This window comes from Stenella coeruleoalba, assembly GCF_951394435.1.
Source record: "Stenella coeruleoalba genome assembly, chromosome: 17".
Taxonomy (NCBI): domain Eukaryota; kingdom Metazoa; phylum Chordata; class Mammalia; order Artiodactyla; family Delphinidae; genus Stenella; species Stenella coeruleoalba.
The window spans coordinates 10,473,722-10,545,810 of NC_137163.1; positions in this window are offsets into that span (position 1 = coordinate 10,473,722).

Sequence of the window (72,089 nt, forward strand, 5' to 3'; positions counted from 1 at the left end):
TATATCTCTTAGAAACCTTCTTTGCTTGTAAAAAGGTTGATTAGAAGGAAACTTGTCTCCCTTGGAAGAGTTATTTTATTGATCTCTGAAATGATGGTTGTATTAGTATTACTCCCTGCACCTGGGTATTTGGGAACATGGCAGAGGAATTATTAATGTCTTCTGAAGAGTCAATAATGTTTGATCGGCTCAAATTTCTGGGTCTCAATTTATTTTCTCATCTGTAAAATAAGAAAGATTAGATAACATTTAACTTATCAGCATTAAGATTTCATGATCTTATTCAGATCATTTAGATATTTCCAAAGACCCTGATATTTGGCATTACAATCTCAGCTATCTGGATATCAAATTGGCTTTTCTAACTTTTATATACATTCCTAATGAAGTTGCCAAGTGTGGCTTCTGCCTGGGTGCTCTTCCTTAGGAAGCTGTCATCCTTCAAGAGCTAGATTTGACATCACCTGCCTTGAAAGGTGATGTCTCTCCCAATCCTCTCTCATCATCCCTCCCAATATCTCCCTGAATTTTCCAGGGTGAGTAGGTTCCTTATCACCTCAGGTTCCATTGCACCCTGAATGTGTCTCTGTTATTGGACTTATATTTTTGGTTTGTAATTGTCTATTTATACTTTCTTTCATTCAGTCTGTGATTACCTGGAGAAGGGTATATTTCTTGCTCTTGAGGTTGCTGAACTTACCCCATTTGTTTCCTAACAAAGAAGCCTGGCTTTGGTATCAGGGTGATGGTGGCCTCGTAGAATGAGTTTGGGAGTGTTCCTCCCTCTGCTATATTTTGGAAGAGTTTGAGAAGGATAGGTGTTAGCTGTTCTGTAAATGTTTGATAGAATTCACCTGTGAAGCCATCGGGTCCTGGGCTTTTGTTTGTTGGAAAATTTTTAATCACAGTTTCAATTTCAGTGCTTGTGATTGGTCTGTTCATATTTTCTATTTCTTCCTGGTTCAGTCTCAGAAGGTTGTACTTTTCTAAGAATTTGTCCATTTCTTCCAGGTTGTCCATTTTATTGGCATAGAGTTGCTTGTAGTAATCTCTCATGATCCTTTGTATTTCTGCAGTGTCAGTTGTTACTTCTCCTTTTTCATTTCTAATTCTGTTGATTTGAGTCTTCTTTTTTTTCTTGATTTATGACCACCGAGAGGGGTGGGGTAGGGAGGGTGGGAGGGAGGCGCAAGAGGGAGGGGATATGGGGATATACGTATGCATGTAGCTGATTCACTTTGTTATACAGCAGAAACTAATGCAACATTATAAAGCAATTATACTCCAATAAAGATGTTTAAAATTTTTTTCAAAATAGAATACAGAAAAAAAAAGAAGAAGAAGCCTGCATAGAATAAAGCAGAGTCGAGAGAGGGAAAGAAGTGTGTATTGACATCATCATTTTGAATACCTGAATCCAGCAGTCTCTGAAGCTAGGTATTTCTGGACTTTTTGTTCGGTTGATTGGGTGAAAACATGCCTCTCCCTTTTCTTCATTCTAGATTCAGTTGGATTCTTATCACTTACAACTGAAAGATTCATAGTTTTGGACCTCAGGGGTCTTGTTTACTGGTAGAGAAAAAAATGTAATTGAACAATTACATTTCTAGGAAGGAGTTCTAGGAAGGCGTTCATTCAGTGCACAGGGTGCTGCTACAAGAGCTCAGCAGAGGTGCTCCTAAGCTCCCCAGCCTTGGTACCCAAGATCAGCGGCATCAACACACGCCACCTGGGAGTTTGCTAGAACTGCAGCCCCCACCTCAGCCCTACTGATGGGAACCTGCATATTAACAAGTTCCCCAGGTGATTTATGTTTACATGGAAGTTTGAGAAGAGCTGCTATAAAGGACAAGGGGCGGTATATACTAGGGATATTAGCCCATAAAGGGTGACACCTGAGATGAATTTTGAGTGATGATTATTAGTACCCACTCCAGGAAGAACTGTGGGAAACAGGAGGAGGGGACGTGAGCTTCCAGGCAGACGGAGCAGTCGTAAGAGAAACCAGAGTGGTGACAACTGGGAACGTAAGGTAAGCAGGGAATGGTGGGAAAGGAGGCTGAAGAAGCGGATCAGCTGTGGTTTGTAGTGAGTCACAGGAGACCCTTTACAATAGCAGCGCATTATTTTGAGGGGTCTTCAGGGCAAGCTGGTGACTTTAGTGACTGGAAATCCATGGTGAAGGGAGGAGTTTACTATATGGCTCTCTTAACAGCCATTACTCTGAGGAATGATTCACTTCCTGGATTTACCATCACTATAGTTAGAAAGCCTTACAAATTACCATTGATCTTCCAAACACATGCTGCCCATATTACATCCTCAATAGTCAAAGTTCTTCTTTTCCACATTGCTGGGCTTTGCCTTTTAATAGCTAGTCTTGAATTGATTCAACACAGGGGATTAATGGCAAACCTTACACCTTCCCCGGAAGACTACTTCTGATTGTGTTCTGATATTCCACCACAGTCAGTTACTACGATCCCTGAGTCATTCCTACCAGCTCCCAAAGATATGGTTTGGCAGAAATGTCTCTTCTTATGTTCCTTTGTGCACATCTCTTGAAGTCTGTGGCAAGATGGGAGAAGATGGAAATTAGAATAAAACTGTGGATAAAAAAGTGAAGCAAGATGAGATTACATTAAATTTATGACATGACAGGGCAGGCTCATTTTGCTTCGTGAATAATGGTTAATCACTGTTTGAATCAGAAACTATTTACTAGCTGGTTCTCATAAATCAGGGTTGGGGAGTAGAAATATTTATCATGGGCTAATATCATGTGACTTTAATATAGCCAAATATTTTAATAAGATGGAAGATTCTTAGACACAAATGTTTTAAATGACAGCAGATCTCAAGGCACTAAGAGAGGAACCTAAAGATTTTTGAAGCCAAGCACTGCCCTTTAAAAACGGAACTTTAACAATGTCTGTGCTCTCTCCCCAACCTGGTTGCTCCTGCCTCCTCTGCCCTCGGCAGTTGCGATGTGGCCAGATTTATGGTACCTGGGTCATTTTCTTGACTACTTTTTCCATTTTGTACAAGCTATTAAATGTAATTTATGAGAGCGAGGAATACAGTCTAAATGTGAACACTTTTACAACTATTGGGGTGGGTCAAATGAAGGAGGCTGCTTGATGTAGAGGAATAAGCACTGGCTGGTGAACCTAGAGTAATCAGATTTAATTTCAGTCCCTAAATTTGCTGTGTGACCTTGACCAAGTCACTGCTCGTCTCTGGTCTTCATCCATAAAATAAAGGGCTTGGGCTATCTTGCTCACACTCTTCCCCTGCCCAGATTAGTTCATCTCAAGGACATGACTTGGTGCCCATCACCTGTGTATGTAAAAAATATGTACAACTTTTTTGAGGGGAAAAGATTGGCAGTAAAAGAGAAGAGTGATCCTGGGTTCTTACTGGAAGGGCAAGGTGGAGTTGGGATCAATTTCTTAAAAGGTGGGCTATATCAAATATTTTCAAATGCTAATGGGAGGGACTTCCCTTGTGGCGCTGTGGTTAAGAATCCGCCTGCCAATGCAGGGGACACGGGTTGATCCCTGGTCCAGGAAGATCCCACATGCCGTGGAGCAACTAAGCCCGTGTACCACAACTACTGAGCCTGCATTCTAGGGCCTGCGAGCCACAACTACTGAGCCCGCGAGCCACAACTACTGAAGCCCGCGTGCCTAGAGCCTGTTCTCCACAACAAGAGAAGCCACTGCAATGAGAAGCCTGCGCACCGCAACAAAGAGTAGCCCCCGCTCACTGCAACTAGAGAAAGCCCGTGTGCAGCAACAGACCCAACACAGTCAAAAATAAATAAGATAAAATAAAAAAATTTATTTAAAAAATGCTAATGGGAAAGAATCTGGCAGAAGGAGATTTTATGTAGGGAGAAAATAGATTGTTGTTAGCTTAAGAGCTTCTGAGCAGGAGGGAGGGAGGAGATGGGATCCAAAGTGTAAGAGGAGGGAGTGATGTTGTATGAAAGAGTTGTCTAGCATGGTGGGAGGAGGCTTGGAGAGGATGACTTAGATGGCTTTGGTAAATTTGTAGCAGAGAAACTGAGCATGTTCTGATGGCTTTTGTTTTCTCTGAGAAACCAGATGCCAGGTTATCTGCCAATAGTGCACTGGGACCGAGGGTGGAGTATGACGTTCTGAAGAAATGAGAAGTTTTGAAATTAATTGTGGAAAGTTGGAGAAAGTGTTAGCAAGAGAAACATATAAATGTTTTCAAGGTCCAGTTGGGGTGATGATCATTAACGTAGAGTTGTGGCTTGTTCCAGTATACTTACTGTGCTTGATAATTTTAGTTTGTTCCTTAAAAATCACCCCTACCCCTCCAGAGGCTGACCTCTGTGGCTACACTTACCATCTCTTTTGCCCTTTGGGAAGTTTCATTGATGGAAAATCCCAGCAGAAAGTCAGCAAGGGGGAGAAGAAGGTTGTGGTGTTTATTCCATGGACTCCTTCATTGTAGAGGTTGCCAGAGTTTCAACCGCATCTCTCAACTGAAGGTCATGGATCCTGCCCGGTAGCCTTGTCTCTGGGATTGGGTAGGGACTCCTCCTTTATCCCCTCTCAGGCCTTGGAGAGATCAGTTCACCTTGGCTGTCCCTGGTAATCCTGGTATTACAAGATCCTTTGTGGGTTTCCCAATACACTGCTCACAGCTTTGTGAACACAACCTGTATTAGCTTTTTTCTGGAACACCAATTTGAGTTTGCTATATGTTTCTTGCTGGGATCTTGATTGAAATATCCTATTAAATCTTTCTCTCCAGCAATGCTCAACTGCCCATATATAGAGAAGAGCGTTCAAGGATAGGGTTTTTGTAGTTAAGTATAAAAAAGGGACAGATGAGGAGGGAGGGACAGAAGAAAATGGAATATTTTTGTCCAAGAGTCATTGAAACGATAGGTCATGTGAACTGCTTAGGGCAGGAGGTGAACTGCTCCTGGTTTAGGGCACTGAGATCAATTTACAGTAAGTTTCAATGTTGAAAAATAGGAGGAATATGAAGAGGTGACTAAGAAGATGGAGGAGAAGTTGTGATCAGAGAGCGGAGAGGCTGAACCAGAAACTTCAGAGGCAGAACAATGTCAGGTGATGATAACCTGAGAGTCAGATGATGGTAACCTGGGAGTTAGTAGAAGTGGGTAAAGCAGGATTTGAGAAGGAAGTTCATGTTGTTGAGAAGCCAAGTTACAGGATAACTCCTCTGTGTAGTCATTGAAGTCACAAATGACAATGTAGATATTGAGTTTGAGGGAAACACTCTGAGTCAGAAGCCAGATTCTGTTTTACTTTTTTTTTTTTTTGCGGTACGCGGGCCTCTCACTGTTGTGGCCTCTCCCGTTGTGGAGCACAGGCTCCGGACGCGCAGGCTCAGCGGCCATGGCTCACGGGTTCAGCCGCTCCGCGGCATGTGGGATCTTCCCGGACTGGGGCACGAACCCGCGTCCCCTGCATCAGCAGGCAGACTCTCAACCACTGCGCCACCAGGGAAGCCCCATCAGAAGGTTTTTGCTCAGCTTATATGAGAGAGTGACACATGTTAAAAATACTTTGTAAACTGTGCCCTGCAGCCTAGTAGACTGGGTCAGCTGGCTCAGCTGGCTCACCACAGGTTTGACTCTTCTTCTATCGTTATCAACTGTCCATGCCTTAGATTTGCCAAATGAAGACAATTCTGTACTTACTTTGCATGGTGGTTGGTTGAGCAAATGAGATAGAGGATGTAAAGGGATTATAACACTGCCTGGCCTGAGATGCTCACTCAGCATGTGTTGCCCATTATTCTGATCCTTCTCTTTCTCCTCCACTTCCTCCGTCCCAGTAAATATGATCACTGTCCGTATTGGAATGAGTTGTGTATTGATGCACATATCTATTCATGGAATGTTTAAGCTTCATGGGACTTTAGAAATACTGTAATAATTTCTCTCATTTTACAGAGAGAGGAACTAAAAATTAACTTGCCTAAGGCCACAGAGCTGGCCTATGGCTAAGCCTAGCCTAGACACTGAGGTTATGAATAATTACATGTATTTTCAACCATATACATAGATGAAAATTCAATGGGAAAGTTAGATTTTGGAATATACGCAGCAAACAAGGCTTCTGTTCATGACTGATTGCCAGTGCAAATGACATGGACCGTAATGGTTACATGCCCCTGTTGAAACTGGAACATAGGCCACCAGGCTTAGAAAAGGCCACGTGTCAACAACTTCCTATTTTTCTCCATTCTAAGATAAAGTCTTTCAAATTATATATCACCCTGGAAAGGCCATCTGTCTAAACTTGCTTAGGTTTGGGAAAGAGGTTTTCAGGCCACATGTATTACTCCTTTATTTTTCCTCTCCTCTTGAGATCTGAAACTCAATGATCTTTGTCACAATTCGTGATCTCAAGATAGTTAAAAAAAATACTTACAATGTAAGCAAGGAGCAAAACCTCTGAATGAAGGACTTCTGTATCCGTAGCTCTGAGAAGCACACACAAGAGAAAGCTGGGTAATCTTCAGTAGGTATGGGGACAGAGAGGATTCTATTTGTGCCCTTCTAGGGGTGATTCCTTTAGGAACTGCAGCTGTCATGCTCTGAGAACTGCCCATTCCCCGGCCCACCATAAAAAGGTGGTCCATGATAGCCCCTTATGAACGGCAAGCCCACTCTTGCAGCCCTAGATAATTGGATCAGTGATAGACGCTTGCTCTGGGATGGACTTCCATGTTTTCCCCCTTGGGAATTACAGTCCCTTAAGAGTCAAAATGTCAGTCAGTCCCTGCTGGTCACTTGACGTAAAGTGCTGAGGGACAGCTATCTTCTTCTTTGACCAAGATGCAGAAAAAGATGATCAGCAAAAGGAGGAGAAGCATGTTATGTGTTAAATCACTGCAATCCTGAGGTCATTACTGCAATTCGTATTTTCTCACTAATGCAGGTAGAAGGAAAATGTACCATTAAGTAAACTGAGGATATTTATATCTTACAACCCAATAATTCCATTTCTAGATATATACTCAAGGGAAAACCTTATATATTTGTAAAAAGAATAGGAATGTGATAAAAAAGAAAAAATTCAATGTTCATCAATGGAAGAATGAATACATAAATTGTGATACAAATGGATCACAATGCAGCAGTTAAAATAAATGAAATAGAGGAATATCTGTCACCATGGATAAGTATCAGAAATATTTATATTGAGTAAAACAAGTTATAGAAAGATACACTTAAAATTTAACTTTATTTTAAAATATAAGGAACAAATATATCATAATGATAAATTTGATAAAAATTGAGTGATGAGTCCATGGTGTCATTTGAAATATTTTATACCTTAAAAAATAAACAAGATTTTTTTTAGATTCCACATATAAGTGATATAAGGTAGTATTTGTCTTTCTCTAACTGACTTATTTCACTTAGCATAACGCCCTCCAAGTCCATCCATGTTGCTGCAAATGGCATACGTTCATTCTTTTTATGGCTGAGTAGTATTCCATTGTGTGTGTGTGTGTGTGTGTGTGTGTGTGTGTGTGTGTGTATATATGTCACATCTTCTTTATCCATTTATCTGTTGATGGACATTTAAGTTGCTTCCATATCTTGGCAATTGTAAATAATGTTGCTCTGAACATTGAGGTGCATGTAAATACAACGAACTGGTGAATACAGAAGAAGAAGCAGACTCACAGATATAGAGAACAAACTAGTGGTTACCAGTTGGGGGGGAGGGGCAAAATAAGAGTGGGAGAGTAGGAGGTACAAACTATTGGGTGTAAGATATGTTACAGAGATGCATTGCACAACGTGGGGAATATAGCCAATATTTTGTAATAACTGTAAATGGAGTGTAACCCTTAAAAATCGTATAAAAAATGGTTAAAAAAATTGATAATACCACCTTTTCTATCCTGAAATAGAATTCATAGGAGATATATCTATAATATTTACTTAATTATTTAAGTATATTAAATATATATTAAAATACTTAAATAAGTGTAAAATATAGTTATATAAATCAGTGTAATGCCCTATCGATAGCATAAAGAAGTAAAAACAACTTTAGTTAAAAAAAAATAAGCAAGATAAAGCCATCTTGCCCATACATTCAGTACTTCAGGACACCATGCTGAGTTTGGGTCAATTCTTATCCAGTCTGTTTCTTTTAATTTAATTTTAATTTTTTTCACTCTCTTTAGTCATAGTTCTAAACAGTTTTCAATAGCAGAGAGATTGGCTCTACAGTCAGAGAGGCTCAGGCTCAACTAATAGTTTTTCACTGAAAATTTCCTTACCCTCTCACAGTTTTTTTTTTTAAATTTTAATTAATTAATTTATTTTATATTTGGCTGTGTTGGGTCTTCGTTTCTGTGCGAGGGCTTTCTCTAGTTGTGGCAAGCGGGGGCCACTCTTCATCGCGGTGCGTGGGCCTCTCACTGTTGCGGCCTCTCTTGCTGCGGAGCACAGGCTCCAGACGCGTAGGCTCAGTAGTTGTGGCTCACGGGCCTAGTTGCTCCACGGCATGTGGGATCCTCCCAGACCAGGGCCCGAACCCGTGTCCCTGCATTAGCAGGCAGACCCCCAACCACTGCATCACCAGGGAAGCCCCTTAATATGCATATTTTGTGCAAGTAGTCTTTTCCACAGTTAATGTCTGTACAAAATAATTATTAAAATTAGAATTAATGGGTCAAATGACAATCTTCTGATACATATTTTTCAAATTGCTCTATAATAGTGGTGAGCATCTTACAGGCTGTGTGACCCTAAGCAAATTATAAGTAAATATCTTCAGCCCTCAGGCATTTTTTTCCTTCATCTTAAAGTGAGGTTTAAGACAGTAGCTATATCAGAGGGTTAATGATACAGTATATGCAAAGTACGTATGACAGCTCCTTAGATATTGTTAGTACTCAATAAATATTATTTATTTTACTACTACCTTACTCTGAATAGCAGTATGCATCTGTTACCACACCTCTTAGCTAATTTAATAGAAAAAATTAATCTCACTCCTGTTTTAACTTGTATTACTTATACTTACCTGATTACAGCATAATTTAAATATTTTCTCATTATATTGGTTAATTGGAATTATTTTATATAAATTTTTGTGAACTTTTTATGTCTAGTCCACTAATGAGGCCTTATTGTTTCTTATTGATTTCTATCTGCTTTTTCTATAGTGAACCTATTAACACTTTGTTAGTAATATTCATATAAATACTTTTCCTTAGCATATAGTTTAGAACTTTTTTTCCTAAAATAACTTAAAAAAATACAGGAAATAGAATTATTAAAAAACACATTTTGGGGCTTCCCTGGTGGCGCAGTGGTTGAGAGTCCGCCTGCCGATGCAGGGGACGCGGGTTCGTGCCCCGGTCCGGGAAGATCCCACATGCCGCAGAGCGGCTGGGCCCGTGAGCCATGGCCGCTGGGCCTGCGCGTCCGGAGCCTGTGCTCCGCAACAGGAGAGGCTACAGCGGTGAGAGGCCCGCGTACCACAAAACAAACAAACAAAACACATTTTATTTCTCAAGTGCAATTACATTCTACTTTCCAAAGGCTGGGCCAAAGTTTCCAGGACCTTGCTAGACTTCTTCCTTCCCATTCCCTTGCTTCTCAGTAAGTTTCTCCCTTCTGTGATCTTGTCTCTCTCATTCATCCGTACTTCCTTAATGGGCCATGCTGTCATTTTTCTGAAGGAGAATGGAAGACCTTTTATTATTACACCATGGTTTGAACTTAAGAAGCTCTTCTCGGTTTCTTCTACTCAGATTTGTTTCACTTCCTCCCCCCGTCCATAAGGATGTGTCTCATTTACAAATGTATTATAGCACAAAGGTGGCTGACACCCTGGACAGTTGGTATAGGCTCAGTAAGGCTGCTCCAAAGTCCTGTAGAGGTGAGTACCTGAAGTTCAGTGCACACATCTGAGATTTAATTCATGAGGCTTAGTGTAAGATGAGGCCAAGTATTGGGATCCTGGTAAGAATACGCCTAGAGATGGAAGTGTGGGAGTGTAGAGGTGGGGCTCTGGAACTGTTAGTTTCCTGTTGCTGCTGTAACAAGTAGCCACAAAATTAGTATCTTGAAACAGCACAAATTTATTGTCTTACGGTTCTACTGTAAGATACACTACAGCAGGGCAAAAGTCTAAAATAGGTTTCACATGGCTAAAATCAAAGTGTTGACAGGACTGTGTTCTGTTTGGAGGCTCTAGGGAAGAATCTATTTCCTTGCCCTTTCCAGCTGCCAGATGCTGCATGCATTCCTTGCTTTGTGGTCCTTTCCTCCATCCTCAAATCCAGCAGCAAATCATCTTCCAGTGATTTGCTTCCATCTTCTCATCCCTTCTCTGACACGTCCTCTTCTGCCTCCCTCTTCTACCTTTTAAGGACCTTTGTGATTACACTGGGTTCACCTGGGTAATTCAGGCTAATCTCCCCATCACAAGTTCTTTAACTTAATTAATCTTCAAAGTTTCCTTTTTCCATATAAGGTAACATATCCACAGGTTCTGGGGATTAAAATGTGGACATCCATGGAGGATCATATCCTGCCTACCACAATCTGCTTTCTGGTGCCCAAAGATGCATGCTATCCTGTATGCAAAATATATTCAACCCATCCCAACATCCTCACAGTATCAACCGTTCCAGTATCAATTCAAAATCCATATTCCTACCCAAATCTCATTAGTTCAAAAGTCCCAAGTCTTATCATCTGAGAAATCTAAATCTCCTGTGAGTGAGAGTCTGGATTTGATCCATTCTGGGGAAAATTTTCTCTTCATCTGTGTACTTGTGAAACTAGAAAACAAGTTATCTGCTCTCAAAAGGACAGGATAGGATAACAGTCATAGACATTCCTGTTCAAAAGGGGACAAAAGAAAGGAGTCACCAGTCCTAAGCAGTCTCAAGATCCCCCCTCCATGGCTTCAAGGCTTAGGAATAATATTCTGTGGCTTATGGCTGTGCCCTCTGGGCTCACAGCTCCACCCTTGGAGGCATTCTTCCTTTTCCGTGAAAGTATCATGTGTTTGTTGCTGAGTAAAGCCTGTTTCCTTCCTGTAGGACTTTGGGAGTCTGATAGCCTTCTTTTATTTTCCAATTTTTCACACCTTTCTGTCGCCTGTGCTTAGAGTGTTTCCTAATAGAGTAGGTGGAATATACATTCCCATCCCATTGACTGGTCTAAGCCATGTAGCTTGCTTTGACCAATGGAGTATGGGTAAATAGGATGTAAGTAGGGGCTTTAAATATATTTGTGTGGTTTGGCTTGAGCTCTTGTATGTCTATTGCCTACTGTGAGAAGAACAAGCTCCAGGTAACGTATAGTTCAAGGAGAATGAGGAGATGCATGAAAGAGATTGAACAAAACTCGGAGCCTGGATTGGCTCAGCCACTTGCAGCTGAACCTAGAAGAGCCTACTTACATATCCATGAGTGAGAAATCAAGCCTGCCAAGAAATGTGAAAAATCTGAGATTTAACCAAATGCAAACTAACAAGGTAACCAGCTACAGTTTCATGAATGCTGACAGAAGAGAAGAGATTCCTGGGTCAGAGACAAAAGACTTTATTATTCACAGTAATAGCAATAATTAGAGTATCAGCATTTTCCCATGTCAGTTCCATACATCCCAATTCCCATAGGGTGACACATAAAGGGCCAGGTGACACCTACATATGTAATGGGTGGTGTTACATGAGAAAATCCCTGAGCTTGAGGAACTTGAATTTTATATTAGGCAGTAAGTGTGTCTTTTTGCTCTGAGAACAGATATTATCTTTCTTATTCTGGACAGTAAGCATGCTTAATCTTTGGTCCTGAGGAACATATTATCTCCGTATCCAAGTCTGTTCACTATAGAAACAGCCTTGGAAAGAAAGTCTGGAAAAAAACCAGTCACTACGTTTGCTTGCAAGATAAGCAGAAACACAAAAGAAAAGATCCTTGGTGAATTGTCTCTCAACAAGTCTGGATGTTGTCTATCACTCTGTTCTAGATCTATTTATTATTCAGCATTATTGTATGAGTGGCTGACAAACATACCATGACACCGTGGTTTTTTACTTGAAGCCCTAACTCTGAGGTGGGGAAAATCCATGTGCTTTGAACAAAATTCTGATGATCACTGAACATGGACTGTATTATACAAGAAATCAGTTCAATACATTTCCAATATACATGGTTGTACCTCAGTACTACTCAACACCACGGTATTTTATCCATAGTTTTCAGCTTATGTAGATATGCTAAAGTAGTGTTAACTCATTGAAAGGAATGATGAGAGGATTTAATTCTCTAAGAAAATTACTCACTCTGTCTAGTTCCAGACACTGTTTGTGCCTTACTTTTAACCCTCCCCATAACACTCTGGTAGATATCATTCTCTTCATGTCATAGATGGGAAAATGGAGTCTCAGAGGGAATTGCCCAAGATCTCTGTATAAGGAGCCAGATTAGGGTAGAGATCATTCCTGATTCTAAAGCTGTGTTCTTTCCACTATAGCACATTTCTATTCTCAACACAGATCAGGAAGATTTTATTTCTCTCTAAGCTACCCAAGCTCAATTTAAGAATCCTGTCTAGCACAGGGCATAATCAAATCCAAAGCTAAAATCTTCTGATTCTTAAATCTGACAGTTTTATTATATTACCGTGGATATAACGTGTGCACGAGGATGAAGTTTAACTTGTATAATTTACTTCATAATAAGCGTTAAAGAGTTAAAAAATAGAGATTATATCTTCTGCAACCAAAAATAGGGCTAATCCTTCCAGTTGGAAATGGGAAAAATCATGGTGTTCCTTTTCATTATTGCTCATCCCAGTGCAAAAGAGGAAAGAAAGAAGGACGTAAGATATAGTATGTTCCTGCAAAACAGAAAGAGAAATTCGGGAAGGCAATTTATTTATCAATTTCCCCAAGCATATGGGAGAAATAAAGCTTCCTAAGGGTCAGTTGGTGAGGGCTACGATTAGGTGATTTTTGGTAGAAATTAAGGATAATGATCTTGATACAAATCAGTGATAATCCTCCCTAAACTCCTCTGAGATAAATCAGGTCTATTATGCAGAGACTGATCAGCAGAAACCAATGGAAAGAAAATTTATCTTGTAGAACTTGTACTCCTACCTAACTAATATTCACATGAGCTCTCTGTTAGTGATACAATATAAGGATGTCTCATATATAGCCTGTAGTATATTATAAACGGGTATGTTTAGGTTAAAATACAGTAAATGACACATTTCTCATTTTAGAGTGAAGACTTATTCATGCATAATACAATCTTTTGTTGGCTTTGCAAATCACAGCTTAAAAATTTCCTCTGGGTATTGAAAAAACATCATCCTCACCCCTATCACTATCATTTTTATCATACTTTTATGTTATCGAAGTTTGCCAGGAACTGTGAAAAATGCTTTTCTTATATTGTTTCACTCTCTCTGTATTATGAGGGCTATGATTGTCCTTATTTATCAACTGGAATGGATAAACTAAGTACATTTCTAAGGTCACACAGGTAGCAAATGCCAGAATCAGGATTCCAAACTTCATTGGGCCTAACTCTAGGGCCACTGTTTGTCTACAAAGCAGACATATGGCAACTTACTTATCTAGCCTTGATACTACCAGTGACTGAATAGTTTGGTGAAATGGGCTATAGCCTCTGCTTTTATCACCACTCCAGTTCCACACTGTCATCTCCTTGTTCTTTAAACACATCAGACTTGACTTGTGCCATAGGGGCTTTGCACTTATCCTCCCTTATTCGGGAACTGTCTGCCCTCACTGTACGGAGGCATAGTCTGGTCCTTCCTTGCATTCATTCCTTTGTTAATCACTTCCTTCGAGATGTCTGCCCTGGCCTCTCCCTTCATTGTCTATCTCTTTTCTCTGGCTCATTTTCCTTCTAGCACTTATGAGTAGTTGGTTGGTATTATTATATATTTAAGTAAGAATTTCTTATTTTTCTCACTAAAAATCAATTTCCACGAGGACAGGGTTCTGGCCTCCCTTGCTCAGCTTTGCTTCCCTAGTGTTCTAGAATACATCTGCCTCAATAAAAGATGCTAACTGATATTTGTCTAGAAAATGGATAATGGAAGCCTTTTCCATATTTTAAAGTGTTTGCTATGGGGATTAGAATCGCTATGTTGATAGGTATGGACAGTATAAAGTTCTTAACACATTCTGTGCAATTGCGATCCCAAAGAGTTTGTGCTGGATTAAATTTCCACTGACAATATAGGAAACTGCCCTATTCGCTACTCCCTAGACTGAATGGATCTGACCCAACCTTAACAATCAAGATTGTGATATCTTAAGTAACCAAAATCAGACATGCCCCCCATCTGCCCGAGAGTCTGTCCTAAGGTAGCTATTGGTTTTTCTATGTTAGAGGATGTTACATGTTATACCCCCTGCTTCTTCTTTATACTTTTTCTTCTCATTTCCTACCCTCTCCGGGAAGGAAATGCTGGGTATTATAATCAGTGCTGGGGAAGGGTTTGGAGTGAAATTGAGATGATAGAATAAGCTCTGTGCTGGTTTAAAGCCTGATCTTTGGAGTCAGGGAGGCTAGGATTCAAGTCCTGCCCTGCCCTGCCTTGGAACTCTCAGGACCTCGAGTCCTGAATCTGGAAATAAGAGATAGTCACCCAGTGTCCACTTCACAGATAGTTTTGAGGAATAAATAAAGTAATGTGTGATGTTCATAGTACTATGGCAGGTTCATGGTAAGCCTACAGTTTACCTTAAAATAAAGAAACAAACACCCACTGCACAGAAACACCAGAGCAATTTCTTTGGGCCCAGCCAGTTCTCTGACAGCGTCTGGGATGGGAAGGTACCATAAACTTGCTCTGCTGCAAAGTTGGCAGGAAGGGCAGGAGGCCAGTGGTGTGACTGTCCTGGTCCCTCCTTGTAAGGGGAGAAGCACATTGAAAGAGTGACAGGTTGATGGGAAACGAGAAGTCAGTGAGGCCTGACATCTAAAAAAAGGCCTCAAGAATGGACAGAGAGGAAATGGGGTGTCAGCTGTGGTGCTGACTAGGTTGTCTTTTAATAGAGCTATATTCCAGGAAAGGGCTTCTTGAGTAAGGAAGTTCCCTGAACCCATGCCCTGAAACATTTCAGCAGCAGGTTTTGAAAGCAACTCTCTCTGGCTGGTTGTCCTAGCTCATGTAGTAATATCTCTTTTGTCAGTTTTATATGGCTAACTTTGTTTGGAAAAACAGCAATCCTGACTAATATTTATTAGGAACTTACTATATGCCAACCGATTATTAAACATTTGCAATGAATTCCTTCACTGAAGATATACTTTCTACACATCAACAATGTCTCAGGCATTGTCCTGAAGGCTGGGGATGTAGCAGTGAAACAAAGAGACAACGTCTCTATCATCATAGAGCCTCCTTCCCAGAGCACCAACCTGCAACAGGTACAAATTTGAAAATAAAATAAAAAATCATACTTATATAATCATAGGGATCTTTCCAAATTAGGACAGATCAAAAAGATTATCGTATAAAGCCACATAGGATTTCCACTGTATCTATATATTGCGATTTATTTAATCATTGCCTTATTAATGAAAAAGTGGGCTGTTTTTAGTCTCTTATTGTCACTAAAAACATTACAGTTAACATCCTTAAAGAATATTTCTCTGCACACCATTTTGGCTGTTTATTGTTGCATAACAAATCATCCTCCCTTTTCCGTAAGAAAGGTGCTGTGTTTGCTGTGGAGTAGTTTTCTTAGCCTGCTTTGCTCCCATAGAAGGTTCCAGAAGCCTTTTTCATTTTGAACTGTCTCTGTCATGTTTAGTCCTAGCTGGAACAATTCCATTATGTTATTTTATTTTTTTAGACAAAGACAACACCCACACATGTCTTTGAGACAGGTCCTTTCGTCCTTGGGTTCTATGGGACAATGTCCTTATAATTCTTAGAAGCTTGTTTCTCTCCTCAAGAGTGTCTGTCAGGTACCACTTTAAGTCTTTGGTCCCATCAAAAGTTTTGTAATATAAATCTTGACATTTATTGTTAATTGATTATTACTATGTTGTAAATGAGATTCTCTTACATTACACTTTCTAATTGGTTGTTTGTACTGAATATATAGGAAGCTTTTCAGTGATATTACTGTATTCTCCTACTAACTCTAATATTTATTCAATTGATTCTTTTGGGTTTTCTGGATACATAGTCATAACACATATAAATAATGTAAACCTCACCTCTTCCTTTAATTTGAGCCTTTAATTTACTCTTTTCCTAAGTCAATCTTGTCCAATGATATTGGGGCAGAGAGAGCTAGCAGCGGTGGGGTAAGTAGCATCAAACTGACTTCACTGTGGGGAGAAGTGATGTAGAAACTGGAATCCACGTAAAACTGGAGGACGTGGGATTTCTACTCAGATCCCAGAGTCTGGAAATAAATTTTTACATGGTTTGGAGCAACTTGGATTCCTTGAAAAACGTCCTGCACATGGAAGGTGACTTTGACAAGTCATAGCGCTGGGGGTTCTTTCAGTTGTGGCCCCTGCTATGCATTTTGCATAATTCTATCACCAGGCTTTTCACAGCATATTGCAGTTGTCTGTTCAGTTGTCATTCATTAGTTCAGTCATCAACTGCCCAACTGTACTGTGAGCTCCTCGAAGGTAGGAATTTGTTTTCTCTCTCTCCATATCCCCAGTTACTAGCAGAATGTCTAGAAAGGTGTAGGCCCTTGGCACATGCTTGCTAATGAATTACTAAATTGCCAGATGTGTAAATGAATATGCGTAGATAAAGTCATGCATTTTGTTGGCTATTGCATGAATGAGCAAATGGCGGCATGACTCTACTGGGTTTCTCATGCCCCCAAACAGGAGGACTAAATGAGGCTGAGACCTTACTTCTTCCTCTCTGGATTCAGAGTTGAGGAAGTCACTGGGTCAAATGAGCTGGCTTAGTTCCTCTGTCGGACTTCCTTTCTTCTTTCAGGATGGATGGTTTGGTAGAGACGTGATTTAGCAAGAATGTCTCCTTTAAATTTTGCTCAGGAACTACTTGTTCTTCTGGAGGCTGAATCAGGCATAAACCTTTTCTTAAAGAACCCCAAGTAGGCTTTTTGCAGATCTGATTCCTAACAGTACTGTTGATCCAAAACTGTTGGTCCTCTTTAGGGAATAATATCAACTTTATTCAGGCGTGGAGCATCAGCTCTAGAAGTGGTGAGTCTGAAATTACCCCCTCTCCTGCCATTCAAAGATCATCACATAATGTGGGACTTCCCTGGTGATCCAGCGGTTGACTCCATGCTTCCAATGGAGGGGGTGCATGTTCGATCCCTGGTCGGGGAATTAAGATCCCACATGCCGTGTGGCGCAGCCAAAAAATAAAATATTAAAAAAAATAAAAGATCATTACATAATGATTTTGTGATTACTTGACTACCTCTGGATAGTCCACACAGACACACACACACACACACACACACACACACACACACACACACACACACAGTTTAATGCCTAAATTGAGTTCTTATGAATTTCATCAAATAGATTTACCTGATTTCATTTAATTTGTCACTTTTTTCCATCAGAGGGACCAAATCATTGCGCCCTTTTAATGCCTTGTAGATTCAGCCTCCTTGTAGATTCAGTGGATGAATATAGAGTCTATCTTTTATGCCAAATGTGACTTACTGCTAATGGCTGTGTTATGCTGTGGATTGCTGTATTTTGAAAGATCCTGAGGTTGTATCTGGGACTACTGCAAAACAGTTCTGTTATGGTTGTGGGAAGAGGGGAGTGTGGCTTGTATACCCCGTGTTTATTTACCTTTTATGTTCTAGCACTTGAAGACAAGAAATGATTCCCAACTCAAAACCACCTCTCTCCCAATCTTCTGGCCACTTTGGCCCGTAACGACGTCATCCTCCTCAGAACTCTTGCAGCATGTGCGGTCTGACCCATTCAGTCAGAGCTTTCTGAGGGTTTTTAGTGTTCTGGTTAAGCATGCGTGTTAAGCCTCCCCAGGTGGATGGCGTTAGAAGTGAACTTCCAGTGGAAGTCTTAAATGGACTTCAAATGACCCAGAGAGAATCCTCACTTTGTGTAGTCACTGGAGGAAGTTATTTAAGCTCTCTTAAGACCTAAGTTACTCCTAGTTTTTCTCTTTTCACATAATTGTGAAGATTAAATGAGATAATGTAGGTGTTTAGTCCACAGTAGGCTATCAAAGAATGCTGTCATGGTCACCTTGAAGGAATATAATGACCTCCAGCCTTGCAAATGTTGATTGGAACTTGTTTGAATGGCAGTTGGAAACAAAGAGAATTACTGTCCAGGAGAGGGTGCTTTAGCTCATGATCTTTGATGATTCTGGTTTATTGTATGAGGCCATTGGTAAAGTGACAGATAATGTTGTGTAGCCTGGTTCCACTGTGCACCTGTCCCAGTGGAGAGGGGAATGTATCAGGCTGTCTGAGTTCTGTTAAGCACTCAACACCCTAGCTCTTTTACATTTGATTCCATACTTACTAAGCTATCTGCTGACGATGTTTTCTGCTGCTATACAGGAAGAAAATAGTCTTATGATGGGGGCATGAGTGTTTTGGCCATCATGACAATTATTTGTAATGTAATTTACTAAATTTGAAAGTTAGGACAGGCTGATCATGAAAAGGTGAATATTATAGTTCCCATAGTGGTAATTTCTCATTACAAACTAATCAGTTATCATTCTAGCAGTCTCACAAACTAGGCTAATGCAGGGCCCTGAGTGATGGAGCCTGTTTTAAAAAAATAAACCTACAAAGTTGACCAGACTCCGAGCTATGGTGAATTTACTAAGGTGATAAATGCAGCACTGTGAGGTATTATGTAGAGCAGACGGTTGCCTTTTCCTCCTAAGGTATCCAACATAGCCATTGGCAGAGTTTACAGAGATTCTTTTCTTGGAATAGGTTAGTCTATAGGTTAGAACTCCGTGAGGTCATGGATTGTGAACTTGCTGTCTCTGCATTTATCTTCTCCCTCGGGAATATGTTCCTTTAACCTTCTCCCAAAAGCAGGGGAGGATAAGAGAATCAAAATTAATAATGGATTCAGTGTTCTCAGGATAAATACAGTGGTGAATAAGATGGACAAATCGTTGCTTTTATGAAGCTTATATTCTATGAGGATGGATCTGGAAGTACTTTGCATTTTCTAGAACGTTCCACAAATGTAGCTCTTATTAGAACTCATCTTTCATGACTCAGTTCAAGTGTTGGATCTCTGATACCATCTCTGACTTTCCCAGGAAAACTGAAATCACTGAAATCCTTTCTGCACTTTCATAAAACCTCATACTTCTTTTGAACAGAACAAGCAAACTCCGTATTTTGATGATCTATTTACATGTCTGTCTTCTCCGTTACTTTCTAATTTCATTAAAGGCAAGAACTCTGCCTGGTTCTTATTAAATTATTGGCATCCAGCGCAGTTCTTGGAAACATAGTAGATGCTATCACATGTTTGCAGTACAGTTTAAGGGTGAGATTTCAGTCCTATTATGGTCAATGACCAAACTATTTCCAAATCATGCCAACCAATCATCATTTTACCCACAAGATTTTACATAAAGAACACATATCAGTTGAAATATTATTGAATGTAGCTGAATAAGCACTCAGTTGCCCAGTAGAGGTTCCTCTGGCCAAAACTGGAATGAAGTAGGTGACTTAGAATTGAAGCCAAAGTGGAATTTCTTCTGCTGTCACCTGTGTACCATCACTCACACTAAATTCACATGTGAGGACCAGTATATTCATTTGTGTCTGGAGAAAGGCCAAAAGGTCAGGCTCCAAGAAAATCCCTGGGTTCAAATACTCACCTTGCCAGACAGAATAAGTAGAAGAGAGAAAAGAGAATAACTAACCAACCATGAGTGGCCAGCACTGTCTTAGGTCCGAGACAGGAAGCCCAAAAGAATAGCAGCCCCTGAGTGCTGTGATTTTAACAGTCATCCCACATGACTACAATTGCTCACCTAGGGATGGCTCTGGCATTCACTGGTTAGATTTGCCAGATCCCTCTAAGTGAACCCCTTGAGATCCTCTCAACATTGCCTGTTTCAGGATGTTTGGACACTTACTTTCACCAAGACACAGTTGTGGCAACCAGTTCTGTGTGGACTCCTACGAACTCCACACGGCATAACTTAACAGCACCCCACCCGGTTCCCCACCAGTACTCATCTTGTCTCCCGCCTCTGGGTTCCTTTTGGAACTGGAGGTTCTGCGGATCACAAGGGGATAAATTCTTTCTCTAACTGGTCCCTCTTCCAGGGTGCAATTGTCCATATAGCCTCTCCCAGTGCAGTCCCAAAAGATCGATCCATCAGCTGCGCTTGATACCAAAGAGTGGCCAGCTCAGTAATGGTTTATTACTCCTTCCTTTCCTGCCTTCAGCTTTGGGGAGCTAGGAAAGAAGTAAGTCTAGCTTTTGGGAAGAGAAAGCTAAATCACCCTCCCCCTAGAGTTGCTTAATTAATTAATGATGAGCCCAATATTTAATGGAGTTCCTGAACTTTTCTGCACATTAGAATCACCTGGGGATCTGTAAAACTTTCTAAAGCCCAGGCTGCTCCCAGACTATTTCAATCACAGTCTATGGGGGTGAGACCCAGGCAGTGATACTTTCTGAAGCTCTCCGGTATCTCCAATGTGCAGACAAGCTAGGGAACCACTGAGCAGAAATAAACCAAAATAGATAGTCCACTGCGAATTTTAATCAAAATATTATTGTTCAAAAATTATGAAGAGAATATAAATTTGTCATCTTTGTATATGATGTAAGGGGAAATATACTGAGCACTGACTTAGGAAAACATGTTAGAAAGGGGAAAAGAAACATGTGTCTGCAGAGAGGTTTGAGCCACTGCAAAGTAATGTCTGTCATTGGGTGTCTGCTCAGGGTGACCTTTGGCATGGACAAAGGAAGCCTGATTGAGAAATCTAAGTGCCTTAGGCTATCTGTGGCTTTCTTTAACATTTGGAAATGCCCATTTTGACTCACCTCCTGTACTTGGCATTCAGGAAAGAAATCTTCATTAAAAATCAGTTGATAAGATCTCTTGGCCAGGTCATCTGCTTTCAAATCTCCGTGGCAGCTGGCTGTGCTAGAGAAGACATTTTAAGGCTGCATGTTTAAGAAAAAAAAGGAGAAGTAAAATGGAAAGTTTGAAGATGACTTTTTATACTTGTGGACAGGTAGGGCTGGGAGGAAGAAAGGTCATTTTATCCACCCTACTGCCTTTATGGAACTCTGACCCTAACCGTAATTTATCTAATGATTAATGCTTCAGAAGCAAAGAATTCACACTATCCAGAGACTTCTCTAATTATTGAGCTTGGAAATCAGCATGGATGTGAAAAGAATTTGGACCTTAAAGTCAGTAAAAGCAGGGCTCAAATCTAGATTTTTTTCTAGTTATTAGACTTGTAAATTTGTGCAAAGTTATTTAAAATTTTTTGAGCCTGTGTCATCATTTAAAAAAATGGCCAAGGATTATATTCAGTAGGATTATTTGGAAGACTGCTTGAAATAGTGGGGGTAAATCAGCCCAGTACATAGTAAAGGTAAACAAGAGTTCATTCTCTCCTCCTTTTTTGTCACTCTTTTCCCCACTCGCATGACTCATAAGAGTGACTTGATGAATTTGCAAAGTCGTCTTTGGACGATATGATCCTTGCACAGCTAAATATGGCATGATGTCTGTTTTTTACGTTTCTTAAAGTAATTTCTCAGCATTATAATTGGTATGTGCAGTAGGATGTAGTAAAAAGAGCACAGTGCCCGGCACAAATGTTTCTGAATCATTGAATGAAAGTGTATTGTGTGGGGACTTAAGAGATGTGGGATTACGTTCAATGATGACTAAGCTGTGAGACACTGAGCAAGTCGTTGCCTCTCTCCAGGTAGCATTTTCCTCGTCTGAAAGACAAGAGAGTTGGAGAAAATTATCTCTGCTGTTTTCAGCTCTAAAATTCTGAGATGTAGTTAATATGTGAGCACTGTGTTCCCTCTAGCTGCACCTTGTTCATCCCTCAGTAGGACATGCATCATTGTTGTCTGGTAATTAAGTGTTTGCTCCCTGGCTGGAACATGTCCTGACTTCCATGTGGGAAGCAGTAAGAGTACGGGTTCACAACACAGGCTTTGGAGTCAACCTGCCTCGTGTAATGTCAGGTCTTTCACTTCTGGTGGTGTGAAAGTAAGTAAGTTACTCAACCTTTCTGTGCCTATTTTCTCACCTGTCAGATGGAGGTGATGATGATATTTGTCTTTGCCTTAGATGGTTGTTAGGATAATTGACCAGGTCCAGCCCTTAGGAAGCACATGGCAGGCTCCGTAAGTGTTAACTCATTCCTAGGTTTTATCTTTTGGTCTCTAGCACTGAGCCTGATGTCTGGTGAATACTAAACAGCAAATATTTGTTGGACATATGAATGAATCATTTAAAAATATGCCTGCAGTGTGTGTGTGTCTTATGCAAAGGATGTGATGTCTGATGTGAAAGAGTTGATCAGATAATTAGGACTCAGGAGTTCCTGGCAATACGGAAAACTCATGAGTTTGGAAGCTATGTTGGAGCTCAAGAGTTTTTCATCGGACAGCTTGTCATGGTACAGTTTGGAATGAGTCAGTCTGTAAGGAAAAGGCGTGGATTTGGACTCCTGGCTCTTCCACTTATATTCGTTATCTTTATCAGGCTTGTCTTGAGAAGAGTCTATGCACAGGGAGGGAAGGAGCGTGTCTTCATTAGGTTGGAACTGGGGGGCATCTCTTTCCTGAATGGATCGTGCATTCCTTCTCCTCGTTCCTGGCTTTTTTCTTCTAGTTCATTTGGGTACCAGCTGCTCCACAGGTTATTCAGATCAATGGTGTCAATTTCCAGTCTAAATATGGCAGTTCATGACCATGTACAGTTTGGAGGAGTTAAAAAAGTCTCTTAAAATTGTCTTATAGTGATATAATTCACACACCATGTAATCCACATGTTTAATGTGTACAGCTCAATGATTTTTAGTACATGCACAGAGATGGTGCAACCGTCACTGCAATCAGTTTTAGAACATTTTTGACCCCAGAAAGAATCCCTATGCTCATTAGCAGTGGCTCGCCGTCTTACGCAACAGCTCTGTAACCAACTTCTCTAATCCTTCTATAAAGTGCTCCAGGAATGTAAACCCTCAGTAAGTCATCTGATATTCATTGAAACTGCCATGAGTATTGGCGCTACTCTTCCAGGCTCCAGTGACAGGGAGACAACCAAGAGAGAGAAGCAAACAATCCCAGTTGTCAGCAACCTTATGTTCTGGATTGGGGTCCACAGATGGGCCCCAAATTGAAAACAAAGCAGAACAAACCCTATGTTAGTAACAGAAAGGAGCAGGAAGGCGTATTTGTTATATTCCTACTATGTACAAGGCTCTCTGCCAGCTCACTCTGCCTGTAAGTCGTGGACTGGCATCTGTCCGACTTCAAAGCCTGTATTCTTAAAAGGAGAGCATGACAGATAAAAACACAGTTGAATAAGACTACTAGAAGTCTTGCTTTAGCCAGCTGTGCAAATCCCCGGATTTGCTGGATCCCAAGCCAGCTGCCTACTTCCTGTTGTTTCGAACAAAAATATAAAGTAAAGAACCCCAAGACCTTTGGTCATCTGTCGCCAGTGTAAAGGGTTTTCTGCCTTGGATACAGTCAGCTTAGCCAATGGCATCTTTGTTAGTGGAATTATGGGGGTAGGAGTGGGGAGAGGAGAGTCAAAGGATAATTAAAGTGACTTAAATGTCTCTCTTTTCCTGCCATAATCCTGAGGATTTGAGTTCTCCAACAAATCAAATTCAGTTTGAGTTTTAACCTTCTTACATGAAAAGCCAGGTTTAAAAATAGCTGTTCATGCTCCGATGATTGTAAACAAACATTGGAGTATGGAGTCGACTGAAGGGCAACAGACATTACATATCCCTGCAGGAATGTGGAATTTAATATAAACGGAGTAACTTTCGTACATATGTGCTATGTATTTGCTCTGGATTGCCGGCAGAGTTCTTTGGAGGAAAGAATCATCATAAAATGTTAGAGCTGAAAAGGGCTTTAGAAATTGTGTAGACTCACTGCTTTGTTTTAGAAATGGGAGAACTGGTACCCAGAAAAGGGCAGTGGTTGCATATCTAGTTTGTAGCAAAGACAAGGGGAAAATCTAGCTCTCCAGTCTCTCTAGCGATATTAAAAAGTATGGAAAAATGCATTGAAACACCTGTGAACTTATTTCCTGATTAATTGAGATGCCACATAGGATGGTTCAGGGCAATGGATTTGGGATCGAGGGACTTGAACTTAAATCTCAGTTCTGGCATTTTCCATATGGTGAATTGGAACAAACCGATGAACTTTTCTAAGCTTTAATTTACTGTTCTGGCAAAAAAAAAAAAAAAAAGCGTAGAATCTTCTATATCAAGTTCTTGGAATGGTTAAAGGGGACCAATAAGTACATCTTATAGCTCATATCGGATATTTAATAAATGTTCTCTTCCTTTTCACTCTTCCTTTTCTCTTCATTCAGGATGTATTTCTTACCTTTTCATACATCTTGGAGTTCTTCAGTAGGTCCATTGCTACTTTCTGAGAACAGTAATGCCACCTTCTACCATGTAAATCAGGAGTGATCTTAAATCCTAACTGCGGTTGTTCCCATTTGTTGAATATCTACCATATTCCAGGAACTTTATACATGATTTATGACCTTCATAACAACACTGAAAACTAGTTATTATTTTTGTCACCCTATGGATGAAGAAAATGAGGTTCAGAGAGGGTCATTAACAAACTCAAGATCCCACAACTTGAATTCAGGTCCTCCAAACTCACATTCATTTCTGCACTTATGCTGTCTCTCACTAAGGCTATGATTATAGACCTGTTCCATAATATCCCGGAAAAGGTTTTAAGGTTAGAAAAAAGTATCAATCCTGGGATCTGAGTGCAGGATTCAAACCACAGCTGTGCCATCTATGGGCTCTATGGCATTGGGAATGTTACTTAAATTCCCTCTGCTCCCTATTTCTTCCTTGTTATGGATTGATCATAATAATTATATCAACAACAAAGACAAAACTATGTAGTGATGATTGAATGAAAGGTGATGTGTACAGTATCTTTATCTTAGCACAGTGCTGGAGATAAATGTCACTCATTTATGCCATCACCTTGCCCTCTGCACACTTGACCTATGGAGATTAGATTATTGTTCTTACAATGACCACATGGAAGAGAAGGCCTTTATATTCTCCCCTGCAATATCAGTCTTGCTATGCTCACCACCTGCTTCTATTATAAACACAGATAAGATGTTGACACTGGAGACGGAAATTTTGAGGGACCAATTCATCTTCTTTCCTTGAGACTTTATAGGCAATTTTCTTTTTTAAAATCCAGGTCACCTGGTTCGTGTCCCCTCTGACTCCTAGTCAGTTGATTTGACAGAGCAATAGGGGAGATAGAAAGTGGACCCTTGGAAATGACCCTTTATGGGCTCGAGTGGGGCTTGCCGTGGAGGACGTTATTTGCTGTGTCACTCCCAACCTCTTCTGAAGACCACCCCTCGATGATAAATTAATCTCAGACTTTAGGGCCATAAAATAGACAACAATAACAAAAGAGACTATTTGGCCCAACGAATCACGTGGATATCCATGTGGACCGTGACTCATGATTCATCATTTTTTTCTGTTTTCCCTGGTTTCTAGGAACATCAGAACTAAGTATTGTACACAGCTACTGCGTCCTCCTTAACGAAACTGTCTGGATACAAAATTTTCTCTGCTCTTATACAACATCTATGTCTGTCTATCTACCTATCTGTCTATCTATCTATCTATCTATCTATCTATGTCATTTGAAAGTTTTCAATCCGACTGCTTTTACTGTAAGCTGTCTCAAACAACTCCTTGCCAGAAATACAGAAGTAAATGTGGAATACGTAGATAGATAGCCATTTCATGGTTCTGGAACGTGGGATACCTAATATGAGGAGAAAAAGTTAAAAATATGAAGATAGAAAAAAATAAGTATCATGAAAAAGCACTGATATAATTAAAGCAAAAAATTAAGAAAATGTCACAGACTTTTCTGTAAGTGCTCACTAAGAGGAAGGTATTGTAATTATTATGACTACGATTAATAATAGCAACACGCACATATACTCCACCCTGTTAGTTTACTTGATGTGAAACTCTCCTGTAAAATAATAGCCCCTTGCTTTTTTGTTATCTAACATCTCTGAGAGGCAGGAATAGGAAAAGAGAGCTGGGATCCAGGTAAGTCCTCCAAGGTCAGAGATGGGGCCTTTCCTAGTCATTCTTAGGACTCTGCATCTAGGGCTGTGCTTGACATATGGTAGATGCTCAAAAAATATTTGTTGAATGGATGAATAATAATGATGGCTTACCTTGTGTGGTCATTATGTAGCAGACATTGTACTCATGGATTTATATAGATTATTATCGTTAACCTTTACAATAATCCTATGAGTAAAGAATTTATAAGATTAGTACTACCTTTTACAGATGTAGAAATTGAAACACAAAGAGATTGAGTAACTGGATGGTAGTGGTAGTATGCGGCAGAGTCTGTACTGTCAGCACAGGGTAGAATAAAAGAATAAAGAAATAAATGAATGAAGAAATAAAGAATTTATTTCCCCTGTGGCACCAGGTATAAATTGATTGAGAATATGAAGGAGTCTTGATCTGTTGGACCCATACCAGTGACAAAGAGTTACTGAATATATGTGAATAGCAAGGGACCCAGTGATGGGAATTCTTGTAGGGAGAAGTGTTCCTAGGGGTGTCAGAAATAGAAACTGAATTGTCAGAAAAACCTGATGTGTCAAATTTCACTCAACATCTTTTTTATCAGCCTAGATTTTTATGAATCTGCTATACATGTAACAATTTTTACCTATTGGTTTCTTCAGTGCAATACCTAGAGACATGCTTTTCAAGTCCATCCTTTTATTCTGTTGTCACCATCTCTGTGAAACTAGGGAATTTTGGAGAAAGCTGAAATTCATCTAGAAAGTTATGAATCTTGTATAATTCATTTATTCAGGGGGCCCATACAAAGCATTAAAATTTAAGAGACTGGTATAAAAATGAGTGTAATTGCACCTGGTTTGAGATTCCTTTCCATTCTGTGGCTCTGTTTTAATTTCACTGCCACTTAACTTGGCCGTGTTTAACTGGAGTGCTGAATACTGCTCACTGCAGCACGTGGGTTTACCATAGAACACCTCCCTTTGTAAATACCATACAGCCTCAACGGCATCCTCCTATGTTATACAGGGAGCAAAGTGTCATTTAGAGAAGGGAGGGTAATGCAGGTTCTCACAGTCCTCACGGTGGTTTGGGGGCCATAGTTTGCAGTGGACAAATGGAATTCATAGCAACCCTGCAAGTACTCCCATCTCGTCACCTTGCTTTAGTGCCTGTGTCATCAGTAACCCAACAGAGCATATTGTGTAAAACCGTTTCCTACTTTCTCAGATCCCCAAGCCATCTGGCAAATCTCTGTCTATTGCTTTTACAAATGGCAAGCTGGCTCATGAGTAAATTGCTATGGGGGAGAGAAACCGACAACACTGAATACTCCTAGATCATTTGCTATTAAATGAGATAATACGTGTGAGCCTGGTGTAGAGCGGGGAGTGGAATTCACAGTGGCATGGATGGTGAGGCATCTTTGAAGCTTCATAATGTTAAGCACAAGGATGAACTGTTCCTCACTGAACTGTGCAGACCTTCCCTCTAACAATATGTGTTCAAAGTTCTGTGACAATTTTGATTTGTAGCAAGGTGATGGGTTTAAAACCTCAGCTCTACTGACTTTTAATTTATAAGAAGTGCAGGTGCTATTTCTCCCCAGCCATGTCTTCCTGACACTAGAAAAAGTCACATATGAAATCGGAGTGTTTCCCTAATATCAAGACATGAAACCGATTTATTTCTTTACCGTATACTTCCTTAAAGGGAGCCTGGATTCCTTCAGGTACCTAACCTGATTGCAGGGAGGTGAGGTCTTTTGCCGTTTTCCAGGGAAAGGCACTGTATGTGGTGCAAATGGGGTGCTTAAAAAAGGTGAACCTGGGACTTCCCTGGTGGTGCAGTGGTTAAGAATATGACTGCCAGTGCAGGGGACATGGGTTTGAACCCTGGTCTGGGAAGATCCCACATGCCGTGGAGCAACTAAGCCCATGTGCCACAACTACTGAGCCTGCGCTCTAGAGCCCACAAGCCACAACTACTGAGCCCGCGCACCACAACTACTGAAGCCCGTGTGCCTGGAGCCCATGCTCTGCAACAAGAGAAGCCACAGCAGTGAGAAGCCCGCACACTGCAACGAAGAGCAGCCTCCACTCGTCGCAACTAGAGAAAGCCTGCGCATGATAGCAAAGACCCAATGCAGCCAAAAATGGATGAATAAAATAAAAAAATAAAAAAGGTGAACCTGGTGGAGCATTTCCCATCCACCTGACTCAGGCAAGCTGCAGGTCTTCTCCTGGTGACAGATGAAGGTAACCGCAACACCCAATGGGGATGGTCACTAAGCATCCCTGACTTAGTGCATTATTAACTAGTGAAGATGCTGAACGGAAACCTTCATAGAGGAGCTGCCATGGCAAATTATATAGGGCACACGTTCTGGAGTCAGAAAAAACTAGGTCTGAATTTGGGGTTTCTCAGATTATTAGTGTGGTGGTCCTTGAGCAATTCTGTCAGCCCGGCTCAGCCTCCCTTCACTTCGATCTAAATGGCAGATGATACTACCTGTATCATGCGGTCATAGGAAGATGAAATGATACCTCATGTGTAGGAGATGGTGTTTGGTGCCCTGTGAAGCTCTACTTTATGGGGTGGCAGGTTCCCATCCTTCAGCTCTTGTGACATTTGGGTGCTAGCGATTCATAACTACTGTGCATCCCTTTGCACTCTGCTGTTGGGAACTGTCTTGTCTGGAAATTTCTGGGATGCTGTTCTCTCTTCCTAGGTTTGGAGAAGGTTTTCAGTAGCCTGCAGTTAATGACTAACTGATTTGGGAGTTCAAAATGCCTCCTGCTTTAAGGTAGGAGAACTCTAGGATGTCATTTATACTTCAAAGCACCCTATGGAGTCAGAGAGAGACGGTACCTCCACCAAACTCACATCTTTGCCTGACTTTCCCCCTGCCTGTCCTGAGAGCACTCGATCAATTACTTCCTTAATAATATGTATCTCAGGCTCCCTTCTAGGGAAACTGACTGAGATGGCTTGTGGATATCTGCCATAAAGCAGGTGCTTGAAGATGGTTAGTTTCTCTCTCCTTCTATCCCTTTTTCCCAGCAACTGTTTCTGAGTACTAGATTTGTTTTGCCTGGGGAAAATTACTGTAAAAGAATAGAAAGTTAAAAAAATTCTTAAGTAAATAAAAGATACTAAAAAAATAAAAAGTCAGGCAACACATTCTGTCATTTATTATACAAATAATAAAAGATTTATATCCAATACAAAAAACTGCAAGAAAAAGAACAAACAATAAAAAAAAAAAGTGGAGAATTTGGTCCACTGATTTTCAGAAGAGGAAACTAGAATGGACAATACATACGTGAAAAAGATTTAGGGCTTCCCTGTGGCGCAGTGGTTGAGAGTCCGCCTGCCGATGCAGGGGACACGGGTTCGTGCCCGGGTCCGGGAATATCCCACATGCTGCGGAGCGGCTGGGCCCGTGAGCCATGGCCTCTGAGCCTGCGCGTCCGGAGCCTGTGCTCCGCAGCGGGAGAGGCCACAGCAGTGAGAAGCCCGCGAAAAAAAAAAATTAATCTCAGTAGGGAAAGATGAGATTTTGAATCCATTCCATAGACAAGATTAAAATGTCTGATAATATTAGTGTTGGCAAAAATGTGAAGCAAACATAGACTTATATTCCCTGGTGGGAGTGTTCATTAGCATCACTGTTTTGGATTGAAATTTCTCAATATCTAGTAAGTTTGAGGATATGCATATTTTATAATTCATCAGTGATACTTACAGGAATTTACCAGGCATAACTGTCACGCATATATAAGAATGTTCCTGGCCAACATTATTTGTTAAAGCAAAAGCAAACAAACTAACAAAACTTGAAAACAACCTTAATGTTCATTATCAGGAATAATGAATGAATTCATTATCAGGAATGAATAAAGCATTTTTAGCATATTTATAAAATGAATGCCAGAAAGCTCTAAAAATGGATGAACTAGAATGATAGATATTCGTATGAAAAATCTGGGAAACATAATGTTGGGCAAAAAACACAAGTTGCAGTAGGTTATGATCAGGATGATGCCAGTAATTATTATTATTGTTATTATTATTTATTTATTTATTTTGCGGTACGCGGGCCTCTCACTGCTGTGGCCTCTCCCGTTGCGGAGCACAGGCTCCGGACGCACAGGCTCAGCGGCCATGGCTCACGGGCCCAGCCGCTCCACGGCATGTGGGATCTTCCCGGACCGGGGCATGAACCCGTGTCCCCTGCATCGGCAGGCGGACTCTCAACCACTGCGCCACCAGGGAAGCCCCAGTAATTATTTTTTTAACTTGAAAAATTTGTATACTATTTTTATGCATCCTTAAAACTGTTGTAAAATTATACAAACATAGACTTGAGATAGATGTGAACCTTACGAGATATTAACCTGGCAAAAGAAGGATCATCAGACCGATGTTGGGAGAGACACGGGTTTCAACTATATTTGTAATGCTTTAGTTCTTTACATTACAATTCTGAAGCAAAAATAGGAAAATGTTAAAATACTATATCTGGGCTGCATGAATATGTTATTTTTCTTTAAGCTTTTTCTCTATGTTTGAAATATTTTTTTAAAAATATAGAATGCCATTTCCTAGGTCTGTTTGAGAATTGTAGACTAATAATAATGTGATGATATTTCAATGTGCTTTCTCACACTATACACTTGATTTCAGGCTTGGCTGTGCTAAGTCCTCCAGCTATTCATGGTCCCTTCAAGTCTTATAAGACCTAGCTTAAGTCCTGCCTCTTCCAGGCAACTTTCTGGGTGACCACAGACAGCTTTGGACAGACCCCTTTATGAATCTGACCAATGACATGACTGCGATAAGTTTTATATTTGCTTGTATATTGTTGTTTTCAGTGCTTCAAATGTTTAAATATTGTCTAACATACTTTTAATTCAGAGAAGTCTAGACCTTCTCCTAGGTTCCTCATGAAATTATCTCATAAATACCTGCCTATATTTATCATAAATTATGTCTAGAACACATTTAACCGAAGAAATTGATTTTCAGTAATTATAATTAGTTAATTCATCATTTTGGACTGTTTATGTACTAGTACTTGTGAATCCAAAGAAAAAGATGTAAGGGTCTTCTCAGAGATCTCACAGCTGAATTAAATTGTAGCATAGATATCTGTTTCTTTCTATATTCATTCAGCTATGCAACCAACACATAATTATTAAACATAACTCTGGACCAGTTACTGTATTTGAAAATAGGGATAGAATAAAAATCAAGGCAGGAACATTTTTCTTGTACGTATGATTGAGCCTGTCTTGAACTAAAAGTAGAGTCTCAGTTCTGACAAAATAATTCTAGGCTGTGTCTGGTACAAAAGGCCATTTGGAGATTTAGCTTGTAAACTGAATGTAATTTTCAGAAGATGTGAATGATGCAAAGGATTGCCATGCGTCGTGAGACTGCCCTAGAAAATCCGGGAACTGTGGTTGTAGTAATCATATATATTAGCTGGATCTGATTTCCTCTCCTGTTTACTTACTGTCGAGCATTTGTTTTCAGTGAATCGATTATTTAGTAACACCAGTGAACAATCATTTTTGATAACCTTTCATCAAACACATATTTTTCTTTTAAAGTATGACCCTTGAAACGACTGCATGAATGAAGTCTTGCCTTTTTTTTAATGGCCTCCCGCCATCTACAGCTGATCCTTACAAGAGGCATGAGGACAGCCTGATAAGTTTTACTGTCCCTATATTCTCAAGGAGGGAAGTGAGTGTCTGAAAGTATGGATGACTTGGACGAGGCCACACACAGGAGCTGAGATGAGAACCAGAAACTTCTGACCCTTAGACAAAAACATCTTTGCATTCTGTGATACTGATCTCTACATGTCAGAAATCCCCAAGGTGGGACGTTTACAGCAGGATTTCTCAACCTCAGTACTTACATTCTGGGAATGATTCTTTGTTGCAGAGGAGGGGGCTGGGATGTTTAGCAGCAGCCCTGCCCTTTACCCACTAGATGCCATTAGTAGCCCCCTGCCCCCCACAAGTCATGACAATCAAAAATGTCTCCAGATGTGACCAAATGTCTCCTTGAGGGTAAAATCACCTCCTGGTTGAGAACCACTGCTTTAGAGCCTTAGAACATTATTCAGTAGCATGCTAGAGTACTTTTTTTTTAATGCCCATGCAAAGATAGAGCTAAGCGCTGGCCGTCCTGTGCATGGAGAAAGATTGCAGATCTCAGCCTCATTGAAGTGGATTAAGATAATGTAATGGGTTCTGACCAAAGGCGTTTGAGTAGAAGTGATGTCTACCACTCCCAGCCTGGTCACTAACCCCTGAGGGGATCCTCTTTTGCTCTCTTTCCATTTTGCAGCAAACCTGGAGAGCATGTTTTAAAGATCAAGGAGCCAAGAGACGAGAGAATCTTGGGTTCCTGGGTGACTGGGGTTTGCAGAGCACTGGCCCCTGATTAGCACTGAATGAGACAGACTTGAATGAGAAATAAAGCTTCACTGTGTTAAAGCAACCAAAATTTGGAGGGTGTTTATCATAGAAGTTAGAACACCCCGAGTATTAGGATGACATTTATTTATATTTTAACATCTCAATTTTAATTTTCATCAAAGTAATGCTTATACATAATAAAGGACAAATAATAATAAAGCTCTTTAGCAACAATCTCCTGTTCCACAAATGCTTCCTGGTAGTTGAGGACTGAACCCTTTGACTCCTTTCCACCATCTCTCTTCCCACATCCTGCTTGCATGTGTTTTCTCTGATTATCACTATGCAAATATTGTTCCCTGCTAAGCCAGGTAGTGTAACCTTATATGACCTTATTTGTTTCCCTGGTCAATAACTCTCTCTGGTTCTATAGAACTTCTCCACATCGCCTTGGTTTTCCTATGATCTTACTATGATATATATATATATATTTTTTTTTTTTTTTGGATATATGTGTGTATGTATGTGTGCGTGTATATTCATTTTTTCCTGAAGGCCAGAATATCTCTGCTACAGGCCTACTAATAAGCTCAAAAAATCAGTTTTAAAAAAAATTTTTTTAAGACCTCTTTCCCAAAACCTTCTGTTTTTGCAGTAGAATTTGAGATATTTCTTTTTAGGGTAGTTACACAGCTACCTTCCTTATATTTCTTTTCATTTTCCTACACGGGACCTCCTGTTTCATGGATCCCGCATCTTTCTTTCCCTGTAGTCATGTAAACTTCAATTACAGTGTGTCCTCAAGTAGCTTTTTCTAGAAATAGATGTACGAAGAGTAAAATTTTTGAGATTTTGCATACGTGGAATATCTTGCATATCTTTACTTTTCCTCCATTGAGGGATTTATTCAATCCCTCATTGAGTTTGAATGTCTCCATTATAGATTTTTTTAAAACTTGGAATTTTGATTATTTCTCTGCCATCTTCTATTTTATAGTATAGCTATTGAGAAATTCAGTGCCATTCTAACTCTTGATGTTCTTATCTGACCTGCCTTTTTTTCTCTGGATTTTCATATTCTTCATTTTCGGGAATTTTCTTGCATTTTAAAGAATTTCCTATGTACCATTTTTTTTTCTTCTTTCTTTTCAGAACTCATTTTCATGGAGTGCTGACCTTTGTCACCTCTATTTAAAAAAATTTTTTTTTCCCATTCTTTCTCCTTTTGTTCTGTAAATTCATTTGAATTTTATTTTACAACTCTTCTACTCAATTATTTATTTTGATGATGATGTTAACTTCTAAGACTACTTCATTTTTCTGTGAGTGTTCCTTTTCCGAGGCGGGTTGTTCTTGTTTCAGGGAGCCAGTATATTCTGCACTGTTCTCTCCAGATGTTCCACTAAAATCTCACAAGTCAGTATTTAGACTTTCACTTAACACTGTTTAAATCATCAGATCAACCTGGCTGTGTCTGATGGTCTTGAATCCAGAGTGATCCTTCTTGGGTTCAGTTCTAAACCTCTGGCATAGAGAGGGGTCCTGTAGACCAGGACCAGCCTCTATTCTGTCTTTCCACCAGCATTGCTGTCTTTAGACCTGCACCCAACTCCTCAGGCCTTCCATCATTCCTGGTGCTTCTAAATGCCGACACTCAGGGATTCTGCAGGCCAGTTTGGCTCACTTCTTGGTAGTATTTTCATCTATAGACAGTTAGGTTGGAACTTTCTCAAATCTGCTGAGTCAGATACCAACTTTCTACCTGCTTTTACTTTTCCAGAATGGAACTGAAATCACTGATACGCTGATGTTTCCTCTCTTCATCAATTTGTCTTGTATTCCTTGTCATGCCTTTGCTTTCATTCTGGGTGGATTTTGTGTAGAATAAGTGATAAATGTCTGTGGTCTACTCACCATTTTTCACCTGAAGCCTCCCTCGGGAAAGTAACTTCTTTGGTTTACTTTGTAAGGTAAAGGAGATCATAAAAAACAATTTTTGATGGTTAGGATAGGCTTTAGATTCTTTAAGTCCTCATGAATTGCTGAATTTTCCCTCTTAATCAACCTTTAGGAGACAACCGGCTTGTCCAAATCATCTTGAGTTAACAAGATATTCACACTGTGGACTCGGAAGCGAGGCCAGCTTCGTGGGCATGTGACCAGTGTGGTCACACAGGTCCCTGTTCTCAGATGGGTCCCATGTTTGTTTTAATACTCTGCTGTCCCTGTCTTGAAAATCCTAATATATATATATATATTTCGCGGTACGCGGGCCTCTCACTGTTGTGGCCTCTTCCGTTGCGGAGCACAGGCTCTGGACGCGCAGGCTCAGCAGCCATGGCTCACGGGCCCAGCCGCTCCATGGCACGTGGGATCTTCCCGGACCGGGGCATGAACCCATGTCCCCTGCATTGGCAGGCGGACTCTCAACGACTGTGCCACCAGGGAAGCCCGAAAATCCTAATACTTTAAGGGGACCCACATTTTTATTTTGCACTGGGCCCTGCAAATTATGAAACTGATCCTTCTCTGAAGTGTAAATACCGTGATGGCTAAATATAATTTGTAAGTTCGCATAGTCTTGGGGCTGTCCGCTCAACCTTTCCTTTTATAAATTCTCTACCAGTCTAGCCATGCAGCTGCTTTTAGCTTCTTACCAAGATGGGTCGCTCACTGGCTTCTTAACAATTTCCTTTCCCTCTGAACCTCTCTAACAGAACGTTCTTTCTTACTCTGAAATGAAATACATATCCTTCATCTTATCTGGGCTCATTCCATGTTTTATATGAATAATTTGGTCATTTATATATGTTACAAAACAAATACATATTAATGTTATTATAAAAGAAATACACATCTGGAAAATACTGGAAAATGATGAAGAGCATAAAAGATAATAACCAGTAATCCCTCTAATGGGAAATAACCATTTAATAACCTGTTACCATGGATATTTCTTTTCTATCTTTTTCTTTGCATATATAGTAATAACAACAATGATAAAGATGATAGCTGGTTTATTTAGTGCTCATAATGTTCTGGGAACTGTGCTAAGTGGTTTTTTAAAAAAAATAAATTTATTTACTTATTTGTTTTTATTTTTGGCTGTGTTGGGTCTTCGTTGCTTTGTGTGGGCTTTCTCTAGTTGTGGCGAGTGGGGGCTACACTTCGTTGCGGTGCGTGGGCTTCTCATTGCAACGGCTTCTCTTGTTGCAGATCGTGGGCTCTAGGCGTGCGGGCTTCAGTAGTTGTGGCAGGCAGGCTCAGTAGCTGTGGCTCACGGGCTTTAGAGCACAGGCTCAGTAGTTGTGGTGCACGGGTTTAGTTGCTCCGTGACGTGTGGGATCCTCCCGGGCCAGGGATCAAACCCATGTCCCCTGCATTGGCACGTGAATTCTTAACCACTGCACCACCAGGGAAGCCCCTGTGTTAAGTGTTTTAAATGAATTATTGCACTCAGGAGATAGACGGATATAATTAGAGAGATATGGATATATACCACATGCGTAAGTGTTAAGATTGTAATGTATATCCAGTTTTTTTTCTTTGTGTCACTTAATACTATATCATGAGCACTTGTAAAAATGAGAGGATTTAAAACAAAATGTAGTTACCACATGGACAGATAATGAAGAAGGGTCACTTCATTCCTTTTGCAGAGAGTATCAAGATGTGTGACCTTGGGTAGGTCATTTTTCCTCTTAAATCTTCGGTTTCTGCATCTGTAAAATGTATATAATATAATATCTACCCTGCCTACTTTACAGGATTATAGGGTCAACGATAACATCAGCAATAATAAATTGCTGCCCATGAAACTCTGCTGTGTTTCTGACTCACACACATTTTGTCATGATTATGATTTTACCAATCCCATAAAGTGGGTGAAGTCTTGTTTTCCAGAAGGGGGACTAGAACCTTAAAGATATTATGTGGCTTTTCCAAGGTTACATGCATGGTCAGCTGGGTGATAATCATGGAGCCCATGTCCTTCCACTGCACTGTGCTGTACCAAGCCTGTGGGATTCCGAACATGAGAGAGCTGCCCGCCCTTCACAGGGCTATAGTGTCTTAGCAGCAAACGTTTGCTCCTGTCATTTTCCAGGATTAACTTTCCACAATTTTAGTTCTTCAGAAGACCCCTTCTTGTTCATGTTGTTTGGTTCTGTAATATATGTCACCCACTGCAAGAACTCTGGAGCTCCATTGAAGCAGCATCCAGAGAGAGATGAACTCATTAAAATGGACCTGCAACCATTTAGGATTTCCAACTTTTAAAAGGCTGAGGAAGGGAAAGAATACATTTTAACATTTGCCTGAGCTTCACTTATTTAATCTGTGCCACAACCTCAATTTCCTTGATATGTCTCTCAAAATCCATGACAAAATATGACTTGAGCAACTAATTTTGTGAGGCTATAATGGATGCAGGGAAGTTCACTCCTCAATTTTCCCTTCTGCTTTTGCCTTCAGAAAGTGTAGAGATCCATTTTCTCTTGAAAAACTGTAACTTCATTCAATCCTTTTACTTTGTCAAGTCACTATTATGGCTTTGCTGTCTGAAGTTTTCCTGTGAGAGTGTTGCACTTTCTCACTCCCTAGGCTGGACCTAGCCTTACTTTGGGGCCAATGAAATGTGAGAAGACCAGCCCTGAGCAGAAGCTTTTAAAACCACTGCAAGTTTTTCACAGAACTAGAACAAAAAAGTTCACAATTTGTATGGAAACACAAAAGACCCTGAATAGCCAAAGCAATCTTGAGAAAGAAAAACAGAGCTGGAGGAATCAGGCTCCCTGACTTCAGACTATACTACAAAGCTATAGTAATCAAGGCAGTATGGTACTGGCACAAAAACAGAAAGATAGATCAATAGAACAGGATAGAAAGCCCAGAGATAAACCCACATATGGTCACCTTATTTTTGATAAAGGAGGCAAGAATATACAATGGAGAAAAGACAGCCTCTTCGATAAGTGGTGCTGGGAAAACTGGAAAGCTATATGTAAAAGAATGAAATTAGAATACTCCCTAATACCATACACAAAAATAAACTCAAAATGGATTAAAGGCCTAAATGTAAGGCCAGACACTATAAAATGCTTAAAGTAAAACATAAGCAGAACACTCTATGACATAAATCACAGCAAGATCCTTTTTGACCCACCTCCTAGAGAAATGGAAATAAAAACAAAAATAAACAAATGGGACCTAATGAAACTTAAAAGCTTTTGCACAGCAAAGGAAACCATAAACAAGATGAAAAGACAGCCCTCAGAATGTGAGAAAATATTTGCAAATGAAGCAACTGACAAAGGATTAATCTCCAGAATTTACAAACAGCTCATGCAGCTCAATATCAAAAAAACAAACATCCCAATCCAAAAATGGGCAAAAGACCTAAACAGACATTTCTCCAAAGAAGATATACAGATTGCCAACAAACACATGAAAGGATGTTCAACATCACTAATCATTAGAGAAATGCAAATCAAAACTACAATGAGGTATCACTTCACACCAGTCAGAATGGCCGTCATCAAAAAGTCTACAAACAATAAATGCTGGAGAGGGTGTGGAGAAAAGGGAACCCTCCTGCACTGTTGGTGGGAATGTAAATTGATACAGCCACTATGGAGAAAAATATGGAGGTTCCTTAAAAAACTAAAAACAGAACTACCATCTGACCCCACAATCCCACTACTGGGCATATACCCTGAGAAAACCATAATTCAAAAAGAGTCATGTACCACAATGTTCATTGCAGCTCTGTTTATGATAGCCAGGATGTGAAAACAACCTAAGTGTCCATCGACAGATGAATGGATAAAGAAGATGTGGCACATACATACAATGGAATATTACTCAGCCATAAAAAGAAACGAAATTGAGTTATTTGTAGAGAGGTGGATGGACCTAGAGTCTGTCATACAGAGTGAAGTAAGTCAGAAAGAGGAAAGCAAATACTGTATGCTAACACATACATGTGGAATTTAAAACAACCTAGGTGCAGGACAGGAATAAAGACACAGACGTAGAGAATGGACTTGAGGACATGGGGAGGGGGAAGGGTAAGCTGGGACGAAGTGAGAGAGTGGCATGGACATGTATACACTACCAAAGGTAAATTAGATAGCTAGTGGGAAGCAGCCACATAGCACAGGGAGATCAGCTCAGTGCTCTGTGACCACCTAGAGGGCTGGGAGGGAGATGCAAGAGGGAGGAGATATAGGGATATATGTATAGCTGATTCACTTTGTTATAAAGCAGAAACTAACACAACATTGTAAAGCAATTATACTCTAATAAAGATGTTAAAAAAGAAATTAAAAAATTAAAATAAATAAATAAAATCAAGGGGAAACAGATGCCAAGATGACCCAGATGTTGAAATCAGAAAATAAGGACTTTATAACAGTAATTAGAAATGTGTTTAAGGACTTAAAATTTAAAACTATGATAAGGATTAAAATCTTAGGAGAGATATAGACACTATAACAAAAAACAAATACAAATCCTAGAATTGAAAATTACAGCATATAAATTAAAAAATTTTCTGTGTCCTTAACAGCATATTGAATGGTGTAAAAGAAAAAATAAAAGCAGTGAATTTGAAGACTGGTAAATAGAAATGATCAATCTCAAGAACAGAAAGACAAAGAATTGGGAGGAAAAAAAAAGAAACAGACCTTCTGTGACCTGTGAGATAGTATCAACTAAACTATCATATTTGTAAGAAGAGTCCCAAAAGGAGAGGAGAGAGGGAAGGAGCAATATACATTTTCTAAAGAAATGACAAGTGACAATTTCTCACATTAGGTAAAAAATCTACAAAATCAGTAAGTGTAACAACACCAGCAAGATGAATACACACACACCCACACTCATTCTTAGGCATATCAAAGTAAAATATATGAAAAGCAAAAATAAAGATAAAAATTTTAAAAGCACTGAGAGAAGAATAAAAATGACAAGTTACATGCAAAGGAACAAAAGAGACCGGCTGCCTTCCTTTCAGAAACAGCGGATTCTAGGAGACAAAGGAACAACAATCCAGATTACAGTATTTTGAGAAATATTCATCAAAAATATTGGTGAAATAAAGACATTTTCAAATATTTAAAAGCTGAGATATTTTGCACTCCATTTTTATTAGATTTTATGTATAACTGACATACAGCAAAATGCACATATTTCAACAGGTAAAAAAAAGAAAAAGAACCAATGCAAATCTCTGCCATATTCCATTTTCTCTGCCCCTAGGCCATCATGCCTCTGGTAGGAGATATTCCTTCAGCCTTTGTTCTGGAATGAAGAAGACAGGATCAGAGCCATAGTTCTTGAGTTTCAACATGGGTGAGAAACAAACCTTTATTGTTGCAAGCCACTGAGATGATATTGGGCTTATTTGTTACTGTTGCATGTCTTATACATTGCTGACTGATACAGAGGGTTATGTCTTTTCTTTCACTCAATCAGTTGCTATTATTGAAGTCCTTAGAATACTTGTGACTGTGCACTGTGTGGTGCTCTATGCTATAGCAATGGTTTGTAACCTTGGCTACCCATTAGAATAATCCAAGGAAGTTCTGTCTGTTTGGTTTATGACGAATCCCTGGGCTACATTCTGGATTAATTGAATTAGAATCCCTGGGTGTAGGTCGAAGCATTGGTATTTTAAGAAGCTCTTTAAGAGTTTGTAAAGTGCAACCAGGGGTGACAACCACTGCTTTAGAGGGAAAGAATTTTGAATTCTTCAGGAATAAGGGTGGTCACTGAGATAGATGATCTACTTGCAGAAAAAGGGTAAAGGAAGAAATTTCCAGGGAAAAGAAAAAACAAAAATACTGAATCACTGTGCTGTACACCTGAAACTAATATAATATTGTAAATCAACTATACTTAAATTAGAAAAACAAAAGAAAAAGACTGCCATCACAGCTGAAGAAAGAAGAAGAGAGTCCCTGTCTTTAAGTCAGTTTCACAGCAAAGAGACAGTCTGAATTTAGCTGAGGCAGTTGGCATGTAGTAAGGAAGGTGATGAATTTCAGGTAAATGGGAAGTAGAGTCCCTCAGAAAACCATCCTAATCTGATTATTAAGGATCCCCATGAGATCAAGAAAGACCAAAAGAAAAGATTTTCTATATGCTTAACCATTATAGTACAGCTAGGATATACCCACAGGAAACTGGTAACACAGAGGAGAAAAGCAGGTTTTCAGCTTCATATACCAGCCATTATGTCAGTATTATTTTATGTTAAAGATTAATTATATAATTTTGGATAAAACTATATGGTGTATATTTCCAGTGTTTCCAACAGTGTTGAGGAAGAGGTGAGTGGAGTATTCCAACTTATAATTTTCTATGAATATTTTTATTTTGGGAAATAAGTATAGAAATACACTAACATTAGTATATTAGTATTATCAGGTTTTTGAGATCAAGGAATTGTAACATATATCGTGGCTATAAAATTCAATCTGTCCTTACAAAGAGGATAGTAATAAAGTTGAGAAGAAAAGATGGCCCTAGCAGATAATGCCATTTCACCTTTTTCTCTGGAGTAAATTATATTCATCCATCCATCCATTCATCCATTCATCCATCCATCCATCCACAATCATTCCAACGTTTATTGAGCACTTAATATTCATTCATTTCATTCATTCAGTCAACATTTATCGAGGGTGTACCACACTCCAGGCACTACTGCCAGGTTAAAAAAGTCCCAATATGCTTGTCCCTGGAGACGTTGTGAAATCAAATAAGCTAATGTAGATAGAAAGGATATATGTATGCTTTGACATGCTATTAAAACATGAAGGCTTATTATTATCCAGTCTTTAATATCACTGCTGTGTAATCCAATGTGGTAATATTTTTCAGTCCATTGACGGGCACAAATATTTCCCAGGGCTCCACAAACTTGCAATTAAGAAACTGGAAACATTCATAAATATACAAGTTGACTAATTACTCACTAATTAGTTAGAAGACTGGGTATTGTAATCACCCTAATATATATTGGTTAATGTCATGGAATGGAAAGAAGAGTTTTGCTACATTATATTATGTCAAAATTTGCATAAAGATTTCACTAAAATACTTAATGGGACCTGCCAGTCCTGAGCCATGGCCAGCCAGCCAGTCATTTATGACATCTTATTGGTCTCTGGCAATTTGGGCATCATATTAACAAGTGATCTTTCAATTCTGTCAAAGAAAACTGGAACATTTTCAACACCTATAATAGTTCAAGATTTTTATTGACCGCTCAATGGCAATATATAAACATTATTAGTTTGTCTTGCATTTGAAGAGACTAAAGCACAGAGAGGCCAAGAAACGAGCCCAAGATCATTCAGATGGACCTTAGGTTGACTGGATTGTGCTTGGCTTTCAAACTTCATTTCTAACCTCTGCTTCACCCCAGCCACCTGACAAATGCCAAGAATTAGATAGTAGTTCTACTGTCATTTTCACTTTTACTGTATTATGATAGATTTAGGTGCTCTTACATTTGTTTGTTTTAATGCAAAGTCTCTGTGGCTTCCCAACCAGTATCAGAGAAAGTCTAAAAGAGAAGTTAATGGTTTCCGCATAGATACTTCTCAATTTCTTGAGAGAGACTTAGTTGTTCTTCCCTTTGAACCCACGTATTTATTGGTTCGTTCCTCTCTGATAGTATCTCAAGATATTGGAATGAAACGTTGATATCCTAAGTAAGTGGAAGCCCAATGCTGCTTTGTTTTTAGCTTCTATTGCTCCATGAAGCTTGAATCATCACTGGCTCAGCATAACTCCTCCCAAAGAAAAACCTTGTCCTTGTAATTTGTTATGAAATGTCGATAGAGCTGCTGCCTGAGGACCCTGGCTTCCAAGGTGGCAGCACCAGTGTGTTGTTTATGTCCCTGTTCAAGATTCTGGTTCCTGGGTTTTCAGATTTGGAATTTGGTTTGTTTATGATATACACCCATGCTACCCATATTAGAAGAGAGCACTGCAAACACTGGGATGTCTATTTATTAATTGAAACAATTGTCATGATAGTATAAGACTCTTGAGTCTTCTGGTGAACATGTTTCTTGCTGAAACAGCAAGCCACAACAAATCTGGGGTTCCCTTAACATGCTTAGGCATCTTAATGGCTCTTAGCATCAAGGTACATACATTGTATATAACCCTCTTTAAAATATTAGAAAGATACCTATTAAAGGGGCTGAATATTTAACCTTCTGATCAAAAGTCCCTTCATTTGGACAGTGCTGGAAACTCTCAGTTGTTGCTATCGGCCTTTTGTGACCCTGTATTGACCCTGTTCTGGTGATGGTAAGGAAGTTCAAACTAGGACAGTCTTGAATTACTTGAATTACTTCTACATCTCACTCCTTATCAGGTCTGCTTTCCTGTAGACCCTTGCTTTTTCACTTCCGCTTTAGTTCATTAATACTTTACCTGCTATTGGACTTTGATCTTGGATTTCTCAGATCTACTCTTGGTTCTCTCTAGGACTGTGTCTTGGACATACAATTTCAGTCTATCTTTCTGGCCTTGAGGACCCAACTTCCCCCCAGTGGCCCAGTTAACTGGTGTTACTCCTGATTTGTACCAGTTAAGCACCCAGAGAGGAGGCAGACATTCATTGACTTTCCTCTCCCAAGATTCCTCTCATACCAGACCCATTTTATTTAAGCAGTCTTCTTCATATACATTCAGAACTTTGACTTTCAGTAGATTTTCTTACAATTAAGAGGACAGTAGATTAGATTACCAAGATCTTCTTCCTTCTGTCTTTTCCCTGAGAGATGAGTCAGTTGCATATAGTCTTCTGAAAATGTCTTATTCATTATATGCTGATTTTACTTAACTGTATCTCAGAGTTTAGGAATGTCTTATTTTTGCCCTTATGCCATTGAATAACTAGAACATTACCTTTGGGGACATTCCTTTGCACTTTAAAGTGTTTTCATGCCCTTTTTCTCATCTCCTTCCAACAGTCCTATGAGGTGGAGGTTACCATGGAGGAAATACCTCGTTTTGGCAAATTTTTGGATTTCCCCTTACATCTGTGCTTTTGATCACGGCTGGAAAAATCAGAGCGACTGACAGAGGCCAGCTAATGTCTCTAGACAAGGATATTGGGGAAAGCAAAAGAAACATAAAAACAAAGTTGACAACAACAAAAGCCTAATTTACAGAAGGATGAAAAATGGGCGGGTAGCAGGGCCCTGCACATGTTGCATCAGCCTCAGAAAGAGAGCCTCTTGGCCAAAGCACTTGGAGTCAGAACCTTTGCCAAGGGGCCACTCAAATGAGGCTTTGGATACACAAACAGCATTGCTGGTGAGCTATTGGCACATCGCTGTGTTTTCTGGGCCCATGGAAATTCTTTCTCAGACCTGTTCCTCGAAAGAAAGTTGAATTATTCTTCAACAGCCAAGGCCTGACTTTGATGTAACTGCTGTGAGCAGGCCTAGCCTCAGGGGCTGTGCAGAAACACTCTCACCTGCCCCTACCACTCAGGCATCACACCTGGGCCCCCATCGGGCGACTGCTGTATCCTCCTCCTCTCACTGCTTCTTTCACTCCAGGTGGCATTTACTCCAATTTGTGCCCCCAGCTGAGCTGGAGCAGTTGACAGTGACTTTTGGGGATATGTGTTTAGAGAATCTTGCTGCCTCTCAAAGAGAGCCAGTACTCCATCCTTCTCTAAAGCTCTGTATGGCTGGCTGGTCTCTCTGCCTTTAGTTTTCTTTCTCCCTTATTCACAAACACACTGCTTAAAAAATTTAACAACCAACATCCTTGTTCATACCATGTCCCTGTTCGTAAATCTCCCGTGGCTTTCCGTTATATGTAGGTGCCAGACTGAGAGCCCTGGGCATGGCATTCTCATGATCTAGCAATGAGCTCCCATAGCATGTGGCCTGAGGGTCTCTTTTGGGAAATATTATTCCTTGTTATGTGTGGTGCTACTTGTGTGTGAGCATCTTCTCTCTTGCCCAACTTTAAGCCTCTTGATGATTAGGTCCACATCTGCCTGTCTAACTGAATCTGATGCCTCTCAGAGTACCAACCAGAGCACCTGACTCAGAGCAGATGCTCAGAGAATATTTGCTGCATGTGATAAATAATGAATGAGTTTCATGAGTAACATTTTCCGTCCGAGCAAAGCAGCCAATCTGGTGTTGAATGAATGGCCTGGATGACTGCTTTTTTCTTGTATATGCTTTTATTTGGAGAATTTTTTAAAAAGAAGAAAAGTATGAAGAATAATAAAAAACAGAGTATCATGCACCCATTATCCCAATGAACCATTGGTACCATTTTTTTTTTCATATTTGCTTCAGAGTTTTAATGAAAGAAACAAAACATACTAGATTCATGTGACCCTTTGTCTTATATCTCATTCCCATTCTGCTTTATCTCTTCTCAGAAACGAGTACTATTATGAATCTTTTGTGAATGCCTTTTATGTTTTCTTATACTTTTACATACAAATATATGCATCAACTGATATATAGCAGGAGTTAACAAACTGTGGTCCATGGGACAAATCCAACCATAGCCTGTTTCTCTAAAGACTGCAAACTAAGAATGGATTTTCCATTTTAAAGAGTTGTTAAAAAAAGACAACAACAAAAAAGAATAATATGTGACAGATGGCATATATGACATGCAAACCCTAAAATATTTACTATTTGTCTTTTGCAGAAAAAGTTTGCCAACCCCTGGTATATAATATTGACTTCGTTTTAAAAGGATCTTGTATCCTACAATCATTCTGAAACTTGCTTGAATATTCAGCCCTATTCTTGAATTCTATGTTCGTTGACATATGTATCTACTTTAGTCCTTTTAATGGCTGCATGATATTCCATCATATTAATATAGTACACTTTTCCTATTCATCCCCATGCTAGATGGACAGTGACATTGTTTACACCTTTTCACTATTAAAAAAAAGTCAAGAAACATTATGTACTTTGTGTAAATGAGAGTTGCTCAAGGGTTACATTCCTGAAAGTGTAATCACTGGTTTATAGGGAATGTGCATTCTTAAGAGTTGGAATAGAACCAAACTATTCTTGGCAGTAGTTGTAAATATTTCAACACTTACCTTCACTTTGAGATATATTCCTAATTGCTGCAAGCTTCAGCTCTCCCACTGTCCCAGCAAATGGAAAAGACAGCCCCTGCCGTAACAGCCTTCAGTGTTCTATTGCCTTCATGTATCAGACAAAACAGTGGAAGTAAAAGCCCTTTCAAAAGCTGTAAGGTGCTGTGACTTTAAAGAGGTTACCTACAAGGACATCAAGAAAGACTCTTGGCAGACTGAATGGAAATGACACAGGCAGAAGGCACTCTCTGGGGAGACTTTGTCAAAAGGATGCTGAATAGCATTCCACTTCAAACAACGTCTGGTGACAGGTGTTCTGCTCTGTGGCAACTTAGTCCACCGCACACCCCCAGGTGCTCTCAGTGAACACTGTGGTCGGGACCACTTCCCTCTAGGTCTACAACTCCAGGAACAAAGACTGACAGACAGAACCCCATGAGGCCAGTTGTGATTGCCCTGAAGAAGCATGTATTGAGCACTCACTGTGCGACTCACCCTGAGCCAGAGGCTGAGACCAAGGCAAGGGAAAGGAACACACAAGAAGGATAAACAAATGAGGGAGGGTCCTTGTTTCCAGTTGCTAGTGGCCTAATGACTCCCTGGCTTGAGAACCAATAGGTGCTTAGTTCTTTCAGGATCATCTTGATCCATTGAAGAGATAATTATGTATGATCTAAACACAGAGGGGAATGAACCCACACGACTCAGTCCAAGCTGTAGGACCGTTGCTATATTCCTTAGGTACTCTAGACATTAGTCCTCACTTGCAAAATGAAGGGATTGCACAAAATTGTTTTCCCTAGTATATAAATATATCCCTAATTTTGTACCCTCCACCCCTGCCACTGCTGCAAATTAGGATCCATCACCACTCACCTAGACTAATACAATAGGCAGCTAGATGTCTCTCTGGCTCCAGTCTCTCCCTGGTCTACACTGCTGCCAGAGAGAAATATCTTGTGCGTCAAGTTGACCCTTTAAGAAGCCCACTATCTCCAGCTGAAGTCCAACAACATAATACAGAGAACAGGGCTTTGATCCTCTCCTTCCTGACTGTCTAGACTCAACTCCAACACTTCTCAAACTCCTGGATTGTTTGTAGTTCCTGGAAGGGACCACACTGTTTCGTATGTTCCTGAGTCTTGTCACACTCCCTCTGAAAGAAACTTGAGATCCTATCAGGGACTATCTCATATGCATTCTTATAATCCAAGTATCGAGGACAACATTTGACGCCTAGTGGATCCACAAAACGTGTTTTTAAAATTAATGAATGCATGAATGACATAGTGTAACTACTCATCTTCATAGTTGGTTGCTTCTTCTTAGAGGAAAGGCTTACTGTTTCCTCAAATGAACATGGAAATGAACTTGCAAAGTGCATAGCAACAGAGTGACAAGTTCAAAGCTCAATTTCCAGTTCTAACTTCTACTAAACAGCTGTGTGGCTTGGAGCACACCATTTAACCTCTTTGAGTCTCAGTGTCTCCTCTGTAACATGGGGTTAAACACTACCTATTTCACAAGTTTATTTGGACAATCAATTCACTGTATGGGAAACATCTGGTGAATGGCTGGCAGATAATAGACTCTCAAGTGTGCCTGAGTCTGCTAAAGTCTTGGTTGGGGGAAATCTTCTATGTCAGGGGAATTCTCTTGTGGTCCAGTGGTTAGGAGTCGGTGCTTTCACTGCCGGGGCCCGGGTGTGATCCCTTGGTCCAGCAACTAAGAACCCCTACGCTGCATGGTGTGGCCAAAAAAAAAAAGAAAAACGTTTTCTATGTCAGGTCAGGGTGTTAGGGTCTGCTCTTGTTTCCCGGACTTCTCCTTTACGAAACCTTGTTTCCTCCCAGCGTGTGTGTGCACGCATGCGCCCTAGGCTCACAAACACTAGTGACTGTTCGTGTGAACATGAACTAATCAGCTTTCTCTCTGGACCTAAGCTCAGTCATCTGTTAGTTAAAGGAGCGGGATCAGATCAGGATGGACAAGTCTATGGCACACATGTCCTCGCTCCCTTCTCCCTTGTCCTTGACAGACATTATTAATTGATGTTGGTCCTGTTTCACTGAGAATCCTTCCAGGAAACCACTACCAGTTGATCAGAGATGGCTCCTGAGTTGATCTTATCCAAGATTTCTTATAGCTCTGCCACCCTGTACATCTCAAGAAAAATAAGGGAAGTATTTGTGATGGAGAAGTTGCCCTGATTCTCTTACCTTTCTTTGCTAGCATGGTGAGTTTTCTACGACATGTTACTCAAGCCCCAGACCAGAGTGACAGAGGAGGGGCAGCCAGCAACACCACCAGGGACTTGTGGGTGTCTTTGCCATTAGTTGAGATTCTTGATCTGGCTTCAGTTGGCACGCAGCACTGATAGCTTATTCAGTAATCACCCCAGTAGCCAGCAGTTGTTAAAAAAAACCAAATAACACAACACAAACCAGCAAAACAAAACTAAAGTCAAAACAATAAAAATGCAGAATTAATTCCCTTTAAAGAGGTAATCAGCTAAAAATTTGACATTTTAACTAGAGCTAATACACGAGGGGAAAAGACACCTTGTAGATTTTATCAGCATTAATATGAAGTAATAGGGTTGCTCACCATAATTTTATTTCTCTTTGGGGCTTTTGCATCTAGTATATAGCCCATCATCTGCTCTGAGAAATGTTAATTCATCATGAAGCTGCAAAGAGTAGAGGTCACAGAGACCAGGCCAGTGTTCTAATTCAGATTCAACTTTCGCATGGCAACAGTGCCTCCCAGGAAAGCACTAGAGTCTTTCCAACACTTTCACAAGTAATTGACCCCCATAATTATTGAAGAATTCAGAGTGAAGAGATGGTGTCCATGTTAGAAAAAAACAGTTCTCTATTCATTCAGGAAAATTGTTGAGGACTTAACTATGTGTTGGGCTTGGGGAACACACATATGAACCAGAAAAAAGCCCAATGACCACAGTCCCGTAGGGAGAAGAAGAGTTGAAGATCAGTTGGCATGCACTGGTATGATTGTGTTGGTTGCTTCCAGCCAACATCAGTTAGGACCAGTTAGAATTTCTGCCACACCAGCTAGTTACGTCTTTTCAATATTCCGCCTGCCTATTTGCTGGCCATAGTTGCTTAACCAAATAACAAGAACTATCAAAGAGGTAAGAACGATGTATTCTGAGAACAGGATGCTCAATTCTGGCAATTTCTAGAGGAAATGAGGCAGAGTGGGATTGTGGAGGGTGAGAAGGGATTCATCAGCTTGTAGTGATGGAAGGGTATTCTGAAAAAAGAAAATAGGATGTTTAAAGGCTGTGTGTAGGATCTCATAGCACTTTTGGTGACCTGCGTGGAATTTATCATGACTATATTACATGGATTTTTTTGTGTCAGCAAATAATTGTCATGAGGGAGGGACCATGCCTCTTTTGTTGCACGAGCACTTCATACTATGCCTGGAATATAGATGCCACCGACTAAATCTTTGTTGAGTGGATGATTGAATGAATGAGGGTGTGGTGGGGAGATGCAGCCAGGGAAGCTTGGGCACCAGCTAATGAAGGACTCCATTTGCCATTTTAAAGAACTTTGAAAATACTTCATCCTGCAGGTAACAGAGAGCATTTGAAAGTTATTTGTGGTTTGTGAAACTGGAGGTAGTGAACGATGAGGGCATGGATACAGGGATTCATCAGCCTGTCAATTATGAGAAGAGACAATAGGATGCACAGCTGGCAGTGACAGTGACATAACCTCCAGCACCAGCTACCTCTTCACGTCCTTGGCTTCTGTCTTAGCTTAGTTTGAATTCCAAGACATTCCCAGCTGGTCCTTGTCCCCATTCTATAACCGTTTACTTTCTTCTCACTGACACCTTCTCCCCATCCTCCCGTTCTCATCAATGTGAACTTCTTACTTGTCTCTCACAACTGAGCTCAAATCTCTTGTCTCCTCGTAAGGCATTTATGAACTGTTGTCTCTCTTCTCAGCCCAACATTCCTGGTAGAATTAGAATTTCCTTGAGTCCTCATGATGCCCAATACAGCTTTCTTCCCTGGCATCGACTCAAGGCCATTATTCATTTTTCTGGATTCTTCATTTCATCACAAGCCTTAGAAGCCAGGCACGATGTCATACCCAAATTTGTAACCAATCTCAGTACAAAGCACAGGGCTTGGCTTTAGCAAGTACTCAGAAATAAGCCATACATTAAAAAAATTAGTTGAATTGTAAAGAAAGAACTAACAAATTGGCAAATGGGACATTTTCATGGGAGGTTGCCTGTGAAAGGGCTTACTAGCTGCTAATGGTGGAGCCAGAAAGCAGTGGATGGCTGCAATCTGTCTTAGTTAAAATTTGTAATAAACTGAGTAGACTTAGGAAAGGGCACCTCTTTCTTACGCTGGAATCTAAACTATTAGCCCGCATTACATATGCCATCAAAAGACACTTCTTTTGGACTGAGAGCGCCTTTTGAAAAGAAGCTGCGAGCCCAGAGATCTTGCAGAGTGTTAGAAGAGCCCAGGATGGATTTTTGTTGCTCAGTTCAAAAGACATTAGACTGGACTGTCTGTGTCAATTCAGAATTCCTTCTCCTTGCCATATAGGAAGCAGTGACTCACGAGGACCAAGAAGAGAGATTGCACACGCCTTGATTCTTTTTTATCTCATGGTCCTTCTCAAACGTCCATTCTCCTTTGTATTTCTCTTGTACCCCAAAGATTGGAGGACATTTTCTAATATTCTTCTCTTTCAAAAAGGGATGGGAGGGCAAGGCATGAGGTGTGCCTTTCCCTTGACATTGTGTAGACAGCGCTAACTGATGATAGAAATCTTTCCTTTTGAATCTGAATGGAATCTAAAAATCTTTCCTGGCAACCATTATCCATCAGAGGTTGCATAAAAACTATTTTCATTCTGTGTTCTATAGCCTATAGGCTATAAGAGATCCCTGCTAAATATTAGATTGAATCCTGGGAAATTGCCATTTTTTGTAATGACTAAAAATGGTCAAATATTGGGGATTTCATACATTTCCACCTGGAGAAATTTGATAGCTTTGACGTCATGTCCCAGAGTTCTCTGAGTAGATGTGCAGATCACATCTCTTGCAATGATTCTTTGATATACGTGAGTGTAACACTTGACTTATAGCTTCAAAAGCTGATCTGAATAACCCTCTTTCTTTATGGTGCATGTAACTTCATAAGCCAATGTTTCTCAAAGCCTGGTCTGCCATAACTTTGCAAAAGGTACCAAGTTGGGTTTATTTTCGGGGGGTCAGGCAGATAACTCTGTGGTATCATTGGAAGAGTTCCAAGGAATCCTACCATTAGAAATGCACTCCTTCATGCTAGGGCATTGTGTCTCCAAAAGAGTCCTCTCTGCCAATCAAATATCTCTGAAGAATTGACATGTCAACATTAACTATTGACACTTACCACACATTTATGTTACATAAGATGGATCATTGTTTCTCAGTGAGGGTGGTATTTCCCCCAAGGGATATTTAACAATAACTGGAGACATTTTTGACGGGGTTGCTACTGGTATTTAGTGCTTCTATACATCTTGCAGGGCATAGGGCAGCCCTCTATAACAAAGAATTATCCAGTCCAAAATACCAGTAGTATGAAGATGGAGAAACTCTGAAATGGTTAGTTTTTAGAGTGAGCACTATGGAATTTAGCATGAGACAGACAGTTGGCATTTGTTATTAGAATGAGGCAGAGACATAAATCTGGAGATTGGGACATTGTACAAGGTATGCATATCTGGGTGTATCTGGGTACCCTGGGTTAAGGGCCTGTCATAGGTTTAGCTCTCCTGCAAGCAAACTGTTTGATGTCAATCAGTGGGCAGGAGGTTAATTAGTGAGTTCCCCTGGAATCATCAGCTTACCTGGGTGGAGAGAGAAGCAGAGCTTCGTTGCAGTCTCAGTAGAGGTCTAAGGCGACAGCCCAGAGAGCCCTGAAGATGGAATGACCACCTCGTCCTCCACAAGCCCTGATTAAAGGCAGAGCTGACTTCTTCATCATGTCACCCAGGGACTTTCCTGTATCTTTTGCCTTATATTGCCACAAACATTTTCAACTAGCAAATTACACTGGTTACTCTTACTGACACCACTGTTTTATGTATGAGGAAACAGCAGCGTAGGAAGTTAATTTGTCCAAAGGTCACACAGAAAGTGCTGAGCAGAACTGTTCATGGAACCCAGATCTCTGACTCTGCGTCGCTTCCATTCCACCACCCTTGTTCTTAATATCTTTCTTAAAACTTTTAATTTGATATTGGAGTGTAGTTGATTAACGATGTTGTGGTAGTTTCAGGTGCACAGCAAAGTCTTGTCCTTACTGTCTTAAGAAAGGATCTTGTACTGAGGTCCACCCCTGCCCTGATTTGTATTTCATTCTTGTTTTCTTCACGTGTTCCTTTTCTCCTTTTAGAGGGCTGGGGGTCAGGAGCTGTATTATACTGGACCTTTGCCCCATGACTTGGAGCAGAGCCCCTCGCATTTCCTGTTTATGTTCTGGGTAATAGCAGTATTTCCACTCAGTTGTCCAACCCAGAGAAACTTCTGAGTCATCCTGAACCCCTTTTTCTACCTCACTCCACACACAGTCAAGGCCTCTTTCCTACTCATCTCTTGTCCTCACTATTACCACAACTTCTCATATTCGGCATTTGTAGAACCTTGTAACTGCCTTGAATGTCTCTAGATGCACCTCCCTTTGGTTCATTTTTTGTTTGTTTTGTTTTGTATTTTTGCGGTACGCAGGCCTCTCACTGTTGCAGCCTCTACCGTTGCAGAGCACAGCCTCCGGATGCGCAGGCTCAGCGGCCATAGCTCACGGGCCCAGCCGCTCCACGGCGTGTGGGATCTTCCTGGACTGGGGCACGAACCCGTGTCCCCTGCATCGGCAGGCGGACTCTCAACCACTGCGCCACCAGGGAAGCCCCCTTTGGTTCATTTTTGCACAGTCACCGGAACATCTTCCAAAAAAGACAGAGCTGGGTTGCATCTCTGTTTCTTAAAGTTCTTCAGGCTTTTTATCAGCTATGGGATAAAGTCCAAATGCCTTATCATGGCCCCCCAAACACTTCTTCATCCTGGATTGCTTGCTTGGTCTGCCTGGTACCCCTCACTCCCCCCAGTAGTAGGCTAAGCTCCAGTCTCTCCATTCATTAAGCACAAGAAACATATTTGGGGCTCTGATCTTTTGCTCTACCTATTCCTAGATTTAGAATATCCTCTCCCTTAGCTTGAAATTCTTTTCAACCTTTAAGACCCAAATGTGAATTTTTATGTGAAAGTTTCCCCATTTCCTCAGCTTCCAATATACTTGTCATTAAACTCCTGTGTACTTTATAGTTAGTTGGAGCTGTCTCTCTCTCTCTCTCCCTCTCTGGACTTGAATAGCCCTCACTGGTAGAGGCCAGGTCTCATTTAGCTTGGTAGGTCCAGAGACCAGGATTGGAATGTGTAAGTACTTACTAAATGCTTGTTAGGAGAATGGCTTAGTGGCAAATATAACCACGTATGAGCATCCCTTCCATTTTCCTCTAGAAAGGCATCAGTGATCTGTTCTCATTCTTTTGCTGTAATGGCAAATACGAACATGCATTGAGAGGGATACCCCAGAAAACATCAAGAGACATTCCTCAGGCCTGTCACAGCTGTCTTTTCTGAATGAGGTGACTCCACATATAATTAAAATGCCTTTTGTTGTTCCTTTGCACACATGAGAAATACAGGTAATTTTATTATATTAAGGCAGAAGAGACCATGCAGCTTATAAAAGCTGGGCAGTCATCTAAACATCTACTACTGTATCTTTCATTTTCCATCCAGCCAGGGAAAAACTTCATAATCCTTTGAGTTGGGTTCATGTTAGAATTCCATAAGTTTTTGTGCATTTGTGTGTGTGCATATGCATGCTATATCTCAGTAAATTTCTGCTTTAGAAAATTCCAGGAGACTTCATTTAAAAATTATAATATTCAGGCGCTATCTGGGTGTTGTGGAGGTCCAGTGAAGGTGAAGACATAGACCTTGCCTCCCAAGAGGCCTCCACACCAAGACAAAGCCAGAAATGATAATAGGAACTCATAAATTGTGTTTCCTACGGAGTTTGGTCCCCCTATCCTAGCTTACAAAAGATGGCTCTCCTAATAGACCGTCAAGGAAGTCGATCCATTTCCTCTGCCAAATAGAGTCCAGAGTTTGAAATGACAAGTCTTGAGTTCAAGTTTTGGAACAACTACTTAGTATCTGTATAATCCAGAGCAATATGTATAACTGGGCTCTGCCTTACTTTACTCACTGTCAGCCTGTAATAATAAAAACTTCCTTCGTAAGGCTGATGTAAGGTTTCAATGAGAAAATATGTAAAATTCACCTAGAATGGTGATCAGCTTATGGTAAGTGTGCTACAAGTTGTGTCCTTTACAGATACAGAGTTTTTGATAAGTTTGCTATATTTCGTGAAACTTAAAGTACTCTGCAAACACTGGTTATTATTGATACCTATTTGATGTAAAGGGACAAGGTTGACTCCTCAGGTATGCTTTAAATAAAACCAAGCGCATGAATAGGTCTTTATAGAGTTGGTACGCAGTTTAATAGTTTAACAAGAGGGAGTGCAGAATAGATCCCTGGAAATCTTTTCCTTGTTTTTGCCCAGTTATAATGTTATGTCTGATAGCTCTGTTCATTTTAGAGCTATCGAGGATGACTGCCAATACTGAAGCATAAAGAGGGAGAAACTGCAAAATGTTACCTTAAAGCATTAGGAATTTAATTAGGTGTGATTTGGTGCTTTAAAATGGCACTCATTAGTTAGGGTCAATACATACACTAATGAGGAACTGAATCAAAGCAGGTAACTGTTCTATAGGGTAAGATATGAAATGCAGAATTCTAACCCTAAAATATAAGAGTAAAGCAGGTCAGCTGATGTATTATAATAAGCAGGCATGTGGTTTTCGATTCTGTCATGTGTTGTGGAGGATGCTTTCATTTTACCACACTTAATCTTCACAGCAGTCCTGTGAGGTAGGTGTTAGTATCTCAATTTTGGAAGAGCATTAGGGAGATGAATTGCTTTTTTAAAATTCATGTAATTAGTGAGAGAGAAACTACAATGTAACCTCAGTTCCTCTGAATTTGGAGGGACTTAAATCAAGAGTACAGTTAGTGATGCTCTATGTAGGAGAGGAAGTCCCTGCCTCATGCCTGTCCAGATTAACTCAGAACACGGCGAATCCTAGAGTCAAATCTAGGACCGTCAAGGAAATCGATCCATTTCTTCTGCCAAATAGAGTCCAGAGTTTGAAATGACAAGTCTTGAGTCACTTAACACAAAAGTGCTTTCACATCTAAACATTTCCCCGTAATTTCTTTTATGATGAATAATCAAATTTGGACTATGAAGCCCCATTTACATTTCTTCTCCTCACTTGATTCTCATCTGAAACTCTGAAGAGGCAGAGTATGTGTTGAGGGGGGAGAAGAGGAAAGTGGTGTGTACCTGTGTGTACACGTGTGTTCATGCGTGCACATATGTGTGTTTTGAGGGTGATGTTAGAGTTGTGTGTGTGTGTTTCATGGCATGAGGTTGAGTTGGGGGGACAAGGAGTGGGCGAGAGAGGTTTGTGTTTGCATGAGTGGCAGAAATTTTGTTCCTGATGTGGGAACTCCAGGACATTGTCTGTGCCTCACCCACCCCCTCTCTACCACCTGTTCAAAAAATCTTAGTGACCCCCTCATCTGAGGAGTCGTAACTGAGAACCTTTAAGTCTGAGAAATTCTAGTGAACTTATAGGGCTTCTGAGAGGTAAAATGAGTAAACATGATGTCACTTTTTGATCCCTGCAACTGAGATGTAAGACTTGGGAAACTTAGCCGTAGAAAATCTGAAAGGAGGGGAACATTCCATTTAATATTCAACAAAAGAATGCAGGACTGGCATCTCCCAACCCAAGAAGCCTTTCTTCACTGAAAATTGTGATCTTTCAGAGTCAACAGATTTGCTAAGACTGGTTGTATTAGTTTTCTCTGCTGTGTAACAAATCACTGCAAATCTGTAGGCTTAAAACAACACCCATTTATTATCCATGGTTTCTGTGGGTCAGGGGTCCAGGCATCACTTAGCCTGGTCCTCTGTGCAGCATCTCACAAGGCTTCAATGAAGGTGTTGTCTGGGCTATGTTCTCATCTGGATCTTGGGGTCCTCTTCTAAGCTCATACAGGTTACTGACAGATTTCCATTCCTTGTAGTAGTAGGAGTGATGTTCTCAGCTCCTATCCTAGACACCATCCATTTTCACAGGTAACTCACAACCTGGCTGTTTGCTTTTTCAAAGTCAGTAGGAGATGGTCTCTCCTGCTTTGAGTTTGTTCTTCTGGGAAGACCTGGTCCTTCTTTTAAAAAGCTCATGTGATGTCCTGGTAGGGCTACCCAAGATAGTCTCCTCTTCGATTAACTCAAAGTCAGCTGATTAGAGACCTTAATTACATCTGCAAAATTCCATCTGCTTTACCACATTCTATTACTGTGAAGCGAACCATAGACTCTGCCCTCATTTGAAGGGAGGAAATTGCATATGAGTATAGATATCAGGGGATGGAGACCTTAGAATTCTGCCAGTGGACTCCAAAACAAGGTGTAAGTGTTCAAGTTGCACATGACCCATCAGGTGTAGGGGACAAATGTTAGGACCCCAATTTATAATTACTTTTTATTTCATCCATTTTAATTTAAATTTTTGTGTGATTTATGATGAATACAACCTATTAGAAAAGTAGTAGGTGTATATAATTTATAACTATATCTTTTGCAAGGTTTTTTTTTCTGATGGAGAAAACAATGAAAAATTTTAGAGACTGCTGACTTAAATAGATGGCCTGACAAGCCCAGTGTGACATTGTTTTTGAGTTTTGAAAACTGACAGGTCGAACCAGATATGTCTATGTTAAAGGCATCACAAATCATTAGTTGTTTCTTTTCTTGACTTTTAGTATGCCTTGTAAATTTGTGTTGCAAACCAGACATGATGTATTGGGCAACAGGTCTTCAGTGTGAAGTTCTGTGTTAATCTGGTGAGAAGCTGAGCTGTGTGTGATATTTGGTGTAGCCGCAAGTGTTAGAGACTTCCAGTTCCTAAAAAAAGTCCTTGTTTTGTCACCTTTGTTGTCTTTGGGCTTCCCTAAGAACCCCTCGTCTGATAGAATCTGATTCTTGCAGCTCTTTCAGCTGTAATTTGCAGTTCTTTTGCTGGAGCCCTGTTGTTATGGAGGTGAGGTGTGTGAAGTAGAGTGCTGTGTAATCTTATGATTAAAGATCAGTCTTGCGGACAGCCTGTTCTTCCAGGCTGTGACCTTAGCTTCCTTCTCCCCACACTTAGATGACACAGGAAGTCTAGAGGAGGCTGAAGGCAGAGAAATGACTTCCTCCAGGAGGGTTAAGGCTCTGGTAAAGTCTTTTTTTTTTTTTTTAACATCTTTATTGGAGTATAATTGCTTTACAATGGTGTGTTAGTTTCTGCTTTATAACAAAGTGAATCAGTTATACATATACATATGTTCCCACATCTCTTCCCTCTTGTGTCTCCCTCCCTCCCACCCTCCCTATCCCGCCCCTCTAGGTGGTGGTAAATTCTTTTCCCTAGGAGAGGAGGCTTTTGTTATGGAGAAGTTTCTGAGCATACATCACAATGTTTACTCTTCACTCTGCCAGAGATTCTTCACCATGAGAATGAACCTGGGGTGTTTCCTAGAGATAAAGCCCATAAAAATATGGGCCTTTCTAAGACTGTGGTCCCCAGGAATTTCTCACTATTGAAATAATCACAGTAGTGATTCATCAGAACTACCACTTAGATGTTCCTACCAGTTTATTGTCCTATGAGCTTCTGCTTCAGGTAAGGAGATCTTGTCTGTGACTCTAGATCCGCCTGTCTCTCCAGATTTTGGGGGTGGCAGTTTGCCCTATGACCTCAATCCCCTGATGGGTCCAAGAAAAGTCATAAATTTTCAGTTTGTTCAGCTTTTTCTTGCTGTAAAGGATGGGAGTGATGGAGTGGAAACCATTAATTTTGTTTCTTTTCTTCTGTGTTTTTCTTATTGAATATGGAAACAAATCTGGAATCATAGAGATCTAGGTTTGACTTCCATCCCCACCACTTATTTACTCTGTGAGGTTGAAAAGTAATGCCATTCTTAGGACTGTGTGATGATTACATACAGATACATAGGTGAGCACGTGGCCTAGGATCTGGAACTGAATGCTTGCTCAGTGACTGCTGCAAGGGACCTCAAGGCTCATCAACTCCAAATCTCTACCTCATGTATTTTCCCAACTAAGAGGCTGTCTAGCCTCCGCTTGAAAAATCTTCCATGACATGGAATTCTCTAGCTTTCAGAGAACCTCTGGATAGTGCATGAGATAGTGCACAAGGACTAGGGTGCATCATAGTGCCGTGTGAGATCTGCAGACAGTGTTCCCAGGGCTGGAAGGGCGCATGCTGGGGAATAAGATGCTTTTCACTAGGCAGGTTGGGGGAGGTTTCATAATGAATTTAAGCTGCATTTTGGGAGAGGGAGAGATAATCTTCTAACCTTTCCTCATGAGGCTAAAGGCATTTTGGGAGAAGTACCAGAAAGATAGAAAAGGACCTAGAAGTGAAACCAGAGTTGAGGAAGAGTCCTAACTGCTGAGGGAGGAATGACTATAGGATTATGTAAATTCTTGGTTCCCAATGAGAAGACCTAAGGAGAGGTTGTTCTGACATTCTTTCCCACCAGTTAGTGTGAAATTAGAAATATTTATTCTTGGTGTGGTCTCAAAATATTCTGTGTTGCTACCACACCCTTGTGGCAGATGCACTGTTAGTTGATTACTCAGTACCTGTGATCTCCTTTTTTTTTTTTTACCAGAAAGATGATTTTATTTATTTACAGAATTATTAAATAACCTTTTAGATTCTTTTTTCAAAGAAAATCAAAGGAAAAAAGTATTGAGGAAATATAAATGTGAATTGCACTATAACCAAGGAGGTAAGCTGATGAACCGTCTGTGATCTTCTTTCTTGCTAACAAAACTGTGGTTTTATATGGAATAGCGATTGTTCCAAGCCATCAGTGAATCATAGCTGGTCCAAGGCTAAGCCAATCATGAAGATGCTGAATTCCCAGTGTTCCCAGTGACCCTTGCAGTTAGAGATTCCACGGGAAGCAGTCTGGCAGGAGGTGGAAGGGGAAGCTGACTTCAAGAAAGCTTCTGATTTCCAGATAAATAGTATACATGTTCCTGTCATCGTTCTTCTGCCACTTCTCTCTGCCTAGGAGGATCTGATGCTTGGACCAGCAGTAATCACCTTACAACTGTCTGCTTCCCAAATGCTTGTTAAGTGAGAAAATAAGACTCTAATTAAAGTCACTCTTACTAAGGTATTTTGCTTGTATCTAAGAGCATTTCTAACTAATATCTCATAATTCATATTTAAAATTTTCCTCCTTGCCTCATTCTATAAAATCTTCAATTTTTTTCCTGAAACATTGCCCATTTAGACATTTGAAATGGGCCACTCTGACGTGGAGAGCAACAGCAGGAGAGAGTGTATCTGAAGACTCTCATTTCTGCATGTTGGTAGGGATACACATGTTACCTTAGAGTAAAAACAGTAAGTTTCCTTCTGTGATGTGCTAAATGGTGTTTAATAGGAGGGGGGAGGAGGGCAAGCTACTGACACTCATTGGGAAGCAGGACTTCAAAGACAACAACAGCTAAAGATTCCAGTGCAGAGTTCACAGCTAGGGTGGTACCGATTTCTAAGCCTTTCTAAAACATCATGATATAAGACTTTTGAAAGAATCACGATAAGGCTCTGCAACTCAGAAATTAGCTGGAGCCGCCCTATATCTTGCACTATATAGATAAGATTGCACAATGCTGGCTACATCACCCCTTGGATTCCTGAGGGGCAGAAGTTCTCCAGAAAGTCATTTCTGGCTTGGAATTCTTGCTGCTTCTGAAGTTGTTTACTTTAGAAATTCTGCTGCCTTCACGAAGGTGTTGCCTCTCTTTCCATTGACAAATAACTGTAGAAAGAAGCCTCTGTCCATGATTTTCAGAAATAAAACAGGAAGAAAAAAATAACAGAATTTATCCAAAGCATTTGAGTATCTGGCTCTAGTGGCAGATTGGGGAGCCTGAGGTGTTTACCTCTGCAACATATATGACATCAGATTAAGAGAAATATTTAATTTGGGGATAAGTATTAGGTGATGAGGGAAGCCTGGGATTTTGGAGGTCTTGTGGGAGCTGAGAACAATGGGATATAAAAAAGAAAGAGTTAATCTTGAGGATCTCTTGGGGGTGGTAGAAAAAAGAGTGCAGAATGCTATGGTAGCGTTAAATTAATCTCTGAAATTCTGCTGTGAACAGTATGGGCTGCAGTTACGGGGGACTGTTCAGTCAGTTGGGGAGCCCTGTGGTCCCCCCATAAATGACGGTGAAGGAATAGTCAAGGTTGAGGATATGGAATTTCCTTAAATTTGGGAGTGGGAAAATCCTTAAATCATTGTTATCACCCATCAAGTTGCTCTGTTCTCCTTTACCTCTCCTCTCTCCTCATTTTTCCCCCAGAGGGGAAAAAAAAATCCTCCCATTTTCTCTGGAACTCCTCAGCTTTGCTGTCCTTTCATATCTATGTTGACATAGGTAAGGGGCTACCAGATCAAGTTTTTAGGTTTTTTTTCCGGTAATGCCTTTATTGAGATTTCACATACCATACAATTCTCCTATTGAAAGTACACAATTCATTACATATTTTAGTATATTTACAGAGTTGTACACCATCATTACAGTCTAATTTTTAGAACACCTATATAATGTGTCATCTTCATTCCCATTTTCTATTTGCTGTTGGGAAAAGGGATGTAGGATGTTAGGCACAATTACATATGATAAGAGTTATTGCACTATATATATGTATATATACATATAATATATATATATTATATATAGTTGTTCTTAGAACACTTTATTTTCTGTTAGCAAATTGGTCTTGAAGGAAGGAAGCAAAGAAGGAAGGAAAAAGGAAAAGAAAGGAAGAAAATAAATGAATCGATTGAGGTAGAATTTTTTACGTTGAAGGTTTATAATTTCTAAAAGTCTTGGAAAACATCTTGGCGTTTTCTGAGGAAGGCAACGGTGTGATTTGACCTTGGACAGATTGCACAATATGTTTTTGTTTGATGACAATTTACATAAAAATATTGAATGGCGATTAGGTTGGTAGTAGGTTTTACATAAATCATAATTTTCCTTTCCCATGTCACCCTGGTAAAATATTTTTCAATGGTGACTGGAGCTCATTCTTTAGCTCCCATGAGCTAAATTTCACAAGTGAAATGAATAGGTTAGTGAATTGCGCATGGTATTTAGCTGTTTGAGGCCTACAGCGCCCTAGTGCAGAAAGTACTGCTCAGGTTTTGCACGCAGCAGATGCAGAAGACAAGGCTGCTTTTGACTTCATTTTGAGCAAATGTACAAGTACTCAGGATGCCATGAAGCTGAATGGGCTTTTTGTCACCTTTCAGAAACAGGGGAGGATGAAAGGAAAATAGAACTCATATCAAGTGTCCCGAGGACAAGAGTTTCAGAGCCACTGCCAAGTTCAGATCTTCAAACGTATTATACAAGCCCTGGACCTCAGCAACAGTTGCCCCGAGAGCAGCCCGCCAGAACCTCTGATCCTGCTTCCTCTCACCTCTTTCTCTTTCCTAATAGTCTGATAGAAAGAACCAATCTTGTTAGCCAGATTCTGGCTCCATCACCAACAAGCTTTGCAATCCTGCACAACCTATGAGCTTGAGAGCTTGTTTATGCAACAGAAAATGGGAATAATAATTAGATATCTAAGAGCATTACTGCAAAGATTGTAGGTACTATACCTGGAGTATCTGTATATCACACACAATACACAATAGCCTTAGATCTTGTTTCATTTCGACAGTAAGCCAATACGTAATAACCAGTTTGTTCACTAGTCAAAAGTAGCTGGTGTTCAGACAGGTTAAATTGTGGCTTCTTGTACAGCAAAAAGGGACGTTGTATGTGTTTTTTAAGAATTATGTCCATTAAGGTATAAAAGAAATCTATAACTTGGCGCTCTGGACTGGTTCATTTGCCCAAAGGTCAGAATAATAAAACTTTTTTGGGGGGGTGGGCGGAGGAGGCAGAAGGATGGGGACCAAAGATTAAAAACTAAGGGAAAAAAACAGCATGTTTAACAACCTAATTAATGGCCAGTTTCCAGTTCAGTGAATTCCATCATTTAAGTAAAGCACTCTGATTACTTCATGTTGAAAGTCATATTTTCTCACATGGGTTGAGGTTTTGAAAGTGTTTATTTACAGTTGGTCATGAATTTTTATTTTTTCCAGTTATTCTGTGCAGCTCTTTAGTGAGCACCTGCCTCGTACCTCTACCCCTACCTAGAGTTTATGATTCTTTTGGGGAAAAAAATTCTACTAAGTAAGAGACGTGCCTAAAACAAAGGTATCAGAAAACTTGACTTGATGTTATCTCATTCAATAATCCAAGCCTCAGTGCCCCTTCTGATATGGTGACAAGACAATATCCTTTGATGGTAACATCAGCGAGTCCTCCTGCATGTGTGGAATGAAAAGCTCTTGAAAACAAAGAACTGAGCCTGATGTGTTGCTTGGTCCCTGTCATGTAACTTCTCAGAGTATAATCAAAGGGGGTATCTGATCATTAACAGAAATAGCAAGAATGGGGGAACCCAAGCCAGATGGAATATGCAGAGCTTCTGCGAGTGTGTGTGTATGTCTGTGATCTCGCACCTGCTAGGTAAGCCACCACCTACCCCAGCCAGATGGAACCTCCTGTTAACAGACTTCATTAGCCACAGAGAGGTGCCAGGGTCTCCCTTGGGTTGTTTCTCATTCTGTGTCTCCATTCTTGAACACTTAAAAAATATTAGGGTATTTTTGGCCTGTAAGACACCTGCTACAGTTGCATAAATGAGTAGTTATGGGACTTTTAATGGAAGGTGGAGGAGGAAAGTGAGTGTACTTAATTTTGGAGCACAGAACCCAATGTTATTTTTTGTTCTATTTTGTTTAAGCAAGGCCTGAGGAGAAAAGACATAGTCATGCAGATGGAACCAGACCATCCAGAAATTCCAGATAGAAAGGTAAAGCCAATCACCCCCAAAGCTGTAAAAATATTCACTTCTCAATCGCTCCTCCAACTTTCTGAATCAGGACTCACCATTTTGTAACTCACGCCCAACCTAAATTAAATTTAAATGAATCTCTTGAAAAGAAGAGGAGGGGAGGGGGAGGGGAAGGAGGAAAAGGAGTAGAATCCAGTTTCTTATTTGAGGACGCTAGTGATTGTTGCCAGTTGTCATGGTAACTTTCCTCACCATGATCAGTCAGCCAGAATCACTTATTTATTTATTTTTTAATTTTATTCCAACAAAAACAGGTCTCCTTCAGTCAAGCACAAGCCAGATAAATGCTTTTTTTCTCAGTGTAAATGGATGGCCAGTTGTTTCCATCATTCAGAGGCTTCCTCTGTTTAAACATTCTCCTCTGCATTTGTTTGTTCACTGTAAGAACCATGGCGACCACATCTAGAATTTATTTTCCTATTTTCAGAGTGATATTGAACTGTTAAAAGATCAGGAATCACTAGAAATAAAGGATCAGTTTAGAGCCAAGTCTTAACTCCATGTCAAGAAGATGAAGTCCGACCAGGCAGTTGAATAGTAAGTTGCAGAGAACACAGCAGAGCAGGATCGTTCCTCTCTTTCTAGCACTGTTCCCGGTTGTGTGTTATTGGGCCAGGCCACGTCCCTTCCTGGGGCTCAGTTTGCTAATCAGTAAAATAGGAAGGCTGGACTAGATGGGTTCAAGAGCCTTCTGGTGTTTCAGAAGAAGGAGGCAGTGATGAAGGTGTATACACAGGTTCTGGAAGGCAGCTGAGAAAAACAGGTGGGTAGCAGACCTCTGAACATCATCTTGGGAGAACATAAGACAGTGAGCATAGGTTTTGTTTTAAGTGTTATCTTCTTGCAAATTATGGTACTCATGGTAATACAAAGAGATGGTGGATTTTAACATCTATCATGTTTTAGAGAGTTTGTCTCCTACCTATTCACTGAAGAGTGAGATATTACTTTAGACTAGCAAGATGTTTAGGAGACACAGCAATGCTCCCTCCATGTTAACTTTTTCCTTCTCTTTTCTTAAATCCCTCCTTCTCAGTATTATGGGAGCATAGAGGGCACATAAATAATGGCCCTGGCCTCCCTGTAGGAACCTGCTAAACAGACCGCTGCTCTTGGAGAATTTGGATTGGGCCATCTTGTAGGAATTTAATTAGAATCAAGGCCTATTCATTCAAACTGTATTTTATTTCATCATGGCTTCAGCCTCCTCTTGGTCCTATTCTGTGTTGTTGTTTTTTTTTTAACATCTTTATTGGAGTATAATTGCTTTACAATGGTGTGTTAGTTTCTGCTTTATAACAAAGTGAATCAATTATACCTATACATATGTTCCCATATCTCTTCCCTCTTGCATCTCCCTCCCTCCCACCCTCCCTATCCGACCCCTCTAGGCAGTCACAAACCACCGAGCTGATCTCCCTGTGCTATGCGGCTGCTCCCCACTAGCTATCTATTTTACGTTTGGTAGTGTATATATGTCCATGCCACTCTCTCACTCTGTCACAGCTTACCCTTCCCCCTCCCCGTGTCCTCAAGTCCATTCTCTAGTAGGTCTGTGTCTTTATTCCTGTCTTACCCCTAGGTTCTTCATGACCCTTTTTTTTTTTTCTTAGATTCCATATATATGTGTTAGCATACGGTATTTGTTTTTCTCTTTCTGACTTACTTCACTCTGTATGACAGACTCTAGGTCCATCCACCTCATTACAAATAGCTCAATTTCATTTCTTTTTATGGCTGAGTAATGTTACATTGCATATACGTGCCACATCTTCTTTATCCATTCATCTGTTTATGGACACTTAGGTTGCTTCCACGTCCTGGCTATTGTAAATAGAGCTGCAGTGAACATTGTGGTACATGACTCTTTTTGAATTATGGTTTTCTCAGGGTATATGCCCAGTAGTGGGATTGCGGGGTCAGATGGTAGTTCTATTTGTAGTTTTTTAAGGAACCTCCATACTGTTCTCCATAGTGGCTGTATCAATTTACATTCCCACCAACAGTGCAGGAGGGTTCCCTTTTCTCCACACCCTCTCTAGCATTTATTGTTCCTAGATTTTTTGATGATGGCCATTCGGACTGGTGTGAGATGATATCTCATTGTAGTTTTGATTTGCATTTCTCTAATGATTAATGATGTCGAGCATTCTTTCACGTGTTTGTTGGCAATCTGTATATCTTCTTTGGAGAAATGTCTATTTAGGTCTTCTGCCCATTTTTGGATTCGGTTGTTTGTTTTTTTGTTATTGAGCTGCATGAGCTGTTTGTAAATTTTGGAGATTAATCCTTTGTCAGTTGCTTCATTTGCAAATATTTTCTCCCATTCTGAGGGTTGTCCTTTGGTCTTGTTTATGTTTTCCTTTGCTGTGCAAAAGTTTTGAAGTTTCATTAGGTCCCATTTGTTTATTTTTGTTTTTATTTCCATTTCTCTAGGAGGTGGGTCAAAAAGGATCTTGCTGTGATTTATGTCATAGAGTATTCTGCCTATGTTTTCCTCTACCTATTCTGTTCTTGCTTGGGGCCTCCTTTCAAAATGAACTAAGGATATACAAACTCTTTAAGAAAAAAAATTTTTTTTTTAGGTAATACACTTAGGACATTTTACTATCCTCAGTCTTTAGGGAGTCTTTGAGTGATGTAACTTGCTGCGTTAAAGGTTCACATTTATTCTTGTTTTACCCAACCACTTACCTTGTTTCTATGAGGCAGAAGCTGGACTTTGCAAGAAGTGAATTGTATTCAAACTAGTCTAGAGCAAAGCCAGATACCATAGTGATGAACTCAGAGAGACCCAAGAACTGAAATGTTAAAGCCTGGTGACATTTTTCCAGTCATACCCCAGTTGAAGCTGCAATTTCTCCGTCTGTAACATAAGCAGACTGTGCTATATGCTCTGTCAGCTCCCACCTAGTTCTGACCTTCTGTGGAGTTTTTTTTTTTTTTAAGTAAGATACATTAAGAAAAGCAACATAATTTAAGATTATATTTAGTTTTGTTGTCTTTTAAATGATCAGTCTAGTTATCTCTAGCATGTTTTGAACCTCCAAATACATTGTCTCAAAGTGTTATTTTTTTCTTAGTTCACCAAGACTAGGGAGTGTACTTGGAGTGTTCTGAACACTGACACGTTGTAAAATTACAGGGCGATCATCAAAGGTGTTTGTTGGATATTTGGGGTATCCTTACTTACTACTGTATTCCTGGATTCTGGTAGAGAATACATAGTCCCACAAAGGCAAAAGGGAATGAAACAATCTGCTTAGTGAAGGTGGCAACAATTACTCTGAATGTTCAAGCCTTTTCAGTAAAGCTTGTGACTGACGACCAAACCCAAAGCTGGCTTTCCTATTTTGTTGTCTAAATATAAACTTTAGAATCTGACTTCAGAACACATGGATCTGAAAAATAGAGTCTGTGTGTTACTCAGTCAGCCCTCATGGAGGAACTGTGGCATGGCTTGTACTCACAGTCTTTGACAGAATGAAGTATATAAGAGCAAGGGCTACGTGACCTTTTCAGTAAAGTTACCCTACCTTCCTTTAAAGAATGGTTCAATGGATTTTAGACTTTCCCCATGTAAATTAGCTGCTCCTTTTCCTGTAATGAATAATGAATGTGGGGCAGGGGGAAAGACTAGGGTGAAACAGGAATAATGCACCCTTCTCTATGGCAATGGGCCAAGGAGGGATGGGAGTCCCCCCACCCCCAAATTATAGGCTTGGAATTTGACAAACCTGGGCTTGAGTCCCTATTCCATCATGTATTGATTGTGCACATGGAAAAGTGTCCTCTTTTTGTGTTAATTCCCAAGGTCTAATTTTTCCACATCTGTAATTTGAAGAAAATATTGCCTATCTTGTAAAGTTCTAGTGAAAATTAAATAAGATCATGTATATGAACTGCTCAGTTAAGCAACAGGCATAAGGTATTTTCTCAACACACAATAACACAAAAACACAATAGTGTTTTTATCACTATTTAGCAAGGCATGTCACTGCTCAGGGTCTCAATAATCTCACCTAAAAATGAGACGATTCAGTATTCACTCAGGTCCTTCCTAAATCTGTGGTAGAATTTCCCACATTTATTTGGCCACAGAAACTTTAAAAAAGATAAAGTACTAATAGAACCAACAGTCATTCCTGAGCACATAAATGGTGAATAAGAAGCACTGAATCATGTTCAAGCATGTTCATACCTGTGCTCATCACACATATGGTGCATATTCATTCACTCATCATCGCCTCTGGTGATTTCCCACGTCACCCAGCCAAGGATCTCTGGCAGTTTCTTTGTATTCCCCGAGAGAGCAAACCATTTCTTATAGTATATTGTCCATTTTAATTACATACATGCATTTAGGTGTTTGCATTCTTGAAAATACAGTTAAGTTATATTTTAGAAGATAAACTTAACTTCAGTTGTTTTTGGTGTGAAACATCTATTAACAGTGTTCATCAGTAACTAACTGGCCAAGCTCCACATCCTGTTTCAGCTAAAGCAGGGTTTTTCAAACTTTTGTGGCAGAGACTCACAGCAGGAAATACATTGTGCCTTGCAAGTGCACACACGCATACAAATGTATATAACTGGAATAAAGTATTTGATGATATAATGATCTCTTCTACAGCTAAACACTCTATTTTTGCATTCTATTCTATTCTATTTTTTCGATATCATATTTAAAGCACTGCTGATCAAAGCCCACTGCTTTGATTTCCAGACCCACTAATGGGCAGCGCTCTCCGTTTGAAAAAGACCTAGGGATTAATCTAGGAAATGCATGGTGTATGTGGCTCTCCTTTACCCAGGCGGGGGTACTTCTTATGTTACACTTCAAGTGTATTTGAAATGGAACCTTCTCTAACCTCCAAAAAGCCTATGGAGGGGGCATTACCTAGGACGGGTCATATTGCCCAGCTGATGAGAGGCAGCTGCAGACTCCCAGGCTTAGAGAAGAGGGGACTATAAGGGAGCCCACAGTTGCCTTGGAGAAAAGCCCAAGGGTAATACTGGGAAGAGGGTTTGGAGGTTCTGCCCATGCCCTTGGGGCTCAGGAGGACCGCTGGGGGATGTCCCCTTCCTCACGACTCACAAGACTGCCAAAGTTTGCATCCCTGCCACCCAGGCTTGTCCCACCTGCTCTGCTCCCGGCAATCAGCCTGCAGCTTTCCTTTGCCCCAAATTTCCACATGCTCACGCCTGAGCTTGAAAACCTTCCTCTGTCTGTTCCTTCCCCTTCTTATGTCAAAAGCCTGCTTCCTATTGATCTGTCATATCTGCCCTTGAAACTTTCCTTACCAGTCCCCAATACCAACCTCACCCACCATCCCCAGGACTGAAACAGAGACTTCATTTTTACCCAAGGCATCCTTTTTTTAAACTCTCCCCATTATAACACATGTTGCATTGTATATAATTATTTTTCTTTTCCACTAAACTGTAGACTCCTCCCAGAGGGCAGGGACCTATCTCTTTGTTTATTGTTTTATCACCACGTCCTAGTACACGTCCTTCGCCTATTATCATGTCCAAAATATTTGCTGAGGAAGTAAAGTCACGAGTAAAACATACTCATTTTATAAACTGCTTACCATGGGCTATGTTGCTTACTAGGAGCCATCTGCGTTCAAGTACATCACCTCATTCAAACATTGTAACAAAACTGTGAGGTGCAGAGGGAAGATAGAACGATTCGCTGCTTGTAGATTAAAAAGCTGAGGTTCAGAGAGGTGAGGAGGTCTTCTGAGGTTGCACAGCTGGCTAGTGGAGAAGGGCAAGCATTGATGCACAGCACAGTTCACACACACAGATCCATTCTCACACATGACCTTCAAAGTTGCAAACAAAAGTCTCACTGACCTGTCCTCCTTGTCGGAGTTTTCTGTGAGATGAATGAGCAAAAGGGCGGATACAGACACAAAAGCTTGGGTTCAAGATTGGGCCCATTTTACTGATAATGGAAATTACATCCCCTGAGGATTCTAGAAGACGTTGACCATAGCAGAGAACAGAATTTCTCCTTCCAATTTGGTTAACCCTGACACCTGATTGCATAGAATTTGGAGCAAGAGTTACCTGCAAACATTAAGGAGACGAAGTATGTCTGTGTTGACACGCATCCTGCATCTGAAAAGTTCAGATACATAAAGAGATGCTTTTGTATAATTCATGTTATTTACTAGAACGATTTTACTGGCCCTCTGAATATCATTGTGTTCTCTGCTATAAATATGCATTTAGACCCTTTCCAAACCACTAGTCATTTGCCCAGCAGGCCATAAAAGCAATGTATCATGTAACCATGTATTGGGATGAAATTTCAAAAGCTCTCCATTTAGGCAGCAGGCCTTAGTGGGTTTGGGGAGCTGTAACATTATCCATTTAATTATACATTTGAACTCACTGAAAAAAAAAAAAAAACCTGTATTATTTACACAATTGCCTATAATATTCTCTCCCAGCTGTTAGACCTGAGTCAGAAACCATTAGAATGCTAATCGAGAGAAGACTATGAAATATATTTCCTTGGTGTAACTGCAGCAAATTTGTAGACCCTTTTATTTGAGCCACAAGGTTTTTTTTTTGTCCCCTCAGACCTCTGTCTGAAGGGGGCTCCCATAGCCATGGTTGGGGTACTACCTACACAGCTAATTTGGGAACATAACGTAATCTGCCAATATTGACTGTATTTCTCAAAGACAATGTCTTGCACGAGGCATGGTGCCTTATACTTGAGAAGAAGCAAATTGTTGGAATGGGCAAGTTGCTTTCTTTGGGGGGAAAAAAGTTGCTCAAGGAGATGATCCTGCCAGGGATAGACATTGCATTCACTATTCTCATTTAGATGAACTACTTGAGAGACACAGAGAATGTCTCTTCCTGGATCCCAGGCATTCTAGAGCCTGGTGGAGCAGACTCAGGCGTGTGGAAGGAAGCCCCAAGGTCTGTATTTCTTTCCCAATAATTGAGCAGCTACACAGTTCCCTGTCCTCTACGCATGCTGGCAACACAGAGGCAAACAGAAATAGTTCTTGTCTTAGGGGACTACAGTCTTCAGACAGGAGGCAGATAGCAAAGCAGAAAATTATGCTCGTTGACGAAGGCTCTGACAGAAGAACCAAGACACTTTTGGCATTGCGCAAGCCCAGAGGTTTTCAGATGCCCCAGGTTCTGGTTTTCTTTTTGCCCCAGGATGTGCTCAGGGCCTCGCAAGTAAGCTTCCTGTCTCTCTTGTCTTCATCCTGCCCACCCCAGCTGGTCATTATCTTGCATTTATCCCTCAGATTTTGGTCATGGGCCTCCCCTTTGCTCAGGTATGTATACACGGCTGTGCACATAGCTTCAGTTTTCCCCTGACTCTTCCTCACTAGGAGTACTCAACTTTGGCTTTTCTATACTCCGCCTGTAAAAGACTCTTAAGCTTGTAGGGGCTTGATGCTTCCAGACACATACATAGTTTAATATCATGTGAGACCAGAGAACTCAGAAACCTCCGCGTCTAGCATCTGATTTATCTCCTCGAAGCAATGATAACTTTGAATGACTTTGTATCCATTTGCATCATGGATAGACTATCCTCTTCTTTATTTTGTTGTCCCTGCTCACTGCTTTATGTTGTTATACGATATAGCTGATGGTTCCCATATTCTCCTGATACAGAACAGTTCCACTGATGTGTAACATTTAGGTAGCTTGTTTCATCAAAGCACGATGACCTTCTGTGGAAATCCTCGGAAAACAAAAGGAGACCTGGGCCTTCACCATGATGGTATCAGAAACCCTTCTTCCCACCTCTACTCATACTTGAATTGTCATGGGGCTGAGAGACACAGCAATAGTCCTTTCAGCAAAAATGCACTGAACTTACCAAAATGGAAAATGTTGGCTCACGATGGGTAAGAAAGAGGTCATAGGATTTGGTGCGGGGTGCGGGGGGATATGCTATACATTTTATTCAGTTTAACATAAGTAAAGAGATTTGCTGTATTACATCAAATGTAGGTGAGATCTGGATAGATCATGGATCTGTCCTTCCTGGAAACTGCTTTGAACTTAAGTAGTTTCTTGCCAACGCTGAAATTTACATTGGTGGGTATTTTAGGGCTCTGAAAATCAATCCATGGACCGTTAAATGAATCCTTCATTTCTACTACAAAATAGATCCTACCATTCGATAACCGTATGATATAACGGAAATAATTTAAGAACGTCTCGAAGATTCAGTTTACTCCTTTGCATCATAGGAATAGTAATAACCACCTTGTGAGGCAGAATTAATTGAGATGACTTCTGTGAAGCGCCAAGTCCAGTTCTTGTATAAAGTAGGCGTTATATATATGTCATTTATTTATTTATTTAAATTGACTTATTTTTGGCTGGGTTGGATCTTCATTGCTGTGCGTGGGCTTTCTCTAGTTGCAGTGAGTGGGGGCTACTCTTCGTTGCGGCAAGTGGGCTTCTCATTGTGGTGGCTTTTCATTGCAAAGCACGGGCTCTAGGCGTGTGGGCTTCAGTAGTTGTGGCACGTGGGCTCAGTAGTTGTGGCTCATGGGCTCTAGAGCGCAGGCTCAGTAGTGTGGCGCACGGGCTTAGTTGCTCTGCGGCATGTGGGATCTTCCGGGACCAGGGCTCAAACCTGTGTCCCCTGCATTGGCAGGTGGATTCTTAACCACTGCGCCACCAGGGAAGCCCCTATGGCTTTGTTATAATATGCTTAGCTCATCAGGTAGAGTGCTAGGCTCATGAAATTTCATTGCCAACTGTAGAAGTTGATTTTGCTTTCCAGTATTTTTCTTTTAACTCCACTCCAAAGAAAAGAAGGGAGGAAGGGAGGAAGGGAAAAAAAGATGTTAGACAACAATAATAACAG